This window comes from Callorhinus ursinus, unplaced genomic scaffold (assembly GCF_003265705.2).
Source record: "Callorhinus ursinus isolate GAN/ISIS: 27379988/994484 unplaced genomic scaffold, GSC_fseal_2.0 scaffold68, whole genome shotgun sequence".
Taxonomy (NCBI): domain Eukaryota; kingdom Metazoa; phylum Chordata; class Mammalia; order Carnivora; family Otariidae; genus Callorhinus; species Callorhinus ursinus.
The window spans coordinates 803,098-871,598 of record NW_027397130.1 but is presented as its reverse complement, the minus strand read 5'-3'; the positions used below and the strand labels follow the sequence as shown (position 1 = coordinate 871,598).

Genomic DNA, 68,501 nt, shown 5'->3' with positions numbered 1-68,501 from the left:
CTGAAGGGGCTCCCAACACCCAAATCTGGAGAATTAGCAACAAAATACATTACAGCAATGGATTATAACTGATGGAATAAAAATAAAATAAAAACATCTATACCAACATGAATAAATAACTAGAAAAATGGGGAGAAGGGAAGCTTTTTGGGGCACCCAGCTGGCTCAGTCAGCAGAGCGTGTAACTCTTGATCTCTGGGTGCTGAGTTCAAGCCCCATACTGGGTGTGGAGCCTACTTAAAAAAATTGGGGGGGGGCAGAAGGTTCTTACGGTAGAATTCCAACTAATATGTAGAAAGAATAAGGGAAATAGAAAAATCTTTATTTGGTAAATACAATCAATAATTGTTTCAGAAAACACTTGTGATAGAAAGTGCGGTTACACAGCTTCAAAGTATCTCCTCACAAGGTGTTCATTATTTACCAAAGGAAAAATGGTAACTATAACAGAGACATACGTAAACCACTTAACCAAGTGTCACCAGGCATGGGACAAATTGGCATCATGTACCTCCCGAGAAGAGCACCATTTCACTGTTGAGGTTTCCTTATAAAAAATGCGTAACTTGGAGGGGCGCCTGGCTGGCTCAGTCCAGGTAGGGGTTACACCCCCACACTGCGTGTAGAGATTATTTTAAAATAAAGTCTTTTTAAAAATGCATAACTTGAAATTAATCATGAGGAAACATCTGACAAACCCAAACTGAGGGGCATTCTACAAAACAGCTAATTCCTAAAAGTCCACGGAACACTGCGGAACCGGTCCAGAGGAAAGAAGGGTGGGCCCCACGCAGGTCCTACAGGGGACCTGCAGGGAACCGGGGCGCGGGCACGAACCCCGGTTCTGTCCTATAGCGCTCAATTCCTCAGTTCGCTAAATGGCCTGGGGTAGAACACGTTAACGCAATTCGGCAAAAGGAAGAGCAGAAATCTTTGTACTGCTTTTCCAACTTTTGTGCAAGTCTCAGATAACCGAAAAAAAAACCACGCGCCCGCACGCGCCCGCCCGCGCTTGAACCCGTTCTCACTGTCGGCGCGACGGGCCCCCGCGGGGCGGCCGGCACGAGGAGGGTGTGCGCGGGGTGCCCGCGGGGCGGGGGGGCACCCGCACGAGGAGGGGGGAGAGGGCGGGGCGGGGGCACCCGCACCGGGGGAGGCGCCCCCACCGGGAGGCCCGACCCATCCGGCCCCGGCCCCGGCCCGGAGCAGGGCGCCGCCAGTCCGCGGCTGCCCCGACCGCCAAGAGAAGAGGCGAACCCGTGGAAGGAGGCCCGGGAAGCGGCCCTGAGGGCACCCCCAGCTCCACGCGAGCCTCCCGCGCCGCCCCCCGGCGCCCCGCGCCCGCGGCTCACCGCGCACACGCCCGCCGGGAGCGGCCTCCGGTCCCGCCGCGTTGCCATGGTGACCCGAGCCGGGCAGCCGCGGTCCGGGCGCGCTCAGGGCCGCGCTCTCGTGCCACCGGCCGGAAACGCGAGCGCCGGCGCACGGTTCCGGTCTCCTCTCATCCGCCTCGCGCGCAGGCGCCAAGCGGCGGATGGAGGGTCCCCCGCGCCCACCCGACGCCGGGAGAGGGTCCGCGGAGTTCGGAGGGAGGGCGGCGATCCCGGCGGGCTGGAGCGGAGGCGGCCGAGGCTCCCCAGTTGGGCCGAGGGGCGCCAGGACGCCGGCCCCGAGCGCACCCAGCACGCAGCCGCGAAGCTGTTGGCTGCCCCGACGGGCCGGGGCTGCGGGCTGCGCAGGCGGGGGCCGGACTGTACTTAGCAGGGCGAAGGGCTCGGGGCTGCTCGAGGAGGGCGTGGGAAGGGGCCTGGGCATGCACGTGGGGCGGGTGGGGCTGCCGGGTCGGTGGGAGGGGGGCCCGGAGCTGCCCCGGGCGGGGGTCCTCGGGGGAACCGGGGCTGCGCGCGGACGGCTAGACCTCCACGCCCCCAGCATCACGCCTGGGCCGTGAAAGACGCAGCCTGGAGGAGGGCACGCGGGTCGGGGGGGAACCCCGCTCGAGCAGAGAAGGGGGCGTAGTCCGGCCGGGTGGGATGGTCTTCTGGACGCTGTTGCACGGTGTGTTTTGTGTGTGAGAATTCATCAGTTTGTGTGTACTCCTAACCTGTGCGCTTTTGTTTTTCTGTTCCACTGTTAAGTTCAAAACAAAACGAAATCACCTTTGTAGGCAGCCTGCCTCACTCACCGAGGCAACGGCAGACTTTTCTGCCAAGGCCCCTGCAGCTTGCTTTAGGGACAGCTTTCGCCAGCCTCTGAGGGTCCACAGGGCCTGAAGAGGACCCGATGGGCCCAGTAAGCCGAGGCAAAACGCATGCTCAGCGCACCTGGCCCGAGGCTGGGTGGGGCTCCAAGCCCAGGGGACACAGCCACCTGTCCGCACTCGGTCCCACCCCACCTGTCTGTCTGTGTTTTCTCCACCCGGATGGCTGGCTGGCTGGCTGCCCCAGGCCAATCCCCAAGCGGGTCCTGCCAGTGCTGGACAGACGTCCCAATCCAGCTAATGGTTAGAAAGACTCTGCTCCAGGAGGCAGCTCCTGGAGGGAGGTCCAGGAGTTACTAAATATCAAGCAGATCAATAATTCAAACCTCATGAAAAGTGGAAGATTTCACATCTTGCACAGAAACCAAGTGAAAACAGCTGTGTCTGGAGGCGCTGTAGGGGGTCCCCATAACCTTGAACCTGCATCCCGCAGGTCCTGGGCCCCCTTGCTGCCTCCAGACTGGGGTAACCTGCCGTCAGAGAGCCAGGGTTCAAATCCTGGTCCACTCCTGTCTTATATCTTTCCAGAACTCGGTTTGCTTCTCCACACGGTGGGAGAACATGCTCCCTTCCCTGTTGCTTGGAGGGTCAGAAACAACACTGAACCACTCAGGTCCTGGCTCAGCCCCCTGAAGGGGCCCCAGGTGTGTCGGGGTAAACAAAGGTGCCTATGGGACCTGCCTGTTTGAAGGAGAACAAATCCTAACAATGAGCTCCATTCCTCGCCATCCTAGGCCCCCAACCCTGACTCTACAGTAACCCCAACACTAAGCCCAACCCCACCCCTGAACCTATGATAACCCCAAGGCACAGCATGGCCTTACTTCTCGTGGGAAGGGCCAGCTCCTACCGCCCTTTGGGGGGACACGCACCTTCCCTGCCCCTTCAGGATCCCAACAACCCCAGAACTTCTAACCCTCTCACCAGAATCCCAGTAAGGCTTCGGGGGTACCAGACCCAGAGAGGCGCCGTACTCACCACCCCTTGCACGTCACACAGCCGACAAGATGGTAGAGGCCAGAGTGGGCCCTACCGGGAGCCTTCTCACACATGGCCAGCCCCCACGGCCCCTCCGAGGCCGGCCAGTCAGCTTCCCTGGGGCTCCTTATCCACACCCCATGCCCAGTAGCCAAGTACATGTCTGTGGGCAGGTGAAGGGACATCTGGCCACCAGAGTCAGGCCTGCAGAGCCCTTCCAAAGTCTCTGCCCCCATCTGGCCAGCGCCCCTCTCAGCAGTGCCCACACCCGCCTGAGGCCCCTCACTGCCTCTCATCCCTCACTTATCTAACCAGCATTTAGTGGCCACCTAGCCAGAGCCTGCCCTCCCCTGTCCTCCAGGGACTCCGGCCTCCTGGGCCCACCAAAGATAGCATTGACACACGGCAACCCCCGCTGGGGCCAGCATCCACACTCAGTGACCCGAGTGACCTGGCCCCCTCTACAGCCTCCCTGCCTGCACCTCTGATCACTGACTGCTCCACACCTCTCTCCCCGTGGTCTCCCCACCCATCAGGCCAGACCCCACATTCTCCCAGTCTGCCTGGGAGACCAGACTCACACCCTCCCCTCCCCGACTCAGAACGCCCTCCGCTCACCCTATGGTTGTAGGGCCTGTGAGCTTCGTCCAGCCTGCCACAACCCCTGTTGCTGACAGCTGACTGGGTGTCCTGGAGCTGTGGGGACAAATGACCACAAACTGGGGTGTGCTTAAGATAACAGTTTTGGAGGCCACAAGTCCAAACTCAAGGCGGCTGCAAGGCTTTGCTCCTGCTGAAGGCCCTGGCTAGAACCCTTCCTGCCTCTTCCAGCCTCTAGCGTGGACCCGCACTCCTCGGTGTCCCTCGGTCTGGGGCCACGTCACTCTCGTGTCTGCCTCCATCGGCACCTGGCCTTCTCCCTGTGTCTCCACGTGCTGCGCTTTTTATAAGGACGCCAGTCCTACTGGATCAGGACCCTGCTCCCGAGTGAGCTCATCTGAACTGGTTACACCCACAAAGACCCTATTTCCAAGTGAGGTCGCATCCCGAAGAGCTGGCGGTTAGGACCGGAACCTGTCTCTTCGGGGCCACCCGTCAGTCCGCTACAGACTGTTCCCCTGGGCTGCGCCGGCCAACAGCCCCCCAGGGCTAGCTCCCCCAGGCCACCCTGTGGTCACCTCGTCACAGAGTGGAAACAGTGAGGGACCCTGCCCAGCCCAATGGCAACTAGCACAGCCAGGACTGGACTGCGCTGCTCCCAGGGCACACAGCTGGAGCTCAGTAATTGTTCTAGGGTAGTAACAACACTGGAGGAGCCCTGGAGGGCCAGTGAGAGGGCCGTGCTTCCTGGTGCACCATAGAGGATGGCCACCCCTCGGGTGGTCCTGGATCTCTCCCCACTTTACAGATGACACTGAGGCCGGAGGGGCTGTGTCCTGCTTCTGTTGTGCTCCCAGCGCCAAAGCCCAGAGTGGATTTCAACACTGGGCGGCAGGCTGACTCTGCTGTCAGGTGGCATAAGCCAGGAAGGGCCGAGGCTCAGAGGGCTGGGTTTGGGCTGTGGCTCCAGGATCCTGTAATACAGCTTGACTTGGTGGCCAGAGTGGCCCCTGGGTGGGCAGCCTGGCCTGGACACTACGCTCCCTCCCAGGACAGTACCCGAGGGAGATGCAGGGAGCACCAGGGGGCTGCCCAAGGACGTCCCGTCCTGACAGCCCGGGACTCCAGCTCCTTCCTCCAGCGTTGGCCCCGGAGCTGACCTCGCTGTGGAATGCCCCTTGCAGGCCTCCATGGGGTGCCCCCAACACACAGCAACTGGGGGTGGGGCTGGTGTGGGCACAAACCTCAACATGGCGTTGAGCAAGCCACTTCCCTCTGGGATTGGGAAATGCCCTGCCCTGTACCCCTCACCAGTGTTGGGTCCACAGCAACTTCCCCATTTGTGTGTAGGCCCTGGGGGCCGGGAACGCTGGGCTGCCACCCACTGCAGGAGCCTCTTGGAAGGATGCCTCCAGAAGGGGTGGGCGACACCCTAGTGGGATCCTGGGGGAAAGGGTACCTAGACGGGGGGCTGGTGGGAGATGTCCTTCAATCCCCAGTGTGTGCCAGGCCCTGGACAGCCAGCCATGTGGTCCCTGCCCCCAAGAACCCGAACCGGGCAGCAGGCTGGGGCAGGGGAGGGGTCCTCACAGCCCCAAACCAGGAAGGGACTCTGGGGGGCAGGGCAGGGCTCCTGGAAGGCAAAGGGACCAGAGGGCCCAACATAGTTGTTTCCCAGAGATCAAAGCCCAGAGGCAGATACAGAGCTGTTGGATGTCCCCCCAGGGCTGGTGTGAAAGGGGCATGCTGCCCCACAGGTGGGCACCAAGAGGGGCGTGCCCCACCAGGCCAGTCCCCAGGGCTGTCTTGCCCAGGGGGTTGGTACCTTCCTTTGTAGCCTATGAGGTGGTGCCCAGAGGCTGGGGGACCCCGTGGGACTGGCAGGTTCACACTGTGGATCCTGGAGACTGTTTCACCTCTCTGGGCTTGGAGGTGAGGGAAGCCAAGGGGCTCTCGCGGCCCACACGCAGCTAGGACGGGACCCGGCCCCCGCACGCCCAGTGGAAACCCACCTGAGGGCCGGCGTCCCTGCGTGAGGCACAGGACAGGGCACCAGCTGTCAGAGTCCCCCGACCGCCTCCCACCCCCCCTCCCCAGCCCCCCAGGTGGTTCTGCCGAGCTCTCAGTGCTGAGTCACCAGGGAGGGGGGACTGCGGTCGGAGCAGGAAGGTGGGGCAAGGCCTTCCCCTCCCCGTGGGCTGGAGGAACACTCACGCTTGGCACGCAGCCCAGCCCCACTGGCTCAGCCCCCGGCCAAGGCCTGGCTGCCACCCTCCTGCCCGCCACTCTGGCCTGCAGAAGGCTGAGACGCCCATCTTTCACCTGGTACCACCCTTCACGGTATCTCCATGTGCCAGGCAGGGCCCAGGTCTCTACCTCTGTCCCCTGGGCCTGCAATGCCCTACACTGAGATTAGGGGGACTTGAGGGGGCTGTAATGGAGGCGCCAGCCCACGTAAGCCGAGCTTGATTCTCGGAGAGCAAACTCAAGGAACAAGGTGGGCCCGCACCTGTGCCACACCTCAGCAGGGGCGCAGAGCCCAGTTGAGTATAAGGTCGGGTACAGAGTGTGTGGGCGGAGCTCCATTAGCTGGGCCACCAGGCAGCCCACCTGAGCATATTGGACCTGATCAGTGGCCAAGGAAGAGAACAGAGGCCCAGCCAGGGCGCTGGACCACAGGGGTGGTTTGGGAGGTTCCCTCCGGCACTGCGTGGGCAGAGAGGAGACTAGACCAGGGAAGGACAGGGCTGGTGGCTCCCCTGGCGTGTGGGGGCTCCATCTCCCAAGCATCCCTCCCTCACCTACATTCACGGGGCACCTGCTCTGTTCCAGGCACCAGGGTAGGCAGAGGCTCTCCCAGCTTTGGGGGGCCATGGCCCCGGGCAACAGGAGCCCAGGATTTGCCTGGGCCTGGATGTTGGAGCAAAGGAGAGGAAACCGGAGGGTAGCGGTTGGATGTGCGGAAGGCTTCAGAGGGGTTGAGCAGGGTCACAGAGGGAGTTCCACTGGGGCCACGAGGTGTGGGGTCCTGGGGAGCCTGAGCTCCAGTGTGTCTCGGGGTCACCAGCACAAGGATGGTCTTGAGAGCCCTGAGAGTGGACAAGGCCACACCCCAGATGGCAGGGACAGAGGAGGAGAGGGGTCAGGAGGCCTGGGAGAGCCCTCGGAGCTGCAGGGGGAGAGCCAGGCAGAGGGACCCCTGCAGGCTGGGGCCGGAGAAGTGGCCACTGCATTTGGGGGTTAGGGCTGGGGGCCTGACAGGGGCAGCATGCATTTGCCAGGAGCCCCCTGGGCAAGGTACCCTAACAAAGTGAGGTTCTGTGCAGTGTCAGGCTCAGCCAACTTTCTGAGCTGTCTCTGGCCGGAGATGGGTGCCGTGCCCTACCTGAAGGGCAGGTACAGTTGTAGGCATGGGTGGCCACCCTCAGGCCACTGCCAGATGAGGTCCTGGAGCCCCCAGTTTCTGCTGGGACTCCCAGTCTCCCGGGCAGCTGAGGATGCGCAGGGCCAGGCCGGGCCACAGGAGGCGCCCCCCCGCCCCAGCCCTTCACGGGTGGTGTCTGAGTCCCACTGCTCCTTCGCAACAGCTCCATCAGCCAGGGCGGGGAGCAAACAGTGGCAGGCGAGGGAGAAGAGCACCGGTCACGCTCCACAGCCACTGCCTCTGAGCCTGGGGGACCGGGAGGAAGGGCAGGACCTCAGGCAGCAGAGGCATTGTCTACTGGTGCTGGGACCACGGAGACCCGGGGGACCAAGGCCGGTGGGACCTGGAGGGCCCAGGTCCAGGAGGACCCTGTGGGGAGGAGGGAGGCCAGAGGTTCCCACCGGCGGGAAGCAAGTAACAATCCCAACCCTAGTAACCCTAATTCATGCGCCTCCCAAACCTGCCTCAGCCCCACCCCCAGGGCCCCACAGCTCGGGAAGGACAGCGTAGCAGAGCCCCCGTGGTCACGCATGGGGTGGAGGACAGCAGTAGTGGCGCAAGGGGGAGAAGCATCCGAGGGGCAAGACCAGGGCCTGAGGGGCAGCAGCTGGGGGCAGGGAGAGCCCAGACTCTTGGGGCTGCTGCCTGTCCAGCCTCCGGGCCAAAAGGCTGAGCTGGTGGGGGGGCGGGACCTTTGTCGTCCAAGAGCAGTGGGCCCCCCACTTCCCAGACAGGAGACAGGTCCGGAGAGGTCTCAGGGTTGAATCCAGCCAGGCTCCACACGGCTTTGCCTTCTGCTGCTTCCTTGTCCCCAACTGGATCAGGTTCTCAGGCACATCTGCCCAGCTGTCCCACTGACCTTGGGTTGTGAATGTTCTGGCAGCAGTGCCAACCCCCACCCCAGACACCCCCGGACACCCCCAGCCACAGACACCTCCACCTACAGACACCCCCATCCATAGATACCCTCAATCCATAGACAGCCCCAGCTGCAGATGACCCCAACCCGCAGAGATTCCTACCCACAGACACCCCAACCCCTAGGCACCCCCACCCATAGACACCCCCAACCTTCCCCAGGTACCCCAACCCCCCAGACACCCCCAAACCCCAGGTACCTCCAATCTCCCTCCAGACACCCCCAACTCCCCAGAAACCCCCACCCTCCCCCAGATATACCTAGTCCAGATATCCTCAGCCCCACCCCCCAACAGACACCACCCAGCCACCATGCCCAACACCTGCCCTGGGTGGGGACTGCAGGTGAGTCATGCCAGGCTGGGCTGGGGTCTGGCCTCTGCAGCCTATTTCTGCCTCTGTTCACAGCTTAGGCCGGCCAAGCGGCTAATGTGTTTATTTTTCTGGGAGCCTGAACAGATCCCAGGTAAAGGCCCTGGGGAGAGGGAGGGGGTGGGAGGAAAGTGTTTAGAAACCCCTGGCCTAGGGGCGCCTGGGTGGCTCAGTCGCTTAAGCGTCTGCCTTCGGCTCAGGTCATGATCTCAGGGTCCTGGGATCGAGCCCTACATCGGGCTCCCTGCTCAGCGGAGAGCCTGCTTCTCCCTCTGCCTCTGTCTGCCGCTCTGCCTACTTGTGCTATCTCTGTTAAATAAATAAAAATCTTTTATAAAAAAAAAAAGGAAAAAGGAACCCCTGGCCTTGGGCCAGCTGCCCTGGCTGGGTGAGGGTCCTCTGCCCCCACTGGCCTCATCTGCAAAGGCGGCCTCTCCACCCTGGAGTGGGTGAAGGTGTGGCAGGGAGTGAGCACCAGCTCCCTAAGGAGGGCAGGGGCCGCGGTCTGGCCTTCTTCACCTGCCCTGGCCGGTCCTGGCCCTGGTCCAGTCCATCCGGTGGGTGGCATAGCCTGGAGTCCAGTGGTGGGGTCCCAAGACTCAAGAATGGGGGATTTGCATGGCTCCATCAGCAACCTGGCGCCCTAGGTCTGGCCCCAGGTAGGAGCAGGAAGCCTGTCCTCCACCCTCCTCCCCGTGGCCGCTGCCCTCAAAGTCTCTCCAGGTGTCCAGAGTCATTTATGGAGATAGAAGCAGAGCCTGGCAGAGCCTGGCACCTCTGTCTGGATGCACAGGGAAAATGGAGACGGGATGAGCCGCAGACGACGGGCTGAGGAGACAGCCCTCCTCCCAGCCCTCGTCTGAGTCCATCTCCAGACACAGTAGCTCTTGAGAAAGGCAAGAGTGTATCCCCCGGGGCGCAGATGGCTGGGCGGGGTGCTGGCGACAGCCCTGGAGGCCCCTCGGAGCACACTGCGGGGCCTGACAGGATCCGAAGCTGTGACTTGCAACCATTCAAGGAATTGGGAGTCTAGGAGACAGAGAGGAGGGGTGTGGCCGACCGTGGGGGAAGGCAGGGCCAGGGCCAGATCAGGTCATCAGGGAGTGCCCCTCACCCAGTACAGGGCCATCCTGTGAAGCCACCCCCTCGCCAGGAGGGCTACACCTCCCTAGGTCCTCCGCTCCCTTCCGTTCAGAAAAGGGCAGCCTGGGCTGTGTGGCTGGCCCAGGGCCACTGTCGGGGAATGGGCATCGGGGCTGGGTCTGGGGTGGGTGCCCTTGGCCTTCTCTGCCCCTCCTGGAAAATTGCAGCCACTCCTGCCTGCAATGCACAGGGCACCATTTGAGCGGAATGAAGGGTCTAGGGGGAACTCAGGGTAGGGGGCCTCAGCCCAAACCTGAAGGTGCCACGTGGGGCTGTGTGCAGAATGGAGCCTGGCCACCCGAGCCCCTCCCGTTGCTGGGCACCTCTGTTACGGGGCCGGCGGAGTCCTCAGCGGTGAGGCCAAGGGTTTCAGGTCTCAGAGGCTCCTGGCCCTCCCCTGCAGGGCTGGTCCAGATGAAGCCCTGGGGAGAGTCTTCCTCTGGTTGTCAGCCACTTGGCTTCCCACGAGGAACCATCTGCCCACACACCAGCAGTTATCACTCTGCCAGCCCCCATTCTGGTCTTCCACCCCACCCCCAGTCAAAGCCCCCTGCCCTAGAATGCTCTACTGGGGGCAGGGGAGGAGGCTGCAAAGCGGGTGTCGGACCAGCCTGCCCTCTGCCTCAGCTCTGGCTGGGCAAGCTGGCTGGCCCCAGGACACACACCCACAGAAGACCATGCCTGAGGGGCTCTGAGTCTGGGGGACTGTCCTCTCCCTCCTCAGGGGGCTCCTGTAGAACCAGGTGTCCCTGGCTGACCGCCCCCAGCTCTCCTAGCTGGACCTGCAAGGCCCCTTCCCTCCTAGGGCCACAAGGGCTGAGTCCCAGGCACTCCCTGGCAGGGGAGGAGGGTGCCCCACCCTCCAGAGGTTGGAAGTACCACCACAGGTGGGGGGATTCCTTTCTGCAGGTGCACCCTGCCCCAAGCACCATGAGGCCTCATCACTCCCTCCGAGGCCCTCCCACACTAGGGTACCCGCACCTCCAACCTGTGGGTTGAACATCGGCTGGTGTAGGCAAATGGGGGGTACCACCTGAGGCTGGGCTGGACTGTGAGACCCTGTGGGCATCCGCTCCCCCCCAAGTGCCCCTACAGATACCCAGGATCCAGGCCTTCATCCAGGAGCCCTAGGACTGACCCTGTGCCAGCTCTGGAGGCTTGGGCTCTGTTCACCTTTTTCTTATGGGGCGATTTCTTTAGCATTTTGGGGTGTGGGTGGTCAGGCCCCAAGCATTGGTAGGGGCAGACCCAGCCCAGCCTCTGAGTGCCAGGGCTCTTTTCACAGGGGACACGTTGGGTGTGGTCTCTCAGCATCCCAAAGAGAAAGCAGAAGGCCTTGGTGGACTTGGCATCTCAGGGGGGGCAGTCGGATGGTGGACTCAGCCAGGAGGCCAATACTGTCACTCTGCCCCCACTCCCCTTTACCTTGGAGGTGGTGATCCTCTACTGATGCTCTCTGCCCTCCAACCCCATGAACACAGAGTCGCCAATGTCTCAGCCTCCTGTAGTCCCAGGAGACTTGGAGTGTCATTTCAAAGTCGGCTGGGTGGAAAGTGTTTCTGTGGTCCCGGCTGGGTGGCTGCCACCAATGGCCACATTCCCTGGCACATCCTCAAACTTGAGCTAGCTCTTTCCATGACACACATGAGAAAATGGGGCTTGAAGCACCTTACTTGGGACCAGCTGGGATCCGCCTTCCCCCGTGGGCGAGCGTCGGCGGGTGTGGGTTTGGGGAGCGCCCCGGGACCGGTGTCCCACCCCACTGCGGCCGGGTTCTGGGCGCCTGAGGGGAGGGGCACCGCCTTTATCTGGCTTCGCAGGGCGCGGAGCCACATGGGGAAACGGAAGTTCAGAGACGTTGACTGCCTTGTCCACGATCCCTCCGGCTGCGCGGGGGGGGGGGGGGGGGGGGGCCCGGCCCACCCCCCAGCCTGGGAGGAAGCCGTGGCTTGGATGGGGCGGAGATTCCAGGGGGGCCTGGGGAGGGAGGCCTGAGCGCCCCAGAGCTGAGCGGGGAGGTGGGAGCCCCACAGGGTCGGGGGTGCAGCCGCGGGGCGGGGGCGAGACCTGGGGGCCGGCCCGGGCGCGCGGGGGGAGCGGGAGCGGCAGGGCGAGAAGGCGCACCTCCCTCCCCGGCCCGGGTCCGCGCGGTGGGGGTGGGGGTGGGGGTAGGGGTCCCTCCGCCCCGCGAGAGCTCGGGTGCCGTCGGGAGCTCCGGGTGCCCCTCCCGCGCGGCGTGGGGTCCGGGCGGGGCGCGCAGGGGCGGTGCCAGGCGGCGGTGACGCGCGGGGGACGTGCGGCGCGAGCGGCCGGAGCTCCGAGTCCCCCCGGCAGCCAGGCGGACAGAGGCGCGCGGCGGCCGAGCGGCGGCAGGTAGGCGCGGCGCGGATGCTCGGCTGGGCGGGCCCGGGACCCTCCGCCGAGCCCGCGCTCCCGCCCCCAGCCCCTTCCCCATCCCGGCCTCGGGCGCCCCACCTCCGCGGCGGCCACCACCGAGGGGTTCCGGGGAGCCAGCCGCGCCCCCGCCGCGCCCTCGGACCCGGCCCCCATGCGCCCCTGTGCCTTCAGGGGCTGGGCCCCGGCCAGGAGGCGGATGCGCGGGGCAGCCGAGCCGGGTAGCGGGTGTGAAGAGCTCTGTGCTCGGCGGCGGGCGGCATTTGGTGGGGCTGCTGCCTGGCCGGGCTCGTTCCTCCCGAGGGCGCGAGGTGCACGTGCGCGCCCGGCGTGGCGCTGGGCGGTGGTGGTGTCTTGGCCCGCGGGCCTCTGTCTCCCTCACCTCCTCCCGCTTCTCGCCGCGCCCAAACACTCGCCATCCCACACCCGCCCTCGGGCGACGGCTCCCAGCCCAGGCCCGGGGCAGAGAGGTAGGGGGCTCCCTCTGAATCAGGCTGGACGCCCTGGCTCGTCTCGACCCCTCCTCCCCCCGCCAGGCCCCTGGCCCATGGAAAACCAGGTGGGGCCTCAGTTTACTTACCTGGAAAGTGGGTTGACAACATAATTTCCTGGATGCTGGATGAGGCCAGTGGCAGGCAGGCTGTGAGTGGAAGGGAAGCAGTCAGGTCATGGCCACTGGGGGTGCCTGGGCATCTAGGTGAGGGATAAAGGGGTAGCCCAGAGGCCAGAGTGCTTTTCTATCCCAGAGGCACTGAGCTACATGTCCAGAAGTGCACACTGGGTGTGAGGGACAGAGTGTGCCATCACTCTGTGGGTGGGCAGTGTGATTGAGCAGTGGCTCCTCTGGTGGGAGGCTTGCCCCCAGAAGGGCTCTGAGGGCACAGGTGGCAGTGCTCAGGCAGGTGTGGAGCCTTCCTGCCCAGGGGCCTGTGGTGTGGGCTGAGCCTGGGCTGGGCAATGGGAGACCTGGTCCCAGGGCAGGCTCTGTAGTGACTTGGTGTGACCTTGGTCAGGGCCTGATACCCAGGAGACAACCTGGCTCTGCCAGACTCCAGCTAGAACCTCAGTGTGGAGGGGCAGCAACGGGTGTGGGGGGGTTCGTGCTCTCCAGGACAGTGGCCAGGGAGTGTATGTAAAGGGGGGGCCTGTGCTGTCCCCTGGGCCAGGCCCTACTTGCTCCAGGGTGGGTCCCGGCAGTGATCTTGCCCGCGTAAAGGAGAAGGGCCAGTGCCACTCCAAAGTTAGGAGTCCAGTAGGGTGACGACTGCCTCACAGAGCAACCAATCCATCGGGGAGGCACCTCCGGTGAGCCAGGGGTGGAGAGGCTTGGGACTCCTCACAGTGCTGCCGGGCAAGTACAGACCTTCCGGCCCCATCTGTGAAATGGGCGGTGCGGGGAAGCCTTCCTGCAAAGGGGCGTTCTCAGTCAACGTTCCCAGTCTGAGCTGCGCCCACATGGCCGGGCCCCTGCAGAGGGAAAATGAGGTCGGTCCCGCCCTGGGGGGCCGCGGGAGGGGCCACAGGATCTCCTTCGGCGGGCGCGGGCGTCCACTAGCGCCCAGGGCCGTTCCGGAGCTCCCTGACCCCAGCGGCCCGCGCGCCGGGCCTATACGGTAACAGACGGGGAGAGCGCCTACTCCAGGCAATACGGTGGCGGCTCCTCCCTTGGCGCGGTCACGTCGCCCACGTCCCTCGGCCAAGCCAAGCGCGCTGGGCCGGGGCGGGCGGAGCTTGCTCCCTTCCCGCGTCCCTCCCTGTCTCTACCGCCCCAGCCCCACCAGGCCCCCCGGGGTGGTGGCGGGAGGGGCCCTTACTGGCGAGCGGGCTTGCTGATGCAGAGGCCCCTCCGGGCCTTGGCCTTAGTCAAGGGGTGGGACAAGGTGGCCATGTAATGGGCAGGGTCCAGGGCTGGAGGGGGGCTGCCCGGGGCCTGCTCCAGCCTCTACTGCTCCCTGGCCCCTGTGGGCCTTCTAGAGGAGGGCGCCCTGACCGGCGAGCCTGCAGCCGCCCCCAGGGCCCGTGACCCCCTCCTTGTCACATGGGGCTTCCCCAGTGCAGCGTCCAGTCTGACACATGAAGCCAGCATTTTTGCTCCACTGGCCTCTGCAAGAAGATGTGAGCCCACCCGAGAGCCCTGAGGGCACCAGACATGCCCTGGGGGGCTTGGTGGTCAGTGGAAGTGGGGCAGAGGGCCCAGGCTGGGCTTGACAGGCCTGGATCACACCTGGGGCAGTGCCCAAGGCCCACCTCCTTCCAGCCCCAGCTCTGCACCCGGCGGGGGGCGGCATCTGGCGTCCTGCACAGGCCCTGGGAAGGGGACAATCCCGCTGACCAGTGGTGCCTTCTGAGCCCTGGGCAGGCAAAGACATCTGATAGGCTGTTACCTGTTTGCACAACAGGGGCAGTGGGGAAGGAAGGCAAGGGGGCCTGGGGGGCCCTCCCTCCCCCAGAAGGCGTGGCACTCCTATGTCCATCCACCACCCCCTTATGCTCCAGGGACCTCGGGTGCTATAGCCACAATGGGGCTGTTTCTTTGGTGCCCAGGCGTGTCTCCCAGGCCTTCTGGTGCAGGAAGCGTCCAGGAAGGAATGCAATTGCCCCTTCATGCCCCGCCCTCCTGGAGCTGGTCTCCAAGGACTGGAAGTCTGCTTAGATAACTGGCCAGTCTCCTCAGAAGGGGAACCTACAGAGCACCTGGGATAGGCCACAGGCTCTAGAGCCGGAGGTCACCACACTGAACCTAGGGGACATGGCCTGCCCTGGAGCCTGACAGGCCAGAGACCCAGGATCCAAGGTGGGTGCGAGGACCTCTGGCACAGAGGTCTCATGGGGAGCATGCCAGAGTGCACTAGGGACGGCAGTGGGTCTACAGTCTGGAGTGAAACCACACGAGGGGTTCTGGAAGTGGGTGAAGCCAAGAAGATGTGGGGCTGGCCACGGCCAGGGCTGTGAGGGGTCAGGTTGTTTGTGTGAGCTTTGCACTAGCCCTCCGGGTGGAGATGCCGTGGGTGGGGCGGGGCATTTCAACGCCCCGTTGAGTAGAGTAGGCAGAGAAAGGGGACACTGGGGAGGGGGTGATGCTGGAGGACAGGCCTGGCAGGAGGCCAGGCTGGCTCAGGGTCTGGGGTCTGGAGTGCTGACCCCAGCTGGGGTTCAGCCAGCCAGTGGACCGCTGAGGGAGAAGCTAGCAGGAGCCCTTGATTTGGGAGAGCATGAGGGCCCCTCCGATGTGTGGTCTGCTGCACGGGGCGTTCCCGGGGATCCCCGTGCACACGCCTCCTTGGGCCCACCTCTGCAGCTCCCAGCTGCCTGGGGCGGTGGGACCTTTTTGGGAAGTGGTGGGAGGGCAGCTGCTGGAGCCTCACCTGACGCTCAAGCGGGCACACACACCCCACCAGGGAGATCAGCTTTCTGAGGCCCCAAGGGCGGGTTATTTCTGGGCTGGGGACGTGGTTCTCATGCTTCCCCAGGAGGGTAATGTCATCGCAAGGCCAGCTGGCTGCTGCGTACCCACAGACGGGCTGCCACCACCTTCCCCTGCACTGCAGTGAGGGCCCCCCGAACCGCCCCTAGAGGGGCCACGCCTCCCATCTTGGCTCTAGAGGGCCGGTGGCAGGGCTGTCCTGAGAACATCCGCCAGTCTGGGCCTTTGCCAGCCTTCCTCCCCCAGGGCGACCTGGGCTGAGAAGGCCATTTTGCTCTTGGAAATCCCAGCCCCGTCTCTACCTCCCCCCCCCCCCCCCCCCCCATCTGCAAAGCCCTTCTGGGCAAAACGCTTTTGCTCCAAACCTGGAGGCCCCACCCATTCCCTGCCCTTGCTGAGAAACCTCCCTTTGAGGACGGGCTGGTGTGGGGAACCGGGAGGGTTTTAGCCTGGCTGGCACCCCAGGCTGGGGTTTAGCTGGGAGGAAAGTGTCTGAAGAACCCTCTGGGGCCTCTAGGGGTGGGTGGGCGCGACAGCCATGCTCCCCATGTGGGCCTCCGGTGGCTCACACAGGTCCTGGCCGCTAGGCTGTGGCACCTACTCCTCTACCCCCTCACCCTCCTGGGTGCTGGCTCGGGGGACGCCCTGGGTCCCACGGGTGGCCAGCATCTGTCTCCTGAAGCCCAGGGCAGCCTCTGGGTGGGGGGTCCAGCCCTGGTGAGCAGCAGATGAGCAGAGAGCGGGGCATCAGAGGCTGGGGGCTCCTGTTCCTCTGGTGAGCGCCGGCTGTGGCTGGTGCAGCCCAAGGATGTCTCAGAGGGGGCCCCGGGTTCTTCTGTGACCCTGGGGTTACAGAGCTGAGCTGCTGCTAATTTTTGGTTTCAGACACACTTCCCGCTTTGGCCTTTGCATGACCCACTTACTTTATTTTTAAAAAATCGATAAACGTCTGTAAACCCATAACCCATGACAAGCCAGAGTTGTGGGGACAACTAGCCCCTCAGGGCCCCCAAGGCCCCCACCCCTGTCCTCTGACCTGGGTCTGGGGTTTGTGCTTTCTGTCTTAAACAGTATCACTGCATCCTGACATATTCCTAAGATGTATTCGGGGGGTTTTTATTAAGTCTCCCTGCTGCTTGTACCTCAGGAACCTTTGAAGCTTGACGCTAACGAGGGTAGGGGATACCTCTGCTTGGTGTCCACACCCTGTGAGTTTTGGCTGTGGGATGGCGCTCGCCCCCGTGTTCCATCCCAGCCTCGGGCACATGGCTGCAGTCTGAGGCAGGGATCTGGAGGGCAAAACCCGGGGGTGAGGCCAGACTATCCAGGCAGAGTCCAGTCCTGGGTTCCAGGGATGCCTTAAATGCAAAAATGGGCCACCTGGGGGGGCTGTGGGCATGTCTGCAGGAGGACCAGAGGCTTCCTTGGTCTGGGTGCCCCCCGGGGGCTGCGCAGCCCTTGGCCTCAGTAACACCCTGCATCTTGCTCTCCGGTCCACGAGCCTTCTGGGCACTCGGGAGAGCCGGTGGGGAGGGGGGCCGTGCCAAAGGGCATGGGGTCTGGGAGCCCAGGGAGAGGAGAGCTTGTCTCTTGGGTTTCCCAGACGCGGTGCCCGTGGCTGTGAAGCCTGGCCCAGCCTGGGGTGGGAGCCGGGGCCGCGCTCTGCTCCAGTGGGCTGCGTCGGCCTGCAGCCAGCTGGCTCCTGGGGACCCGTCATCTAGCGGAGGTTCTCTTCGACAGCAGCCGCTGCTTGGAATCACCCAAACACCCCTAACACATGACACACCCCTGAATTGGAGTCCAGACCCCCCCCCCCCCCGCCCAGGCAACAGAGTCGGGTGCAGGGCACCTGTGGCTGTGATGCTGGGGGCAGGGTGGAGGCTGGGGGGGTTACTCTCCACATCCCTCCTCCCCCTCCGCTGACCCTGCACTCCCAGGGGCTGGGCACTGAGGCCCTTGTCCTCACTCCAAAGTCCTGCCCTAGGCTCGAGGCCTGGCACACAGAAAATGGGCCACCCAGGGGGCTTGGTAAGGTCAAGGATGATGTCGGGAAGGGGACGGGGGGTGGAGCCAGGTGGCTGGCACTGGGGCTGTGCAGTCTCCTGGTTGGGACGTTCCTGGACATCCGGGTAGGTGGAGCGTTTACACCACAGACCTGGCAAATGCTCCCCATCGGGGCTTATTTCCCCCAGAACTGGTCTTTCGCACACGCTGGTGGGGAGTGGCCAGGCTGCAGCAGGCAGCGGAGCGGGCTGGACCCAACAGGCCCAGGCCCCGGGGGCTGCCCTCCCTTCCCCACACCTGCACTGAGGAGGCACTCTTCTGGAAACAGCCTCTGTCTGGTGAGCTGGGGTGACGAGCCACCGGCCTCATCTCTGGGATTAGGGGATTTCCGGTGCTAGGATCAGGTGGAGGCGAGGGATGCAGAGGGCAGGCTGGGGTCTCCAGCTGGACGTCTGGTCCCAGCATTCCAAGTTACTGTGCCTCAACGGGGCTCAGCTGTGGCTTGGGCAGGGAGTGGGCCCGGGGCTGCTGGGGGGTTTCGGGCCAACAGTGGGCACAGGCAGCACCCTCCTCGCCTTAGCAGCCTGGCTTGCCCACCTGGGGTCTCCCCTTCCTTGATCTGCAGAGACCCCCTCCCCCCACCCGCCCAGCTCTCCTGGAAGACCTGCAGCCTGTGGATAACTAGGAGGGAGGAGTCCCTCCTTCGCCAGAGGGCACAGGGGGCGTCCTCTGCAGTAATGACTGTCCGCCCCCCCCACTCCGGCCTGCCCGCCCCGCTTCCTCAGGCTCTCACTCAGGGGGCAGCACGACAGAGAACAGAATCGGGAGCCCCGCTCCCCTGGGGGTGGGAAAGCACCGCCTGCCACAGCTAGATTAGGCCCCCAGGGACACCACCCCAGGTGGGGCCCCAGGCCCCCTCTCACAGGACCTGCCCACAGTGGACGGGAAGTGCAGCCTGTTCCCCCACACGGGGTCAGGCGGGAGGACCAGCTGGGCTGGGCTGATGGCCCTGCTGGGGTCTGTCCTCCTCAGGAGGTAACCTGAGACTGTGCTGAGCCCAAAAAAGCCACTGCCCTTTAGAGCCAGCTGGGTGGGAGCAGGCCAGGCCTGAGTGGGGGTGGGAGGAAGGGCTGCAGCTGCTGGTCAGCCCAGACCCTCCTGCCCTGCGCCCAAGGCAGGTGGGGGCCAGAGGTGGGGCTGTCAGGTAGCTCGGGCAGCAGGGCCCTGCTGTGGCCGAGGCCGGACAACTGAGTCAGCTTGACTTCCTTCCTCAGGGACGCACAACCCGCTCTCCTGGCCATGGGTGGTGCCGTGGTTGACGAGGGCCCCACAGGCATCAAGGCCCCTGATGGGGGCTGGGGCTGGGCCGTTCTCTTTGGCTGCTTCGTCATCACGGGCTTCTCCTACGCCTTCCCCAAGGCGGTCAGCGTCTTCTTCAAGGAGCTCATGCGTGAGTTTGGAATCGGTTACAGCGACACAGCCTGGATTTCCTCCATCCTGCTGGCCATGTTGTATGGGACAGGTACGGGGCTGTCACACCCAGTGGTCACCTCTGGAGTTCATCAAGGGCAGCTCTGGTTAAGAGCTTCACACACCAGCAAAAAGGCCTGGGGGGCACTGGCAGGAGTATCTGGTGTCTGCGGCCCGGGTTCCAGGGTGCCTACAGGGGAGCTCTGGAGGGCTCCTGCCCAAAAGCCATGGCTCCCCACAGGGCCAACCTGGGCACAGGCCGAGTCTGTGCAGGACATTTCACTGTGAACCGTGCTTTGCTCAGGAAGGCGTTTGAGTGTGACTCTCACCCCCTGGGCTCCTGGTGTATCTGCTGAGCGGGGCGGGGGGCGTCAGGGGAGGGTCTCCGTGGGCGTGGAGAGACTGGGCCCAACCCTGTGCCCCCGCCCCCCACAGGCCCACTCTGCAGCGTGTGCGTGAACCGCTTTGGCTGCCGGCCCGTCATGCTCACGGGTGGCCTCCTGGCGTCCCTGGGCATGGTGGCTGCGTCCTTCTGCAGAAGCATCATCCAGCTCTACCTCACCACTGGGGTCATTACCGGTGAGTGGGGCCCGGCCGGGGGCAGGGCAGGCCGTGGCACGCTGGCCCCTCCGTGGCCGGGTGCAATGGCTCAGGTGGCTGGATCCTGGGGGCACTGTACCCAGAGCAGGGCCTCTCAGGAGCGGGCAGCTGTGCATTGCCTCCAGCCCTGGCATCAGTCTGTCCCCCATTCCCCACTGGTCTCTCCTCGCACGTCAGCTGGTGACAGGGGCTTCGGACACACACTGGGTCCCCTCACATGGACACCTGCAGACCCTCACCTAGAACTTTAGGGTGGAAAACGGGGACAAGGGGCCGGGTGGGCTGGCAGGATGCCTCACCGCCTGCCCCTCCCGCAGGCTTGGGTTTGGCGCTCAACTTCCAGCCGTCACTCATCATGCTCAACCGCTACTTTAACAAGAGGCGCCCCATGGCCAACGGGCTGGCAGCCGCGGGCAGCCCTGTCTTCCTGTGCGCCCTGTCCCCACTGGGGCAGGTGCTGCAGGACCACTACGGCTGGCGGGGCGGCTTCCTCATCCTGGGGGGCCTCCTGCTCAACTGCTGCGTGTGCGCCGCGCTCATGAGGCCCCTGGAGGCGCCCAGGCCGGGTTCGGGGCCTGCGCCCCAGCGGCCATCCCGGCGGCTGCTGGACCTGAGTGTCTTCAGGGACCGTGGCTTTGTCATCTACGCCATGGCCGCCTCCATCATGGTGCTGGGGCTCTTTGTGCCCCCCGTGTTTGTGGTGAGCTACGCCAAGGACCTGGGTGTGCCCGACACCCAGGCTGCCTTCCTGCTCACTGTGCTGGGCTTCGTCGACATCTTTGCGCGGCCCACCGCCGGCTTCATCACAGGCCTTAAGAAGGTGCGGCCCTACTCCGTCTACCTCTTCAGCTTCTCCATGTTCTTCAATGGCTTCACTGACCTCACGGGGTCCACAGCCAGCGACTACGGAGGCCTGGTGGTCTTCTGCATCTTCTTCGGCATCTCTTACGGCATGGTGGGGGCCTTGCAGTTCGAGGTGCTCATGGCTATCGTGGGCACCCAGAAGTTCTCCAGTGCCATTGGCCTTGTGCTACTGCTGGAGGCCATCGCTGTGCTCATTGGGCCCCCATCAGGAGGTGAGTGGTGGGACGCAGCCGGGAGAAAGCCTTCCTGGGGGAGGGGACCCACCGCAGGAGGGCTCTTAGCCGCAGGGACCCCTGCCCAGGTGGCCAGCAAGGTGTCAGGAGTGAGCACCGGCCACACCCACTCCCTGGGTCAACGGCTGGCATGTGCGAGAATCCTGAGGGCGCTACCATCCCCGCACACGGGCCAGCTCACCGCCGCGGTGGGGGTCAGCTTCCGTTATGCTGGGCTTTTGCTCTTCTCTGCGAAGGCTGAGAAAATCCTGGGGCGTGGGCTAGGTGGGCAGCCCAGCCTGGGTCTCTCCAGCTGTCTCTGTAGGCCCCCCCCATGGGACCCGGTGAGCGCCCGGGGTTTGCCTCATGGTCCTGGGGCCCTTCTGGGGCCTAAGCGTTCCTGTGAGGGCCATGGGTGAAGAGGCCTCCAGTGACGGTGTGGTCAGGTTACCTCCGGGCGCCTCAGATGAGGCGCTCACCCTCAGACTGCTTCCTGCACCTGCTCGGCTCCAAAGCCGCCTCCAAGCCTCCCGGTCTGTGCTGCCTGGGGGCACGGGGGAGGCTGGGACAGGGTGCCCCCAGGCTGTCCCCAACAGCACAGTGGCGCACAAGTAGCTGGTGACCGTGCGGGTGACCTTCAGCCCGGGCTGACGCTGTCACCCCTTTGCAGGCAAGCTCCTGGATGCGACGCACGTCTACCAGTACGTGTTTGTCCTGGCAGGGGCCGAGGTGCTGGCCTCCTCCCTCGTGCTGGTGCTGGGCAACTTCTGCATTAGGAGGAGGCCCGAGGCGGCCGTGGAGGAAGAGGAGCGCCACAAGCCCCCCGCAGACGTGAGGGTGGACTCTCGGGAGGTGGAGCACTTCCTGAAAGCAGAGCCCGAGAAAAACGGGGAGGTCGTTCACACCCCAGAAACAAGCGTCTGAGCCCAGGAGGCCAGTGGGGGTGACGGAACCGGACAGAGACTTCAACGCTCATGTTTATTTCACAAACAGGACTAGCTTGGCCGTCCGTGTTTCTCCAGGGAGGTGGTGGGCTGGGAACCGTGTCATTCCAAACTGTGGTGAAGCCGAGCCGCGAGGTTATGAGCCGTCTGCACCAGGGAACCAGCCTGCTGACCCTGGAGCAGCCTGGTGCCCACCGCTGAGCTCAGGGACCTAGAAACCCATGCTTCAGAGACAACACAGTGGGCATCAGAGGGCAAGGCTGGGGAGAGCCGGCCGAGCGGCACCGTCTCGGGAGGGGGCCTCCCCAAGCGGCTGGCTGCGCCCCATCCTGCCGTCTCCACCACGGCACCCCAGCCCGCCCCTTGCAGGGTGCCTGGGGAACCAAACTCCCTCCCTTTGCCTCTGAAGGTCTGAAATAAACCTGCGTGTGGGAGGAGCCATCTTGGAAGGAATGTCTTCAAGGAGCTGGGGTGTTTTTCTACGTGGGGTAGGGGTCTGTTCACTCCAAATTCCTTTTCTCAACAATCTGGTGGTTTTTACAGAGTGGCTCTGGCCCTTGTCAGCCGGGTCAGCTTTCTAAGCTGCTGGTTCTGAACCCTGCCCTGCTGGAGCCCAGACGGCTGTGTCCACACAGGGCCCCGGTGGCTGGCAGGGAAGGGGGCCGTGCTGCAGGGGTGTGGCCATGCTCGGGAGCCCCCTACAAGGCATGTGCACTTAAGCTGAGACATACGTGTGATTCTAGTTCACTGTGTGTGTGTTTAAAGAAAATGATCTTCCTGTCTTCCATTTATTCACCCCTCAGTTGGCGGATCGTGGCCCTACGCGGTCAGTGCCCAGGGTGGGCATCTGCTCCCGTCCTTGTCCAGCCCTGCTCGGCCTCGCCCCGGGTACCTCACACCCACCTGCCCTCGTGGCCAGTGGTGGCCTGTGTGGCTGGGAGCCTGGTCAGAGGCCGCTGGGGCCGCCTCAGTAGGTGGTGCGTCGCGGGCGCTGGGGACGGCAGCGGGCACCCTGGCGGGCCGTGTGCAGCCGGAGAGATGCCACGTCCCTGCTCCTCTGCAATGAAAAGCAAGTGAAAGCTCACATCTTGTCCCTCCCAGAGATGTCACCCCCGAGGGGGCTCTCCCGCCTCCACCTGCCCCTCAAGCCGTGCAGACGAACCAGGCACCCTCCTGCAGTGCTGGCCCCTAGCCCCGGGGCCCTGGGCACCCCCGACACCCTTCCTGGTCTGGCTGAACCCTCTGCTGCAGGCCTGGGCTGTGGTGGTGCTAGCAGCTGCAGGGGTCGAGGCATAGCCCTTGCAGGGTCCTTCTCTGCTGTATAAGCTTCACCTGGCTTCTGGCCCTCACACTGCACTGTCCCCGACCCTCGCCCCCCTAGCTTCCCTGCTGCCGGCCAGGAGCAACAGAAGTGTGCGTCCTCGCCGGTCTCCAAGCCTGTGCCCAAAGGTCTGGCCCCAGCATGAGGGCCAGTCCTGCTCTGGGGACACTTAGTATCAAGCCATTCTGAGATGGTCAGCATGTCAGAGTTGCTCCAACTACCAACTGAGGCAGGATGTGCAGCTGGCCCGGGGGCTGGGGTCCAAGTATGCACACCCGCACGTGCTCCAGGTTGAGCAAGAGTTCTGCCACCCTCTCTTGGCCTTAGGAACACAGGTCCGTCTGTCCCTTAGCTGGCACCTCGGTGGACATGCTAGGTAGACCCAGGGACCCTGCCCACCACGTTATCAACAACACCTCCGCCCCAGACTGGAGGCTGGGGTTCGAGGCCCAAGGGTGAGCAGGCAGGTCTTATCTGCCTAGGTTTTGGTTCCAGATGTTTCCGGCTGGGCCTAACAGAGGAGAAATGAAACTTGCTGTCCTCAGGAAGCTGTGGCTACTAAGGGCTGAGGCCTCCTCCCTCACAGGAGTCCAGGAGAGCAGTCAGTGCTCGGGGGGCCATGGATGGGGCAGTTCCTCACCCTCCAGACGTCCGTGCCAAAGGAGGCTCACGGCCTGCACCTTTGAAGCCCACCCTCCCGCCGAGTGATGCGGATGCCTGTACCGAGCCCCCTCTGGCGGGCATGCACACATCACCCCAAACCACCCCGGGCTGTTGGCCCTAGCCCGGTCAGACCTGGGGGCACCTGCTACACACATGTGGGCCCCAAATTGGGGGTGCCCGGGGGATCTGCCAGTGATGCTTCGGAAGGCCGCTGCCCAGGATCTGCAGCGGCCCACTAGTGGGGGTCGTGAAGGACTGTCCAGCCCTTCCCAGCATCCAAGTCATGACCTTGAGGACACAGACCCTGGCGGACACTCTCCTGGGACCTTGAACACACCTGTACTGGTGCAGCAGCACGGAGGGCACTGCTTCCAGAGGGCCTGCCAGACGGAGCTAGGAGCAGGACAAAAAGCAGGGTGTAGGGGCTTCCAGAAGGGGATCCAAACAGCCCTCTGGGTGGGGGCGAGGCCTTGGAGGGAGTGGGAGCTGGAGGCGGACTGGAAGGCACATACTCCTGAACGCGGAGCCCACCATCCGGCCCCGGGGCTGGACCCTGCGTCAGGAAGATGGGGGCAGCCAGTGCGTGTCTCCTAGCACCGAGGGACCAAGAGCGGGACAGGTGGGCTCTGGGCAGAAGGCAGTGTGGTGGTCCCCGTCCTGCCTGCAGCCCCCTCCCGGCAGAACAGGGGAGGGCAGCGTGGGGCTCGTGTCACTGGCACTCTGGCTGGGTGCAAGGGTTGGCAGCTGGGGTGAGCAGCAAGGAGACTGAATGCTGCCTTCCCAATGTGGGCAGCGAAGTGAGAAGGGCTGAAGGCCAAGGAAGAGCCCAGCCCTGTTCCAGAGCCTCAGAGCCCACTGGGCTCAGCCAGTGGCAGGAAGGGGAGGGCCTGAGCCCAAGGGCAGGGACTCGGGGCCCACACCCTCCAGGACACCCCCAGGCACCAAGGGCCAGCCCCACGCAGTCTTGTTCAGGGGGGTCTGAGGCTCCTGGGGGCTTCCACAGCTCAAGTAGGAGGGGGAAGCCAAGGCCACAAGTACAACAAAGGGACGGGCCCACCTGGGAGCCACAGAGCTAGGGTGGGGCTGAGGGCGGGCAGGCGACAACGGCGCCCCAGGCTCAGGGCACGTCTGCTGGCCCCTCACGGGGCCTGGGGCTGACAGCCGCCTCACAGGAACCACGCACGCCCCTCCGTGGCAGCCGGAGCGCTGCTCACTCCCCAGAATACTTAAGGCAGGTGTAGTACTTCCTTCCGGGCTGCGCCGAGGCCCACAGAGCTCAGGTGCCTGCCCCGCGAAGGTGCTTAAGCCAGAGGAGAAGGGACTGGCGCTTGTGGATGGCCTACACGGGCGTCAGCTCTGGGACCCCGGGAAGGGGCAGCCTGTCCCTGTGGCCTGCTGCCGACCAGCTTGTACACAGAGCACCGCTGGGCCACGGGGGGACACGAACACCCCTTCTCAGATCAGTTTCCACCTGGCTAACCTACACGCACTGACACCTCTCTGACTACGAAATAAAGAGCAGCGGAGGGCAGGCAGGGAGGAAAGGTAAAAGTCATCACGGGTTTATTATTTACACGGTGGTTAAGCACATAAATGCAGTGATCACACAAACGTGCCGAGTCAGAGACTGGCCACCAATACACAGGTTGATACAGACGTGGCAACTACATTTCCTGCAGTGGGAGGGCAGCAAGTGTGCACGCACGGACGGACACACGGGCGGCCGCACAGCTGAGGGCCCAGGGTCTGGGCCCACCTCTCAAACAAGCATCCAGCAATTGCAGGTCGAAGCCCAGATGCGGAGCGAGGGAAGGCTGCCCCAGCGGTCTCTGGCACTCCGTCGGTGGCTGCGGCTGCTAACACCCCGCCGGCAGGGGCGGGCCCACTTCAGAGGGTCCTGGGTCACAACAAAGCCCCCAACTTGCCCTGACCCGCCCAGGCTTGCACTGTGCTCCCAGAAACACAGCCCCACTTGGCCAAGTCCCTGCACCCCAAAACACAGAGTAGCCCGCTCAGGACTCCCAAAGCAGCCAACAGCCACGCTCTGTGCCGTCAGCACACACCAGTCAGGGTGTCCTGGGACCGGCGCTCCCGTGCTAGGGGCCCAAGGAGGCAGGAAGGGGAGAAACACTGACATGGACGCCTCTAGGCCCCTCACTTGCTGCGAGCGCCCCGGTCTCCAAACAGAGCACTCTGCAGCAGGGTGACAGGAAGAGAGGTGGACGTACCCACGGATACCAATTATTGCACCTTGTTTCCCACAACAGGGGGGCCGGGGGGGGGGGCACTCCCAGCTGCTGGTTGCCACCACCGCCTGGTGCCGCTGCCTGCTACAAAACGAGGGAGCATCCTGGAAAACCACCCGTGGCCCAGTGGCCCCGAGGGTCTTTCTTACAAGACTCAGCCCCGACCCACTTCTTGACCCCTGTGGGGTTCGCTACGTCCCAATGAAGGTCGTGGAAGGAAGCGTGTGACGCCGTACCCTCCTGGACGACCAGTTGAGTCACCAGCTTCTTGGCACTTCAGGGTGGATCCCCTTGGGCCCGAGGCCACTGTGGTTAAGCCTGGCACAGCGCAGACGGCCGCGTCCTCGGTTCTGAGCACACAGACTCACACACACAGCGAGGGGCAATCTACACTGTTCACGTTTACAGTCGGTTTAGAAAATTTCCCAAATCCAAAGACACTGAGGCAACACCACCACCAAAATAACCACATGTGACCCCAAGGAGGGGCCTGATGTCTCTTGGTTCAAAATCCTCTCCAGAGGGACCAGCAACGCCCATGCAAAAAGCCTTGGCTTCTGAGGTCTTCCGTGCTCGGCTTCCTTCTCGCCGTTCCAGGAGACTCTGGTGCGCGGCGCCCGCTAACTGCTCTGAGGACCGCGCTGCGCAGGCAATCTGGCGTAGGTGGGAAGGGACAGTGACAGCCAAAACCAGCGTAATGAGGCCACAGGACACACGGCACACACACATCACTTACATACACATCTACACGGGACAGCACTTCCGGTGAGAAAACCCCTCTCCACAGCGGACCACACAACAAAGGGACCACAAAGCAGAGGACGGGCGCCCGTGCGCGCTGCTCCCCGACTCGCTCTGCCCTACACAGAAACTCCACACCAGCCTTTGTTCCAGGGCTCGTTAAAGTCAACATCGGTTTTAAGACCGCAAAAACAGACAAGAAAGAAACAATAAAAAGACAGATTTCTTTACACAGATTTAAGCCAGTAATTTTTAGCAAAATGATACAAAACTGTCTTAACCAAGTAGAAGATCGGTGGTTACAGTAGGCTTGTCAGGGAGCAGGGCGCACCGCCACTGGAGGGGAACCGAAAGGCTCTGGAGCGGGAGTTTGGTTCTCTCTGCAACTGTCTCTCACACTCTGCTTTTCTTCCCAGCCCGCGACAACCGAGTCCACGTGGGGGGCCCGCGGTGCAGCCCCTGTGACGGCAGCGCTTTGGAGTCTGTCTGGTTTAGTTTTTGTTTCCCCCACTGGCGTCGCTGGGTGGGCGGCCTGGAGAGCTCCCGGTGTTAACATTTCGGTTCTAGACCGGGGGGCGCGTCACTAGTAAAGCCATTGTAACAGAGTAGATCAGCCATGCATTGTCTGCCCTTCACAGCAAAAAGGAGAGTTCTCATCGGTGCACCACAGACTGAAGACCACTGGAAGCCACCCGACTGGGAATCTGTCGGAGCCAAAGCACAGGAGAAGGTCAGCATGAGGCCAGAGGCATGGGGCCGGTCGGTCAGGCTCGGGCACAGAACACCAGTGACGGCGAGGGGACATAGATGCTGCCCAGCCCTACTCTGGACGCCCGCACCCCGGCCACTCTGGACAGCCCCTCAGCGGCCAGGCCACGTGCTCAGCAGAACAAGTGACAGAAAGAGGGGGAAGGAGGAAGAGGCATGCAAGCAAGGAGGCCGGGTGGCCACGGAGCTAGAAGCCCAAGAATGATCGGACCAGACAGAGTCCAAGCTGGAAGAAGTACTCGCTCCCAGCACTCCTTCCTGGAAAGTAACCTGGGGTTTTGAGAGCCAGGACCGGGCGCTGTGTGGGCCCCGGGGCTCCCTGTGGGGGGAGGCGTGGAAAGCAGCTCCCGTCAAGGTGCCCCTGAGAACGCAGTCACGCTGGGCCTGCGGCCGTCTCCCAGCGGTGTGGAGCCCAGCAGCGGCAAGCCCTGAGCGGGAGGGGCCACAGCGTCCCCGACGAGAGGGGACCCGGCTCGGACGCCCAGCCATGCGCCAACGGCAGGGGAGCGGGCGCTCTGGCTGACGGGTTAATACAGACGGCAGCACGGATGGGACGCTGAGCAGAGACCGAGCTCAAAAAGAAAAACAAACGAGGACAGAAATAAATGCGAAAGAAGAGAATGACGAAGCCAGGGCGGCAGAGACCACCAGGAGGCTCCCGCAGCAAGAGTGTGCAAGAGCCCCCAGCAAGCACGGCCCGCTCAGCTGAGCGCCATGCGACACACGCCCCGCAGCAGAGCCCGGGCCAGGCGGCTCGAGTCTCCCGGGACCACTGGAGCCGAGCGCAAGTGCAGAGCCCTGGGCTTCTGCTCCCACCATGGGCCCCGGACCCTCAAGAGTGCCCCGGGGCCAACGGCCAGCCAACAGCGGGCAGGGTCCTGGGGCCGCCCCGTCTGTAGACTCTCTGGTCCGCTCGCCCCCGACTGGGTGACCGAGCAGGGCTGCTCTGGAATCCACGCGAGGAGAAGCACTGGGCGGAGGGGCCACACTCTCCCGGCAGCACCTGGCATGCAAGCCCGGTCCCACCTGCGCAGCCCGGTGGTGGACTCGGGGGTGGTCAGCGCCCGCCCCGCCCGGCGCCTGCTGTCTGACAAGACCCGACATGAGCACACTCACCGGTGCTGCCTTCCAACGGGGAGACGTGCAGCTACTTGCCGTGGTGTTCGAAAGGAATGCTATTCTGAGGTGGGGGAAAAGAGAGCTGTTGGTAAGGGCTCTGCTGGCAACCACCACTGAGGCCTTCCTCATCTCGCTTCAGCCAGGTCCGGCACTGGCCATGCTGCCTCACAGGGGACCCCGGGAACCTAGCGAGTGGCCCCCAAACGAGAGCAGCTGCTGCTCCTCCTCTAGGCTGACAAGGGGCCAGGCAGTGAGCGAACCTGACATCCAGATGGCAGCCCTCCACCGGCCCCTCCCCGAGGCCCTGCTCGCTGCCCAGTGCGGCCTGCGCTCGGGCCAGGGGAGGACAGACCACAAGAAGACCAAGGGGCTGCAGGCCTTGTTTTGGGAGCATGAACGCAAACCAACCAACCAACCAACCAACAGGAGTGACTGGCTCAGAGACTGAGTCACATTCTACTAGGAGCGCTGGACCCAGGAGGCCTTTTCTTCTCAAAGAGAAAAACCCACAGTAGGTTCACTGACCAGATGCTTTTTGGGCTCCGTGCTGCTCTGGCTGAGAAGCCAGACTCACACTCTGGGTCGGTAGTGTGGGGACTGTGGTCTAGCATAAAGCTGCCCTTGAGAAGGAAGTCAGGGCGAGGAGCAGACACCCTCCTGAGAAGTCCGAGTGCACCATGGCCGAGGGGTCAGGACCAAGGGCACAGGTGTCCACGGCCCTCCCCCACACCCAGCTGGAGAGGGTCGTCAGCAGGGCCCTCCCACAGGCTGGCCGGTGGCCGGAGCACCTTCTTGCTGAAGATGAGTGACTTCCTTGGACTTGATACCTCTGCACAAGACACAACATCTCCTCCTCAAAGTGCACAGAGAACTGAGAGAGAAAGGGTATCGACAGAGAAAGCTGGCAGAATGTGGCCACAGCCCCAGCAGGGCGGGGCCAGCCTCGCTTAACAGAGGCCTCACTGGCTCTACCTTCACCCCACTTTCTTTGGGAGAAAGTCCCAACGGAAGCTATAGAATAGCAGAAGCTGGAGCAACTCCCCTCTTTCTGGAACGTCCAAACTACCGGGGCAGAGCCCCTTGCTGAGAGTCTTGGAGAGAGTCTCTTGCTGCCCTGCAGTCTCTTAAGAAAGAGCACTGCTGGGTGGCCAGGAAAACCCAAAGGAGGAAGTCATCTCTGGGACGGGAGTGCACTGGGGACACACCCCCAGGGGCTGTGTCCTCAACGTAAAGGTCCTAGGGAACCCCCTAGAGTGACCGGTGCTTCTTTCAGAGGGGAAACACCCCCAAATTAAATCTCTGGAGGCTCCTCCCTCCTGTCTAGTCCCACACTGCTTCTTCACATGGAAAGCAAAAAGAAGAACAAAGACACAAGACTCTCAGTTGCAAGCTCGCCTCAGCTAAGGAAGAGTTCACAGGAAGGCTCCTGAGGCGTGTAGGCTGAGGCTGGCCGCGCCATGGAGGAGAAGCTGGGCTCAGACCCAGCGCTCCGTCGCAGGCTCTCTGACCCTTTCATTTCCCTCAGTGGTCCCAAACGCTCCAGATCCTTTCTTTTCCCTCAAAGAGAATTAAGTTTGCCCCTTCCCTTCACCTCTGCTGGTGGAGGCCCAACATTTGGATCCTGAGTCCAGACAGAGCCTGTGACATCCACAGACCCCAGCTGTCCTTGACTGAGGTGTTCAGGGCCCCAGAGCAGGCTGTATGCCTGGGTTCTCAGTCAAGCGTGGGCAGACACTGCCCAGGACCTGTTCCCAGCGGCTGATTCATGGATTCCAGAGCCTGTGGGAAGAAGCCCGTAGCCCTTTCTGTGTCCTGCGGGGTAGGAGAAGGGGTGTGGGGCTGGGAGCCATAAGGGGCCCAATCTCATGACCCTGGCCAGACTCCTTGAGCCCCACAATTCAAACTACCTGCACCCTTAGTCTCTTTGGGAGAAAGTTATCATACAAAACCAAGCCATTTCTGGCAGAACTAGCAGTAAACCAGAAATGTTTATATTTATAGCGAAACGAAACCATTCATTCACTTGATTAAAATAAAAAGTCAGGAGCACCCTCTCTGTCTGGGCACACTTTCTCCTCTGCTGGAAGACCAAGCTGATGCCACAGAATTGAGGTTCTGGGTGGTTCACATAGACCCTGTGCTTTCCTAACCAACATGCTCGACCCACCAATCACCAACAAGCTACGCCCAGCACCAAGCACGTGTCAACAGCAGGGCCCAGCGCTAACTCATCCACGAGAGGTGCCACAGTGAGCCAGAGCGGTGCTGCCTGAGTGCACAGCCCAGGACGCAGGCTTCCAGTGCGCTCCTAAAACCAGTGCCTGCCCACCCAACAGATACTGTGGGGCACAGACACCCCAGAGGACCCTTGCGGAAGCAGGAGAAATGCCCTCTGACCCACCGCCATTTGAAGAGGGGTCTGAAAGCTACACGAGGAAGAAAGTCCATGGTGTAAAGAGCTCATCTGTGAAGAACACATGAGCGAATGCAGAACCATGGCACCAAAGCCAGAGAGGGAAGAGAAGGGATTGAGTGGAGGAGACCCGCACGACCCAGCCATTTCCCTGAGGACAGCTGCCTCGTCCGAAAGAAGAGAAGTGGGCAGGGACTGCAGAAGACGGGAACCCTCACTCGCAGTGCGTCGTGGGGCGCCAGGCTCCAACGGGCTTGTCCACGCCACCTTACGGGGCCTCCAGCCACCGCCCCACAGGCTGTGGGCCCACGACAAACACGGTGTGAGCAGCGTGGTATTTCCAGTCTGCACAGGAAGACGGAGGAAGACGGCCCAGCCTCCAGGGCTGGCTCGGAGAGGATGCCGGGGCCGCGAGGACGGCAGCAGAAGAGAAAAAGCCCTGTCACCTGCACCAGTGCGGCTGGGGAGCCAAGCCCTTTGTCCGCACAGCCCGCCTCAGGCTCCCAACCAAGGGGCTGAATGTCCCTCTCCAGTTAAAACTCAGAAATGGGGGAGAAAGAAAGGAGGGAAGGAAGGAAGCCCTTCATCACCCAAACCCCACTCTGCTTGGCGCCCTACGAGCAGCCCGAACATGGAGGGGCCCGCGGCCTGCAGTGGCCGGACCTCGGCGAGCCCAGAGCGCGTACCCGCGCAGTGCACGCACCTGTGAGGTGGACATGCGGGAGGTGTCTTGCCGGCCTGTGAGATCGGAGGACGAGATGTTGACAGGGGCGCCGCGGTGCAGCCGCATACTCACTTTCCGCTCTCTTTCCACACCGGACACGGGCCGAGGAGAGGTGTTAGCTGGAGGGGGAGACAGGGGTGACGGTGAGGGCTCGGGACAGACCCCGCACCCAGCGTGAGGGGGCCTCTCCTCAGCTGTCTTGGCACCCAGTACCAGAGGAGCGGGTGCCGCTACACACCATCAGATTTCCAGGGCAGCAACAGGCGGCTGACCCCCGGCTGGCTCGCACCCTGATTTCGAGGTCAGCAGTGGTGGGCAGGGCCCACGGAGCACACAGGAACGCCAGTGTGCTAGCTCCAGGCGGACTTTCCCAGGAGCGAAGCACCAGGAATCCAGCAGGAGGGCAGCCCGAGGCCCCCGTGCTTACGATGCCGCTCGTGGAGGGATGGAAGGGTGGGTACTGAGAGGCTCCTAGGGAGCAATCCGTGTCACGAGAAAAAAGAACAACAGAGAAAGAGAAACAGATGTCCCCTGCCCAGCCAATCCTCAGAAACTAGAGTTTACTAGGACCGGAAGCACACAGCCTCTCCCACGAGGCATGCCCGCCTGAAGCCCGCGTGGGGCCCTGCAGCTCCAACAGCCAGAGCAGCCAACACACAAACCAGAAACCCGCAGTGCCTGCTGGGGAGACGTGGTGCTAGCCCACTCACCAGTGTGTGAGGTAGGGGTGAGGGGGGTGGGAGGAGCCACTTCCTGGGTGCCCCGCAGGCGGCCAGAGGCCGTGGAGGGGAGGCCACGGGCGGCTGGGTTTCGGGAGTGCCTCAGCCGCTCCTCTCGGTCCCGGCGCTCCCGCTCAGAGTCATCAGCGGCCCGGCTGGCTCCCTACAAAGGAAACAGGGTAAGACCAGACTGAATGGGGTTTGGTGGAAAACAACCCAAGGGCCCCGGCCGTCCCCTGCTGCCAGAGAAGCCATCCAAGCAATGTAGCAGGCTGGGAGGTGGCATCTCTCCCTCTAGGACAGCAGCCTGCCCCGTGACCCTTGTGAGTGAGTGGACAAGATCTTCCCAACACTCCTGAACCTCAAATACTGATGGCAACTGGGTGGCCTCTTCCCCGAGCATCCACACAGAAATAGGAAATCATATGAGATCAGGTTAGCGGCAGGCCCAAGGTGTTAGCATCCGGGGGATCCGAGAGGCACACAGAAGCGGTGTCATCTGGTCAGCGGGGGGCCCAACCAGAGCCCAGACAGCCTAGGCGGATATTGGGCCAGGGCCCACGTGACAAGAACGCAGACAGCCAGGTCTGCCGTGGAAGGTCCCACGTGGTGGACACCAAAGCTAGTTCTACTTTGAGCAAATGACGACCCAGACGAGTGGGGGCACGATACCCACCATGTCCTAACAAACAGTGCTGTAACGCAACAGTCGGCAAACTGTAGCCCACAACCCAAATCCAGCCACCATCAGTTTCTGCAAATGAAGGGTGACTGCTGCAGCCGCACCCACTTGCACCCCACTCCGCCCGTGGCGGCTTCCCAGCAGCAGCGCAGAGCCGAGTGCTGGTCCCACCACATGCATGCTGCAAAGCTGAGAGGATTCACTGTCCCGCCCTGCCCAGAGAAGGGGGGCCAGCCCCGCTGCGGGGGCAACGACGCCAGAAGGTTGCCCAGACTCTGGGCGATCAGTGGTTGCACGTCCTGAGCCAGCCCACTGTGGGGCACCTGGCTCTCCCCGGCAGGGCACAGACCTGCACAGACACCCCGGCAAGGCCACAGGACAAGCCTTTCTGTCTTACGCCCTCTGAAGAGGAGGTCCTGCTCCTCCGTCAGATCTTGTCACCCTGGAAAGGTTCCAATTTGTTTTAAGCTAACTGAATAGAACAAATATATAATGAAAAACAAAGTAGAAGTTCCAAAAAACCCTGAAAGTCTCTGGCAATAGTGTCTGAAAATTAATTAATTAGACTCCTATAAGAGACTCAGGGATGGGCGGCCAGATTTAGAGAAGAAAACATCAAAGCTCAAGTTCTGCACATACCCATGCGCCCATTTAATAAGCCTGGCACCAAAGTCAACCACAGCCTAGCACCTCTCCAGGTACCCACCTTGCTTGCTCACCCGCATGGCTGGGTCAGAGGGAGGAGGGGCAGGAGGTTACCCCACGTGGCCAGAGCCCTTGGCCTTGGCCATACCCTCCTGCGTAACACACACTCTGGAGCCACACCTCAACACCACGGGCAGTCAAAACCACGGCGCTCCTAGCCATGTCGACAGCAATCATAGAAGTACCTTCCAATTCAAGACTTATCACTCAAGTAAGAGCCCTGGTTCCAGGCAGACCTGCATTTGGGAGACCCACTCCGCTGGCTCCAGGAGACCCAGCACTGACATGGTGCCGCCTCTGCTCTCCCTTGATAGGGATCTTGCTTCTCAGAAATCTCCCGCCCTGGGGTGGACCCCACCTAGGCCACAGCCCTCGCAGGTACACGTGGCTCCCCCAAAGCGGTGAGTATGCCTTCTAAAACCTGCACTTCGTCTGGCAGAGGCCTTTGGCTGACTTCTATGCTGAGAAGTAAACATGCTGGCGGCACACTTACGAATTTGAGCATGTTCCAGTCGAACACGTAGTCATAGGAGAAGCCCTGGCGGTGGAAGAGATTCCTGAAGAGCTGCCTCAGGTAGGAGTAGTCAGGCTTGTCGTCAAAACGCAAGGAGCGGCAGAAATTCAGGTACGTGGCAAACTCAGCTGTAAGACAAGAGACTCAGCGCTAACTGGCAATACCTGACCGGGTATCCGTCGACATGATTGCCACCATCCGCTGCCACACACTTAGGACGTGAGACATGGCGTCTGAAACACTGGTCACATTGGGAGGAACCAACGTTTTAGAAAAGCCGGCGCCACACAGCACAGCTTGGTTTCACCTGTGGCACTTATCCACAGGAACAAGGACAACTCCCTGGGTCATGGTCCCTGGAAGGTAAAGGAGCAGCAGGGACAGAAGGCTGCCACCAGCTCAAGGACACTCTTCATCATCTGGGAGCCAGTCTCCCAGTGCCCCCCCCACCGCCGCCCTGAGACCGCGGGCCGGCCAACACCTGCCCTCGAGGACACGCACAGGGGTAGCTTTTACACAGCACTTCGATGGGGGTGGACATCTTCTTCTCGCTAATCCGCTCATACTTCTGCCTCTTGGTGGCTGCCTTCAGCCCCTGCCAGGGCAGAGAGCCCAGATTGAAGTACATGAGCACATAGCCCAGTGACTCCAGGTCATCTCTTCGAGATTGTTCTGGAAAAGACGGGAAATGGGTCAAGGACAGCACGTGTGCACCTGCTGCCACAAAGCCAAGACCCTAGGCGCACTCTGACTGTGGAAACGAACTTTTAAAACCACAGAAAAAATATTCTTGGATTCTTTGTTTCACCAGAAGTTGCCCCTGATGTGTCCTTAGGAAACTGTGACACCCCTGGATGAGTGACACCAATGATACAGGGACTGTCAGAAAGCCCAACTGTTTACCTGCCCCCACCACACCTCACAAAGGATTTTCCAGAATCTGGACAGCCAGCCTCCATGCCAAACATGCTGACCGCTCCCAGGGTCCCCCAAGAGGCTGGCCATAGATGGCATAGATGGCTATGCCCAAGGCAGTCTAGTGACCGGAGGCACAGGAGACCCCACCACCCATGGGCTCACCGATTCCAAGATGCGTGTTGATGGAGGCGTACCGCGCCGTCCCGGTGAGGTTCTTGTTCTCACGGTAGGGGATGTGCTGGTGGGTCCTGGCATCCCGGTACTTCTTGGCCAGCCCAAAGTCGATGATGTAGACCAGGTTGCCCTTCTTCCCCAGCCCCATGAGAAAGTTATCTGGCTTCACATCTCGGTGGATGAAGTTCTTTGAATGAATGTATTCGATGCGACTAATCTGTAGGTAGGAAGTAATGACCAGAGATTAAAATCCCAGCAGCAGCCTTGGGAAAGGCACCTGCCTGGCAGAGTGAGGGCTGTGCCCTCACCTGCATGTCCTGCGGCCCTTGGCCAGAGCAGAGTAACTCCACAACCAGGGAAGGATGCTGAACGAACCATGTTTCACACCCCCAGCCGGCCAGGGCAGTTCTCCTTGTTGGCTCTCGGGGGTGGGGAGGAGAGGTCGGCTGACAGCAGCCTGGGAGGACCTGCCCTCCCTGATGAGAGTCTGCACCAGCAGTCCTTCCTGCAGGGGCCCACCAGGAAAAACACATGTCTCCAAACCCAGCCCACGGTCATGCTCCTGCCGCAGAGGTGAATGCACTCCCACTCTCTCCCTGGGCACTAACAGGCACAGAAGGAGAACAGCACCTGAATGTCCCGTCAGACTGCTGACTCAACCAAGCACGTGCCAAGGGCCCAGGCTTCCCTGTCACCTCAGAAACATGATTCTTACCATCTGGTCAGCAAGCAGCAGGACAGTTTTGAGGCTGAATTTCCTTGAGCAGAAGTTGAACAGGTCCTCCAGGCTAGGCCCCAACAGCTCCATCACCATGACGTTGTAGTCCCCCTCCGCCCCGCACCACCGGATGGTGGGGATGCCCACTGCCAAGAGAAACCCGACACACCTGTGCTCGCACGCGGGGACACACCACACAAGACACACACTGCGTGACAAGGACCAGGCAAGAAGTGCTGGAAGTGACACCGGGAGAGAATGGGAGGCCAGTGTCCTGGGCAGGGGAGTGAGCAGATGCAAGAAAGATTCCTGTTGACATGCTGTGCGCATCACAAATCAGGAACCAGTCTGGCTCGCTGTTGTTAACCAAAGTCCACACACTGTTCAGGTTTCCTTGGTTTTCCTGTCACACCCTCTCTCTGCCCTGGTCGTCATGTCTCCCCAAGGCGCCTGCCTCTGGGCTGAGCCACCTCTCACATCCCTGGTTCGGGGGGCTCAGCAGTTCTGGGGGGAGGTTCTGGGGCAGTCCCTCCATCGGGATGTGTGTGATGTTGGGTGATGGGTTTGGGGAGGAAGACCACAGAGCTGAAGGGCCTTCTCATCACGTCATGTCAGGGGTCCCTGCTCTCAATGTGACTCGTCACTGAGGACGGGACCTTGACCCCTGTATGGGGTGTGTTCATTCTCCCCAGTGTGTGTACTGTTCTCTTTGGGAGGATGTCACTATGTGGAGCCCACACTCCGGGGGTCGGGGAGGGGGGGTCATGCTGTCATGCTCTACTTCTTGAGGGCAGAGCATCCACACACAGTACTCAGATTGGTCTCTTCCCATTTATTTTTTTTTAAAGATTTTATTTATTTGTCAGAAAAAGAAAGTGTGTGCACACAAGCAGGGGGAGCGGGAGAGGGAGAAGCAGGCTCCCTGTTGAGGAGGGAGCCCTATGCGGGGCTCAGTCCCAGGACCCTGGGATCATGACCTGAGCCAAAGGCAGATGCTTAACCGACTGAGCCAGCCAGGTGTCCCCCCATTTACTCATTTAATCACTGTTTTGCAGCACTGTGGGCACCTTTTTTTTTTTTTTTTGAAGATTTATCTGTGAGAGAAAGAGCAAGCATGAGCAGGGGGGAGAAGCAGACTCCCCGCTGAGCATGGAGCCCGTTGTGGGGCTCAAGCCCAGGACCCTGAGATCATGACCTGAGCCAAAGGCAGATGCTTCACCGACTGAGCCACCCAGACACCTGAATTTTATTATACTTGTATTAAATAGTTTTTTTAAGAAGTATGCATGCTGTATAGTATTCCCTTTGGAGAACAGATCACAATTCATCTAGTCTTTCATTTGGAATGTCTGGGTTTGCTTCTATTACAAACGGTGCTAAGTATACCCTTATTGGGGGCGCCTGGGTGGCTCAGTCATTAAGCGTCTGCCTTCGGCTCAGGTCATGATCCCAGCGTCCTGGGATCGAGCCCCCGCATCGGGCTCCCCGCTCTGCGGGAAGCCTGCTTCTCCCTCTCCCGCTCACCCTGCTTGTGTTCCCTCTCTCGTTATGTCTCTCTGTGTCAAATAAATAAAATCTTAAAAAAAAAATAAATAAGTATACCCTTATTTATGTCCACAGATGAAAATTCTTATCCACAAAATTCTTGTTCACATCTAGTTTCCCCAGGCACATGCCTACAAACACAGAGCACAAGTTATCTGACTCTATGAGACAATGTCGCCTTGTTTCCCGAGACGGACAGCCCACTCCACACGCCCAGCAGCAACGAGCTGGTTACCACCAGATTGCTGACTTTTCATCAACCGAGTGGGTGTGAAAGAGCGTCCCACTGAACTCTCAATTTGGATCTTTCGTCCATATATTTATTGGCCACATGCTGTTCCTCTTTGAAATGTCTACCCTTGTCTTGTGCCAATTTTTCTATCAGGAAGTCTTTTGCCTATTTATAGCTATTCTTTAAAAATCCTGGGTACTAAACCATTGTTGATTGTATGTGAGGTATATTTTTTTTTTCTGGAGCCTTTTGATGAGAAATTTTAACAAAGACGAACATCTCAATCTTTTCCACTATGAGTAATGTTTTTGGTATAGAAACCCTGAGTCAGAAACAGATACTATTATTATCTTTCAAGAGTTTAGAAGTTACTCTTTATCAACCAAGATGGAGTAATGGGAGCCCAATTTACCCTCACATCTGCAAAAACCAGAAGACTTAACAAAACACAGAACACGTGGAAAATGGTTTCTAAGACACTGAACAGGAGGCAATGAAAAACACTCAGACCTGAAAGACAGGACACAGCTATGTGTGCCTCAGGCTGTCCCCTTCCTCGACTTGTCAGCAAACATGCAAAAACTAAACAGATAAAAGTAACGTTACTTCATCCTAAGTGGAGGAAGAACCTGAGCAACAGAGTAAAACACCAAGCATGCAAACAAGTAAAATTCATAATGTCCAGCATTCAAAGATTACCAGGTATGCAAAGCAGCAGAAAACATCCATATTGAGAACGGTCAATCAACTGAAACTGGTTCAGATGTTAGAATGAGCAGAGAAGGGTAATAAGAGTTATTACAGGGGTGAGTGGGTAGCTCAGCTGGTTAAGTGTCTGACTCTTGATTTTGGATCAGGTCATGATCTCAGGGTCATGGGATTGAGCCCTGTGTCTGGCTCTGTGCTCAGTAGGAAGCGTGCCTGAGATTCTCTCCCTCTCCCTCTGCTCCTCTCCCCTCCATGTGTGCTCTCTCTCTAAAAATAAACATGGGACGCCTGGGTGGCTCAGTTGGTTAAGCATCTGCCTTTGGCTTGGGTCATGATCCCGGGGTCCTGGGATCAAGTCCCACGTCAGGGAGCCTGCTTCTCCCTCTGCCATTCCCCCTGCTTGTGTGCTAAAGTATTAAAAATAAATATAAACAAACAAACAAACGGGTGCTTGGGTGGCTCAGTTGGTTAAGCATCTGCCTTCGACTCAGGTCATGATCCTGCCCAGCAGGAGGCCTGCTTCTCCTCCCTCTGCCTGCCCCTCTGCCTACTTGTGCTCTCTGTCCAATAAATAAAATCCTAAAAAAATGAAATAAAAATAAATAAATCTAAATAAAAGTTATTATAAATTCTAATTATCTTCCGTCTCAAAAAAGCTACATAAGGGCACACCATGGGAAATTTATAAAAGACTCAAACCCAACTTCTAGGGAACTACAGTGCCTGAGATTAGATGGTGCAGAAGAAAAAACGTGTGACTTGAAGGCACAGCGACAGAAACTGCTGGAAAAGCAAGAGCCAGCTTCAAGTCGTCCGAAACCTATTTCACCGAAGCCCCCAGGAGAGACGGAGGAAGGGGACAGAGATGCTGCTGGAAGCAGATGACAACAAGCCCACAGATGGAAGCTCAGCGGCCCACACGCAGGAGCCTTAAAGAACATCACATAGATGTCCACACCTGCTGATCAAATCACTCACGGTGCGTGATAAAGACAGCATCTTGAAGCAGCCAGGGGGAAAGTCCACATTACATAAAGAGCACAAAGGCCGGGATCACCGCAGCCTTGTCAGAAACGGGCACGTAAGAGCACAGTGGGGCAGCACCTTCCAAGTCCCAAGAACGTCAACCTCCGAACACCAAGACAAACGAGGGATTTCCAGATACAAAAAAGCTGGAAGAATCCATCAGCAGCAGATCTGCACTGCTACGTATGGGAAAGGCCACCCTTCGGGCAAAAGGCCACGTGATGGGACATGGGCCCACACAAAGGGATAGAAAACACTAGAAATAACAACCTAAGTTTACACATAAGATTTTTAAAAATTACTTCAATCCCCTTAAGAGACAGGACTGTTTAAGCAAAATAAGAATGCAACGTGGGTTTGTAATATGCAAATGTCCGTGCTGCAGGGAGGTATCCCAACGGCAGGCAGCGGGCAAATCAAGTGCCCTGTCACGGGTCCGTCTGCTCTACACCAAGTGCAGAGTGTGGCAAGGATACTTGTGTTCCCTCTCTCGCTGTGTCTCTGTCGAGTTAAAAAAAAAAAAAAAAAAAAAAAACCAGCAGCAAGATGGGCAACCAAAACCTGGCCTGTCAGGAAACACATCAAGTGTAAATCCTCTCAACACCCCAAATAAGGCACACTTTCTCAGACTAGATAGAAACAAGTGCCCTTTACACACAAACAGCTTGTCAGAAGGATGGCACAGGACACCAACTTTAGACAGAAGGGTGCACAAGAGCTGGGTCCGCGTGGGACACAGTAGGCTGTGGAGAGCGTTTCCAGGGATGTACCTGTTTTTTCATAAGGATAAAGGCACCAACTCGTCAGGAGAATGTAACAACTCCACACGTTCATGCAGCTAACAGTACAGCTTCCGAAATACATGAAGCAAAACCGCAAAGAGATCGACAAACACAATTTGACAGCATCCTCAACACCCCCCTCAGGCAGCGGAGCATACTCTCAAGCACACATGGCCAGTTAGCAAGACAGACCCAACAATGGACATAAAACAGGCCTAGAGGTAAAATGATTCAAGTTGTACAAAGTATGCTTTCAGACGACAATGGAATTTAGTCAGAAATAACAGAGTGCTCTCTGGAAAACCCCCAAATATTTGAAAGCTACATAATACACTTCAAAATAACCCACAGATCAGGGAGAAATCAGAAGGGGAATTAGAAAGCTTTTTGAACTAAATGAAAATGAAAACACAACACATCAGGGTTTATGAGACGTGCTCTAGGAGCACCTGGGGGAAATTTATAGCAATGAAATGCTTGTATTAGAAAAGACAGATCAATGATCTCACAAAATAGGAAATTAAACCCGAACAGATGAAATAAAAATGATCACAGCAGTAATCAGTGAAATGGGACACAAAGAAACAAAGAGAGAAATTAGTGAAACCAAAACATGTTAAGAAGACTTCTGATAAAACTCTAATGAGACTGATTAGGAAAAAATAGAGAAGGCACAAATTAGCAACATCAACATTGAGCAGATTCTACATCTATTAAAAGGCTAATGGAGAAATATTATAAATAGCTTTATGCCAGTAAATTCAATCATTCAGATGACACGGATAAACCGTTTGAAAGACACCAATCATCAAAGTAGTTAACTGCTGGCGGGATGTAACGGGACAGCCACCTGGAAAGCAGTTGGCCATTTACTACAAAGGAAAAGCATTCACCTACTTCTGACTCAGCCGTTCCACTCACTCCTAGACACTCACCCACGAGGAAAGGAAATAAATGTCCATACCTACACAAACATTTACAGCATCTTTGTTTGTTAACACCCGTGAACAGGTGGAGGGATGGAAAACTGTTGCATCCACCCAGGGGACACCGCGCAGTGCATCGTGAGGAGGACTCTCTCAGGGGCCAGGCAGGTGTCCTTGCGCTGGGCGGAGGTGAGGGGTAGAAGGGTGGCTGCGGCCACAGTGGGACACCTGCTGCTGTAAGCTCACAGCTATCACTCCAGGACGCACGTGTCACTTCTCACTGTCCCAAAGAACTGCGCCCTGGGCCCCACGTTCTCATGACTCCAACTGCCCTGGCCGTGTACAAATGATAGATCTTGTGCATTCTAACTTCGCTCTTGACGTAAGCATTCTGGGTTTTATGTCCCCGTGTATTTCTGGGTGATGCCCTCTTTGTGCACTGGGCTCTCGGGGCAAGGAGATGTTGTGGGGAGGGCTCGGCAGCAGCCACAGGATGGTGCAGCAGGCACACGCTCTGCGGTCTCCCCTGCGTGCAGAACAACTATTTAGAGTGCACAGGAACCACCTCACTTTTACCCGGGCTGTGCTGTGACTTGATCTCTCCCTCCTAGAAGACTCGGAATTCGTCTACACAGGGGTCAGGAAAAGGTGCTGAGTGGAAGCCACGGCTGGGGGAGGCTGGTCTAGACCAGTGGACCTCCAGTCTCAGGACATGGGCTCCCTGCACCTACCAGATCCTTCACTGGCTCAGGCCAGTACTACCAGTACCACAGGGTTCATGCATGTGTCTGAAAAAATTCTAGTTGGTCATGACAAGTTCTAAGAGAGCCTAAGCTGCCCTGGGGTGCCATATGAAGCAAAGCCCCAAATCCTTAACCTTGAACAATGCTGGGTTTTCTTGCCTTGGCTTCCAGAGACCATGGTGTCCAGGGCCAGCACCCTGCCCTGCCACAGCAGTGGTTAGCGCCACGGTGGTGAGTGTGATGGAGTGCACTGGACCAGCCGTGCCTCATCCTGGTTTCTAGCTGCCCCCTTGGATCGCTGTGTCTGCTGGACTTATAGGACTCACAAGCTGCCGGCTGGGTGATCGACAGGCAGCCTGGCTTGTATAAATATGAGCTGGTCTTTCTCCATGTTCTTCTGGGGTTTTATTGTTTACCTTTTTTTTTCCTACTGAGAGAAAAACAGCCAGAGGATCCAACAAAAGGCTCTGCACCAGGAAGAGGATCTGAAACACAGGCTGAAAGGACCCCTTCTTGAAGTATGTTTACATGTTGGGAGGGGGGGTATCTTAAGCCATCCTTTCTTGGTGCCTGCCCTCTTCCCCTATTTCCTATTTTGGGCCAGATCTTCTGTCCTAAAAACTTGACTCCTATACTTCCTTTATCCCCACAAAAGCTCACACACCCTTGTATTTAATTTCTGGGGTGTCTCCTTAATTCTTAAATGATTTGTGCAAAATTCTGAAGAAGCCAGAAACACTCCATCCCTTGTTCCCAACCTCCCGAGTCAAGACTGTTCTTTGGCACGATCCTGGCCACACTGCTGTATTTAGATGGATCAAACCCGCTTCAGTCTCTAATCCTAGGGAAGATGTGCAAGCAGGTGAGGGGCAGGGGGCAGGGCTGGGAGACCAAGAAGAGAAGATGACTGGACCTTCAACCACTCAGGAGCATCCCTGGAGGTATGCACATGCACATCAAAGAGGCCACAAGACTGTTTAGTAGGATGTGGGTGAATGTGGGGCACCTGGGTAGCTCAGTCGTTAGGTGTCTGCCTTCGGCTCAGGTCATGATCCCAGGGCCCTGGGATCGAGCCCCATATCGGGCTCCCTGCTCAGCAGGAAGCCTGCTTCTCCCTCTCCCACTCCCACTCCCCCTGCTTGTGTTCCTGCTCTCGCTCTCTGTCAAATAAATACATAAAAAATCTTACAAAAAAAAAAAAGGATGTGGTGAATGTAACTCCATGCTTAATGCAGGAAACTAAAGCTTTCTGTGGAATCCTGAATTTCTGGGGAAGGAGGGAGAGGAGGGAAGCATGTGCTTGTCTGCCCTCTCCCAAGCTCCCTCCCCCTGCTCCTGAATTGCAGGAGACTGCGCCCCGGGGTTCAGTGACCCTGTCCCTGGAAAATACGGATGTGATGGTTGGATCTGTTACCACTGTGTAATACACACACTGACCCTTTCCCTTCCCCTCAGAAAATACAGTGAAGAAAGAGACGCCCTTATTTTTTAACGCTCCCCCTTGTCTTCTGTGCTAGCGAAGACACCCCATGCCACACTACAGAGGAATGGTGATGACGAGACCAAAGAGGATGTGGCTCCAACAGAAGCCCAGATGCCACGCAGGTGGGATGGACATGGCCCTGCAGGCACGTGCGGCACCCGATGTCATCCTGCGGGCCAAGTGCTTGCCTGCTCCATAAAACCCAATTCCACTCTCAGTCTGCATGTCAGAAAATCTGTCTGTGTGCCATCGAGGCACCGTCCCCAAGAGCAAGAAGTCAGAAGCAGGGGAGAAGTACTGCTTACAGAGATCAGCCATGTCAGCACAGGGGCCCTCGGGGCCCCACGTAAAGCCGTATGGTACACAAAGACCGTACTGCATAGATTCAAATGTAGCGTATATCAGGCAGAGGTGCATCAAGGACTCACAGTGTCCGTTTACACTGATGGGGGATTCCAATGGCGGCATATTTTTCTCTAGTGGTCGATACCAGCATGTCTTGTCACCCGAGCATCAGAGAGCAGATAACACGTGGTAAAGGCAGAGCGCCCTTGCTCTCCAAGTTCTCTGGCCAGAAGATGCTCAGCTTTCTGTATAGCCTGCTTTGTCCTGAGCAGACTGTCTGGAAAATCAAGTGGTGAGGCCCCAGGAAGCAATGAGCTATAAAGCTATTCACAAGCATGTTCCTGCCACTGTCCAGACTGATCCTCTGGTGACAGCAAGATCAGAAATCTGAAAATGCATGCCCCTGCTGGGCCCGTGCAGGAGCAAGCAAGGCCTGTGGGGCAAGAGCAGTGGGGCAGCCAGCACGCTGCCCCCACACATGTGCCATTCGGATGGGAAATGGGTCCCCGGCTTCACCATGTGTAGTTCTTTAACACCTGATGGAGTCCAAAGATACCAAAATCTATGCTTGGGGGTGAAATACTAGGGGACAGGCACAGGCAAAGTCTTTTCATTTTTACTTATGAGAAGTTCCAATATCCAACATTAATGCAAATAGAAATTTTCACAGTTTTTGACAATTCAAACCTAAAATAATTATAAGTAAACTGCCAAACGTTTCTAGACAAGGTCACTGGATTTTTTAAAAACAAATCTCTTACAGGGTGACAGAGAAACAAAAACTTAGAAATAAACTAGGCAGAGATGTCGGGGGCCAACTCTGGACTGTGGCTTCTCCCCCAGAGCACACTGGGACTGGCACGTGGGCACCGAGGGGGGAGTCCTGCCGCCTCTCAAGCAGGTGGGAGCAACAGGTGTTCAATTCAGTATTGATCCCCGTATATTAAAACGTTCTTGGCTACTGTGAAACATTTCTTAACAAAAAGATAGTGACTGTCCAAAATAAAGCATAGGAACTGACCAGGACTTAGGACGAGAGACGTGAACTTGGGGAACGCCACCTGCCCCTACTGCACTGGCGAGTGCCAGCCCAGATTTTATACGAACAGCCCACTCGCCCCTCCCACATGCCACCCCCACCCGGGGCCTTGACCTGAAGCAGCTGTGGACTAAACACTTGTTCTCTACTGAGGGACCACCAAAAAAGGGTTGGTCCAAAGCCACTCTGAGGACATCAGGATGGGAAAGAGCAGTTAACATCTAGGTAGGGCCTGGCAGTCCACTGCATTTTGAGAAGAACCTGCTGTCTACCCAGGTCACTGACCCACGAAACTAAGCAAGATCTATTTCTGCTATTCCGAGTGTTCCATCACTGCCAGCAGATCTGCGGCAGGTGGAAGCATCTGGGGCACGTTTCCCTAGGAGCAGAGCTGCTGCGCAGCAGTGGCCTGGGCACAATGACGCTCAGGTTCAAATCTCTGTCCTGGAAAGCTCTGCATCGGTCTGCGAGGCTGCACCCACTGCACAGGACTGTAGTGGCAGCAGACGTACCAGTGTCCGTAAGTGAGGCTGACTCCTCCCTCAGTCACAGCAAGCTTGAGGGTGCACGGCCGCCTCTCAGCTTCTAGCTTCCTCCTAGGGTGCCGTCAGTCTCAACCACTTGCAAGTAAGGCCAGAACGCAGGATTAAAAGCATCGAAGAGCCACAATCAGAAGTACTTGCTGTCCCTTCACCAAGACCAAGTGGTCTGTGTGTATTGGCACGAGATGTGACTCAGAAGGCTGACCAACAGCACGTGGACCCCTGCACCCTGTCTGCTTCGTGGTGGTGAGGAATTCACACAACACTACCAGAATCATGGACTCTGTGTTTCTGGACACCATCTGTTTTCAAAAATTGCGATCTTTACTTTTTCTTTAAAGCACCTTGATAATATCCACCAAGCACACATTTGAAACAGAAGTAAAACTCAATCTACATGTGGAGGATGGCCAGACAGGAGAAAATCCTAGGTTTCTAGGACCCTAGACAAGGGGCACAAATCTTAAAGCAAGGATTCAAAGTGAGATGCAATGCTGCAGCCTGGGCCTTCAGCCCCACAGCAGACAGTTGTGGTCCAGGGATGGAGAAGCCCCATCCCGAAGGGAATAAACTCTTCTTTGTTCAGTTTCAGCCACTTATCCAATTCCTATGTGGGGTGTCAGCTGACCGTTTCCTTTCCTTCTGCCCTCTGGCCCGCCAGCTTACGACTTCTCACAGAGATGCTGCTTGTTAACACTGAACAAGGCTTTTAAGCTGGAAGCTTTCTTCAACCCCCAGCCATCAGGCCCTGCCCAACCATGAAGGCCACACCCGAGTCACCTCCTTCTCATCACCACCTGACCAGCTGGGTAGTAGACTGTCCCTGATGCCTGAGAAGCCTGCCCTCCGCTGACCACTCCCTGGGGCCCACAGGCGTTTCTGCGGCTGGGTGCCGGGTCCCGAGAAAGCTGGGACAGGAAGCTCTGGACGCCCTCTGTGATGGGTCCTGCAGGACTGTCGGTGTTGCTCTGATATGTATCTGTTGCTAAAGAAGACACCTGTTGCTGTGTAAAGCAAGAAATGTTGGTTGCTAGTAGCAGCACAGATTAAACCATTTTTGTGGAGGAAAGATGCGAGAGTGAAATCACCAATCCTCCCTTCTCACCTGAAAATAGCGAATTCAGACTCTGAAGACAAGTTTTCATTTGGCAAAGTGCAGAGAGCACCCCAAACTATGAAAGTACCACAGAGGCTTCTGCCATGAAGGGTCTCCAAACAGGATGCAGTGTAGCCATTCTTCAGACACAAAGCCTTGATCCCGAGGGGAGCTCCTTGGGGTGAAGCACGGACATGTCCTTCCTAATGCTGCAGTGTCTTCGGGACTCTGAGACCGCCAACAAAATCCCCACCTGCTCCATTAGCCAAACTTTTGAAGTCCAGAGAATTCTAAAAGTTAGACTTTGAGATCAGGATGGGTGCTCTCAAACATCAGACACCCTTAGGTCTGAGAGGTTTCGCAGAATTGGGACAGTAATTGAGTTGGGAGGGGCCAGAGAGGTCACTGAATTTAAACTCTATTTCACTCAGGAGCCTTTGAGGGGGATCCCTCAAAGCTGTGAGCAAAGCATGTGACTGAGGTGGCATACCCAACAATCAGGAGCATGCCTGAAAAATCAAAATTCACACGAACCCTGAGTTCAAAGACACTACTACCTAACATGAGGCTAAGGAAAAGCAGAAAATCATGTTTTATGTTGAATGAGGCCCTCGGTAGGCCTCTCGGTATCTGAAGGAAGCCACGTGACTGAGTCAAGCGTACGGACATTTTCCTCCCTTTCCCAAATAAACCAGAGGCTCTGATTCACGACACATTCTCCCTCATCAAATACAACCCTGGTTTTCTTTTGAACAGGTAAAGGGCATACCTCCTCCCTGCATCATTTTGTAGATTTTGCTCTCAATGTGGAGCTGAGGGTGTTTGGTTTTGACACATTCAAGCTTGATGGCAACTTCTTCTCCTGCAGCAATGTCCGTACCTTGGCAAAGAAAGAAAATCACAAACATTAATAACCTGGTGTCTACCACCTAACGCAATGCTACCACACACTACAGACCCTCTGCTCTGTTTTCCACCATGAAATGGAGTCGGTGGTTGACAAACCCCTGTGGAAAATCATCATTACTTTCACTTTTTAAGCAGGAAGTCTTTGATATGTATAGAAAAATCTTATTTAGTATTCCCTCACCCACTTCCATATGTCCCCACTCTGATCACGTCAATAGGGGATCCAGAGACAGGGCGGCGTGCTTCTCTCAGCAAGGACTCCCTTCTTTTCTGCCCTGAACCTTCCTGTCCACCTGCTGGTCAGCCCCTGCGTTCACCCATCCAAGGCCAAGCAGTAGGGGAGTTCTAGGGTGACTGTATGCTCCCCGTTTCTCCATGCTGCCTGGACAGGCCTGTGTGGGTGGGTTTGGGCCTTTCTTTTTACCAAACACCCACACGGCTTCAGTCCACCCACCCCCGGTGTTGAGCCGCACGCATCCTGGAACAGTCAGGGCACTTCTCAAGTGGAACTGGTTCCCATAAGGAGACTCCTGCAAACCTCTCCCCTTCCTGAGGAACAGGACATCGCTGTGCATTTCTTACTGACGTTGGACCAGAAGAACAGACCCCTTTTCAGAGCCCAGAGGAGACCCATCAACACGCACCTGTCACATACCTTTTGTCAGTTTTATGCTAAAACTGGCAAAACATCTGTTAATAGCTCCCGATAACCAGCCCATGAGTTTGAAGGCAAAATCAGTTTTTATCTAAAAATGTTCTATCTCTGCTTTACTCCAATTAAGGAAACGCCAATGTGACAACACCCACCCTGCCCCAGGCTTCACACACAAATGCTCCTGAACTCTCATCTGCCCCAAAGCTGTGCCTGTGAACCCTTCTTCAAGAAGCTTTAGCTGGAGGGGCACTTGGGTGGCTCAGTCGTTAAGCATCTGCCTTCGGCTCAGGTCATGATCCCACGGTCCTGGGATCGAGCCTGCATCGCGCTCCCTGCTCAGCGGGAAGCCTGCTTCTCCGTCTCCCACTCCCGCGGGAAGCCCGCTTCTCCGTCTCCCACTCCCCCTGCTTGTGTTCCCTCTCTCCTGCCTCTCTCTCTAATAAATAAAATAAAATCTTTAAAAAAAAGCTTTAGCTGGACAGAACAGGGAAGTCTTAAATAGCACATACCTAGTCCTCCCATAGGTGCCTTCTGAGTACAGGTGTCCCCCCTTATCTGCGGACGACCACAGTCTGCGAACAGATGATCCTGCACCTGCCCCACAGTCAGGTCAGCAGTAGCCTCACCCGATGCCGCAGGCCCACAACACTCCCCTCCCTCCTCCCGTCACGTAGGCACTTCATCTCACAGCGTTGCAACAAAGGGGAGTGCGGCTCAATGCGATGATTTTGAGAGACCCCAGTCACAGAACTTTATTTACAATATATTGCTATAATTGTTCTATTTCATTATTAGCTATTATTGTGAACCTCTTACTGCACTTAATTTATAAACGTTATCATGGGTAAGTACGTCTAGGAAAAAACAAGGTATACATAGGGTCTGGTACTGTCCATGGTTTTAGGCACCCCCTGGGGATCACGGAATGTTCCCCTGTAGATAAGGGGGTCCGATATATAAACCACTTTAATCCTTCCCAGCAGTATGTTTATCTGTACTGGTTCCAGCAGCTCAAGAGACCCCGACATTTCCTTCCCCAGGAGATTGTAGTGTTGGACAAAGCAACCTCAACTGACTGGTTTCTCTCTCCACAGGTTTAGTGGGGAGAAGTGCCATCTGCTTCACAAGAGACTTGCACAGAGGAGTGGGTTCACAGTTACAAAGCACTTTGAGATTCCCAGGTAAAGGCAGAATAAGATCAGCAAGCACTAAAACCATGATCAGCCTGCAGGAACGCTGCCTGCTGTGGTTCGTGTGTCCACTAAACGCCCAAGAACCCCCAAAGTCTCCTCCAGACTGCTCAGAGGGCTGCAAGAAGTGCAGTGCTTCTGGTGGGCCTGAACCCAAAACCATGGGGATAACCACCATCTGATCACTGCAAGTGACTATTCCAGATTTAAGAACTTCATTTACCACTCCACAGAGACTCTCTTAGGCACTCAGAAAGAAGACAGGTAATACATTTTGTTCTTCGTACCCGCATTTGCAATGATCTATCCAATCACAAGAGAAATGACTTCATCGTAAATGTACTGTGCAAATAAGAAATGCACTGGGAGTTCCTGTGAGGACCTGGACTCCGAGCTGAACCCGCCAGCCCAGGAGACACAGAGAAACGGATGACTCAGCTTACTGGTTACATCAGCAACTCTGTCCCCCAAAGCATGAGCAGGGGGGCCTTTAGCAAGAGCACTCGTGCTCCACCAACTACGTCAGCAGTGTCACCCTTGCCACGAAGGCGGTTTTCAATGACAAGACAGCCTGGACCCACACAGACTACCTACCAGACCAGCTCCTTCAAGAAGGCAGAGAACATTCTAGCTCCACTCTATTGTGGCTGATAGTGCAAACATCAATCAACCCAGCAATACTGACCTGACAGTCTTGGAGCCAATGACCATAGGCAACTCTGGAACACAATCTGAATTCCATTCTCCTATCATGGTGCCAGGCTTCCTGCAGGACTACACTGGTAATATAGCCAGTCTCCCTAAGGATCACACCTGAAGACAGAGCCAGCCTCCCCCCAGGATCACACCTGAGGATAGGGCCAGCCTCCCCTAGGATCGCACTTGAAAACAGGGCCAGCCTCCCCCTAGATCACACCTGAAGACAGAGACAGCCTTCCCCCAGGATCACACCTGAAGACAGGGCCAGCCTTCCCCTAGATCACACCTGAGAACAGAGATGGCCTTCCCCAGGATCACACCTGAGAAGAGATAGCCTCCCCCAGGATCACACCTGAAGACAGGGCCAGCCTCCCCACAGATCACACCTGAAAACAGAGATAGCCTCCCCCTAGGACCACACCAGCAAGCAGCGCCAGCTTCCCCCAAGAATTATACCAGCAAATAGGGCCAGTCTCCCCCAGGATCACCCCGGCATCAGAGCCAGCCTTCCCCTAGGATCACAACTGTGAAAGTTGCCCAGAGTCACATGACCCAAAGAGAGGCTGGGCTTGGGCTCTGCAAATAAATGTGAGAACAGCATACACTCTGGGCTGCTTCCTTGCAAGGTCTTTGCCCACTGGGTAGATGTACCAAGCAGCCCAGCTTCAATTCCTGTGCATTCTGAGAAGCAAACATCACAGGCAAAACCAAGGTCCACCAGTGTGCAGTCCTGCAGCCCTGCCCCATCTCCTATGGCTGGCATCACACCTCATGCTTCACTGGTAGGGCTGCTGCAAGTCTAGTGCTCAAAACACCACCAGCCCCGGGGGCACCAATACAGGGCCGTGAGAGAGCCCTGAGGAGCTCTGACAGCAAAGTGATGCTGCTCCAACATTTTAATCTTACTTTACAAAAGTAATGGTCTGTGAAGCACTGGAAATTACGAAGCCCAGTCCTTCAGCACAACTAACTTCTACAAGTACTTCTAGACAGGGAACAAGAATTTAAAAGACCCCACTGAGCACTGGGTTTTAGATTTACAAGTCAATCCACAGTGTCTTTTTACACTAAGCAGTTTCATCTCCCCAACAACCTCAACTCCTCCTGTAGCTAAGCAACCCCACCCGGTCGGATAAGAGTTCCTCTCTCTAGGCAAAGGTGTTACTCTCTGCTTAGACACAGGTTAGTGGTGGTCCTAGGAAAACAAAACTATGTCTCTCAAGTTGAGCAAAGTCAGATGATGAATTAAGTGAACCTAACCCCACGCTTGACTCTGTCCTGGGACAGCTGTCCTTACGCCCAACTCCCACTGACGACTGTCTTATCAAAGAAACAGGGAGAGGCCTCTGGGTAGCCAGGCAAAGGTCACTCTCACAGGGCAACTATAGACAAGGCAACTAACTGATGCAGGATCACAACCTCTCATTAGACACACTCAGAGCTTAAGCCACCACCCTAAAGAACAGAGGCAGGTGACTAGGAAAGCTTCAGCCAGTGCCGGCAACTGGTCTTCTCTCCCGGCTGGCCAGCCAGCCACCACTCTGGAACCCCTACTTCGTGTCAGACATCCTTGCACAGCACTCCTGAAGAGAAAGTCAGTGAGAGGGAAGACATGAAAATCAAGTATGAAGAGGTTACTAAGCTTCAGCTCTCTAAAGGTATTTATGAACGTTATGATGTCAGACTGCACAGTCCACCCAGGTAACACATGGGCAGAGGAGGCCATCCTCTGATAAACAGATGGAGTGACAGGGTCGGATACAAAGGCCAACGGGCAGGAAGAAAACCTCCATTCCACCAATCATGAATGGCAGGGGCAGGGGATGGGAGGGGCCCGAGGACCCTTCTGCCAGCCTCTAGAAGATAGACATGGACAAGAACAGAGAGAACCGGCGATTCACAGACACTGTGGAACACTGGCTGAACAGAACAGCGACTGTTGCCGACTACTGAACCGCCACTCCACACACTCCCGTCTTCCCTCAGCTCTACTGCTCACACTGAGAACACGTGGTCCACATTCCGAACATGGCCCTCACCGTTTTTCAAATGTTAGCAGGTGTACAAGAGGTATACTGCCCACAAGTGAAAGGGCTTCTGGTGTCCAGTGCCTCACAAAACATCACCTCTAGCAGCAAAGGGCCAAAGCTGAGAGAGGCACAGGGCTGGGAGGGCTCTGCATTACGCCCACTGCCAATACTAGGTACAGGCAACATTTTGCCTAAGCGTGTACTATACAGGATACATGAGCTCTTGAGGCTTTCTCAGCCTGCCCTTCCCAAGAGCCTTTGGGATCTGGCAAGCTTGGAGGCAGACGGAGGATCGGCACTGTACACTTTGGGGTCCATGGTGGCCCAAATCCAGTGCATAAACTTTCTGAAGTCCAGGCACTGGAGAAATAGCCCCAACGTACTGCCCCTCTTTAAAGGGGCAACTGTGGGAAGGACTGGAATAACTGGCAGAGCACAGTGCTCCCTGACCATGTCAGTGCAGCAGGCCGCTAGGAAGGCAAGCCAACACTGGGCCCTCTTGGTCCACAAGGCACTCAGCAAGCTGAAAGACGGCCTCCTCTTCGCACAGTTTCAAACCTCTGAAAGCACAGAAAGTCCCAGGCGGAAATCCAAGACCCCAAATGCCAGGATCACAACATGGTGAACCTATGTAGAGGAATCAAGAGTGTTCTGATCAATAGCAAAATGACAGCAGTAGAAATGATTTCAATTGTAATCACACGAGAATATGTGGGACATAACAATTTTCAAGACATGAGGACCCAATTCCTTAACAAACGCCTTTACCTACACAGGAAAAACGATGGTAAGGATGACTCACTCCATTCCATGGTCTTTGGAGCAGCCATCTTTGACCCTCCACCATAGTAGCTGGTGGGCTTCCTCAAACCCAGTTTTCCAGGCACATCTTGAAGTAACAAGATCACCTCTCCTCAGTGGCGCAGCACTCAAGCCTGAATGGACCACTGTGTGGGCCAAGAGCCGACGGTGACGGAAAAGATCAGTTGTGGCTTTTTTTTTTTTTTTTTTTGGTAAAGATTTTATTTATTTATTTATTTGACAGAGAGAGACACAGCGAGAGAGGGAACACAAGCAGGGGGAGAGAGAGAGGGAGAAGCAGGCTTCCCGATGCGGGGCTCGATCCCAGGACCCTGGGATCAGGACCCGAGCCGAAGGCAGACGCTTAACGCCTGAGCCACCCAGGCGCCCCAAGATCAGTTGTGTCTTAAGTGCACCTCAAAGGATGGGTGGGCCGTGTGGGTGCTGGGAGCGATGGCGCGAGAGGCACAGCTCATCCGTCTTAGAACACACATGCTGGGGACGGAGGACAGACCCCTCTGGGATGGGTCAGCCTGATCTGTGTAACAAGTGCTACTGGTGTGCCCACCACAAGGTGAGGCCCAGAGGACACAGCGGTGAATAAGCAGACAGGGCTCCCTGCACCAGCTTCAGAAAACACAGAGCTGGCTAACACCAGAGGACAGAAGGTTTCAGAGTATTTTTTTGATGTCTGTGTAAGGGCGGCTAATGGATGGACTTTTTCAGTACAGCTCCTAGATTCTAGGTTAAAACTTCAGCCAAAATGTACTGTTCTATAAATAATGTCAACAGTTTATGTTCACCCGGCAATTCTCCCTACACGAGCACAGCCGGGGACGCAGGAAGCTGACTACCGGATGGACACATCCCTAAAGCGTGTTGTCCTCAACAGGACCGTGAGGCCGGGGGCAAGCAGGTTCAGAGGCGTCTGTAAGGCCCGGGAGGCACCCAAGCAGTCACGAAGCACACAAACACTGTCAACCCAGGGGCTGCACCGGCTCCGGGGCCAAGAGGGCAGGAGGCGGGCGCGGCGGAGGCCATCTGAGGCTCTTGCCGAGCCTCTCTGACAGGTACACAGCCCAAGAGAAACGGCGAGGCAGGCGCTCTGCGCAACAGCACAGCGTGTTTACCCCCAACTTGCGCAACAGTGCTCTGCACACACAGGACCGCCAGGCTGCACGTTCTCAGGTCCAGGGCCTATGGAGTAACTTACACACAGCGCCTCTGAGCGAGGCAGGGAAGTTATTTTTAAATCCCCAACTTTAAGACGCAAGCCACCGTTTAGGTTACACGCGTCCGCGCGCCTTCTTCCACTGCAAACCTGAAACAATCCAGAACTTTCCAACCCCACTCTTTTCAAATCCACCTTGAGAATTTTAGGAGCCGGGCGACACCCTCGTGAGGACAGAGAGCTCTGCTACCTTACTCGCGTCTCCCCGCGCCAGCACGGCAACACCGACCCCGCCCGGGGCCCCGCTCGACCAGGCGACCCCCGGGCAGCCCGCGCTCGGGCCCGCGCTCCGGACCCAGGGCCGCTGGCGAGCCCGGGCGGCACGGCCGGTGAGGCCCCGACCCGGCGCCCCGGACGGTCCCCGTGCCCACCCCCACGTGCCCGGGGCGCGGGGGGCCGCGCACCCGCCCCGCGGCCTTTGTCTGCCTGCGGGGCCGCCGGGCGGGCCGCGGCTCAGGGCCAGTCCCCGGCGGCCGCGGGCGCACGCCCCCCGGGGGCACGGGCCGCACCGCACGGAGGGGCCGAGGGGTTCCCGGCGCCCCACACCCGCCCGGGGGGCTGCGGGGGTCCGCGCGGGGCGCGGGGGCGCGGTCCCGGTCCCAGCCGCAGGCCGGAGAGGGGGCTCCCCGGGGCGGCTCTGCCCCTGGGTCCCCGGAGCGGGGTCCGGAGGTGTCCGGGACCCGGGACCCCGACGCGGGGGCCGGGGGGGGGGGCGGGCGGGCGGACGGACGCCGGGCGGGGGGCGGCCCGGGCTCGGGGGGGGGGGGGCCCCTCACCGAGATAGATGTCTCCGAAGGAGCCGCTGCCGATCTTCCGGCCCAGCCGGTACCTGTTCCCGACTCTGAGCTCCATGGCGGCGGCGGCGGCGGGTCCGGCTCGCTCCTGCCCTCCCGGCCGCTTCCTGGCTCTGGGCTCGGGGAGGCGGTGCCGCTGCTGCCGCTACGGCGGGTCGGGCTACCGGCTCCGCCCCCCTCACGGCCCCGCTTTCACCATCGCTTTCCGGCCGCCCCGCTGCTCCCAGCGCCTCAATACGGGGCGGATGGGACAGTCCGAGCGCCGCCGCCCCTGCTCCGGCCCCCGCCAACCCCGCTCGCCCTCTCCCCGTCGCGGATGGACTCGGATCTTCCGGGCCTAAATCCCCCTTCAGCGGCCTGAAGGAGCCGCCGCCATCGCGCTGTGACGTCACTTCCCCTAGCAACCCGGCGGGGCGGGGCCGCGCTGCCCGAGGGGCGGGGCCGCGGCTTCGGGCGGCGGGGCGGGGGGCGGGGCCGGCGCCGGGGCGGGGCGGGGCCGGCGCGCACCCGCGTCCTCCCGACCCGGGGACTCCCGGGCCATCTCCCCTCCTCTCTTTGCCTCGCCACCGCAGCCCCGGGCCTGGAAACCACCCCCGCCCTACCCATTCCCACGTGCAGGCTCCACGTGCTGGCGCAGGGGCTTCGTTTGTCCTGGCAGGTGTCTGGGAAGCCGGCGGCTCCCCGCGACAGGCCTGGGACAGGCCCCCAAGCAGTGATTTTTGCAAGAGGGAAAGAGGGGGGCCGAGCCTGTCTGTCCCTGCAGGTCCTGGAACCCGCAGGACACAGGCTGGGACACAGGTGTGCTGGGCCTCTTGGGCTGCCCGTGCTCCACCGAGCAGGTTCCCTCCAGTCCCGCGCCACCTCCCTTGCAGCACGGCCTGCTGCTGCCCGCCCACGTCCCTCGTCTGGTCGTCCGCACTCAAACCTAGAGCCGGCTGTCAGACCCGAAAGGAGAAGGGGAAGCTACCAGGGCTTCAAAGCGTGAGGCCCGCCGGCCTCAGTCCCATCTTCCTGGAAACCGAATCAACCTTTTCATCTCATTTGTATTGGTTCTGAATGTTCTTCCTTGCAAAAGAAAAGAAGAATGTTAAAGTTCAGAATGATGGCCAGCTTCAAAGATCTGGAGTCCTGATTCTGATCACTGGGAAGGGAGCCCTCCAGAGAGGCATCCAAACCAAGAAGGAATGACTTTCATGCCATTGCTTCTTGAGGCCTACGCCCACCCCATGTAAAAAGGGAGAACCAGAATATGTACTGTTAATACATACTTTTGAACATCTAGCAAATATCTGCTGCTCTTGCACAGGGTTGCGGGAGGTGTGGGCAGGAGAGCAGCACCGCCTCTGGGGGTGGCCGAGGAAGAGAGCAGTGGGGAGTGAGTGCACAAAGTGGGCAGGGCTCTCCACTGGCAGGTCTCCCCTTTCCAGCACTCAGTCTCAGGAGTACAGCCCCTGCTCCCAAATGGCTGGGGGTCGTGTGGTTGGGGAGGCCAGCATCAATCCCTGAGCATTGTGTAGCGGTGCCTGGAGACAGGGGAGGCTGGGAATGCCCCATGGCCATGTGTCAGCCTGGTTTCTCAGTATTACGGGGTGGGGGGGGGTCTGTCAAACTAGTAAAAATAGCCTGTTGGCAGAATTCCCTGATGAAAGGGCCCTGTTCCCCCTCCTAGAAAGCCATGAATACAAACTGGAAACAGAAAGTGACCAGGAAGTACAGTCCACCGGCCACTCCCTTAGCTGCCCTGGGCTGATCACTGGCCAGCAGTCCATCCTGGGGATTAAGGGTCCTCTCTCAAAAAGAAGCTGCAGGGGCGCCTGGGTGGCTCAGTCGTTAGGCGTCTGCCTTCGGCTCGGGTCATGATCCCAGGGTCCTGGGATCGAGCCCCGCATCGGGCTCCCTGCTCGGCGGGAAGCCTGCTTCTCCCTCTCCCACTCCCCCTGCTTGTGTTCCCTCTCTCGCTGTGTCTCCCTCTGTCAGATAAATAAAATCTTTGGAAAAAAAAAAAAAAAGAAGCTGCAACCGTTTGGGCCTCCCCCAGGCCCCAGGGTTCTGCCCACGTCGCCCATTTATGCCTGGAATTTGTCAGGATAATCAGCCAACAGCAGGACCAAAGTCCTTGCTTGTGTTTTACTCCCCGTGATGGGGGAGTACCCGGAAGAGGCCCGCACAGGAGCAGAAGCACCTTCTTCCAGGAGCCATTTACCAGGGCCTGTGTCAGGGTCGGAGGCCCGTTACCCCAGCACCATGCTACAGTTGGCCTGCCCCAGAGACTACAGCTGTCCCCCGTGTATTCCTTAGAGCCCCATTTGTGAAGCACCTCGCAGGGTGGGGGCTTGCCGAGGGATGCTATGACAGCGGCTTCCCCGCTTGCAGCCTCCAGAGGCCAGGATGACGTGCAGTGGGGCTGACCTGGCTGGTGTACTCTCCAGAATCCTCTCTGTCCTCACGTGCTCTGCCATTCACTTGTGCAGCCTTGAGAAGGGCCAAGGTCAATGCCCCCAGACCCTCCCTTGGAGCATCGGTGAGAGGACCAGGGATAATACAGAGAGTAAGAAGGCTGGTACAGGTGCACGCGTGTTCTCGCTGTTGGGGACAGCCTGACCCGTCTCCCAGCTCACACCGAATGCCCAACTCCCAGGCCAGGCCTCTGCAGCTGGGGTGGCCTCCCTGGGGCTCCCCCCAGCTGAGTTTCACTGCCCCCTTCTGGCAAGGGCGCTGGCCTGTGCTATCTGCTCCCTCAGAAACTCGCTCGTGCCCAGGTCTCCCCAGGTGTGTTCCCAACGGGGCTGGGGGCTCCTCCACCCCTGTCTGGGGTCTTTTTTATTTTAATCCAAAACTGCAGTAGAAGGCAAGTCTCACGCAAAAGGCTGAGGTTGGGGGCCTTTCCGGCCAGACACCGCCCCGCAGTCCGGCCCTTACGGCTCGCCCCCCACCCCCGACACGCTCCGCCCCTTTCTCTCCCGGGCGCAGCGCTTGGCTGTCAGGGTCGCGCGAGTCTGCAGACCATTTCCGCTCCACCCCGCCCTGTGGTTTCAATGCACTGCCAAATCCACTGTCCCCTTCGCTTTCACCCAAACTCCCTCTGACCTCTCAGGCAGGCCGGGAGGCTTCGGCGGACAGCGGGTCCCGCCTGTCCCCGGTCCTCCCGCCAAAGCAGAGCGCGAGAGCAGCAAACTGAGAGCGCGCGCGTGCGGGTCCGCGGGGGACTCCCCGGGCTTGCGGGTCTGTGTGCGCGTGACAGCAGCCTGATTGACGCTGACTCCACATGCTGTTCAATTCACTCACTTGCAAGGTACGGTTCAGGGGTTTCCAGTACATTCATGGAGGTACGCAACCGTCACACAATCCATTTTACCTTTTCATCACCCCGAAAAGAAGCTTGTACCCCGCAGCTCGGCCCTGCACCCATGAACGATCCGAGCTCACTGGTGTGTACCCCACGGCCGGCCCTGCACCCCATGAACGAACCGAGCTCGCTGGTGTGTACCCTGCAGCCGCCCCGCACCCCATGAACGATCTGAGCTCACTGCTGTGTACCCCGCAGCCGGCCCCGCACCCCATGAACGATCTGACCTCACTGGTGTGTTCCTGCAGCCCGGCCCTGCACCCCATGAACTATCCGAGCTCCCTGGTGTGTAACCGCAGCCTGGCCCGGCACCCCATGAACCATCCAAGCTCTCTGCTCTTGCTCACTGGTGTGGCCAGGTTAGCTAGCATCAGGCTACCAAGGTTTGTGAGTTCTTGTCCTCTGTGAGTGCACGGCTCCCTTCTCCCATCCTGCCTCACACTGTGGACTCTTGTCAGACTCTGGGGAAGATGGGCACGCTCCAGTCTGTGAAGTAGGAGGGTGTGTGTGCATGTGTTCTTGGAAGGGTACCGGACCTGGGACTGGGCTCCCTGCAGTGCTGTGTCTCTTGGCAGCCCTGCACCTCCTGTCATGGGCTCAGTGCCCCCTCCTCCTCTGGCTTCCAGGAGTGTCCCCCCCCCCCCGCCCCCAGCTCCTCTGACCTCTCCACTGCACCTCTTCAGCTTCCTGAAAGACAGTATGAGCTGGTCCTGATTGGCCAGTTCTTTTCTGCCCCAGGTCACAGGTCACTGGGCAGGCCCAAGGACAATACCCTGGAGCTGATAAATGGGGACTGAGTCATTTGCACGGATCCTGAGGACCTGTGGCTCCCCTTGGCCAGAGCTTGGGGCAGCTCAGAGTCACTGAGGAGAGGTTTCGTGGCCCAGGATCACACCTGGAGAGGTCACCCCAGCCGCCACATCTTCGTCTGGCTCCTACGTGAGCACCCAGAGGTGAACAGTCTTCTTGTTGCTGCTCCTACATGCACGTCGACAAACCATAGCAATGTCAAGCGGCGTTATTTCCTTAGAGTCTTCTTTGCTCGAAGCAGAAACTGAGGCCCAGAGACTGTCCAGCTACAATTTCTAGGTTTTCCAGGGCGGCTCCAAGTTAAAATATCCTGTATGATTTTTTTTTTTTTTAAGATTTTATCCATTCTTTTGACAGGGACAGAGACAGAGAGAGCACAAGCATGGAGAGCGGCAGAAGCAGAGGGAGAAGCAGACTCCCTGCTGAGTGGGGAGCCATCCCAGGACCTTGGGATCATGACCAGAGCTGAAGGCAGACGCTCAACTGAGTGAGCCACCCAGGCGCCCCATAAAATATTCTGTATGATTTTGACAAAAACTAACAAAAAGAGAGGTTCGCGAGAAAATGGGATAACCAGAAGATGGAAGCAGCCCGTGTCTAAGGGTGGATGAACAGATAAACAAAAGGTAGCTTATCCACACAGCAGAATATTACGAAGCCTTGACAGGGGAATAAAGCCCTGACACCTGCTACAACATGGGCAAACCTGGAGGACAGTGTGCTCAGTGAAATAAGCAGACACAAAGAGGGAAATGCTGTGTGATTCCTAGAGCAGGCAGGGACAGAAAGCTGAGTAGAAGGTATGGGGCTGGGGGAGGGGAGCTAGCATTAATGGGGACAGAGTTTCAGTTCGGGGTGGTGGGAAGAGTCTGGAGGTGGACGGTGGTGAGGGCTGCACATTTAATGGTAGAAATGGTAAATTGTATGTTAGGCATACTTTACCACAACTTTAAAAAAAAAAAATCCATGGACCAAAAGAGAGGGGGAGGGGGAGAGGAAAAGGGGAGAGGGGAGGAGAGGGCGCTTTTCTCACCCCGGAGGGCAATAACTTCCCAGGGATGCGGCAGCGCTCGGCTGTCTGCCTGGGTCTTGTTTGTTTGCGTTTGACTCTGCAACCCAGACGGGTGGTTGGAGCCACGGGTGGGCGCTGTGGACGTGGAAAGGTGCTGAGTCCAGCACAGCCACTGGCTCCAGGGCAGGATGATCCCTTTGTCATCACCCCCGGCGGGGGCGGGGGGCACCGTTGCCGAGGCTCCTCCACCACCAGACCCTGCCCCTCCGAGAGGAAGAGCTGCGGGAGGCGGCGGTGGGGGCACCACCTGCCGGCGGGGTAGGGAGGCCCGTGTGGGACACAAGGGCCATACAGAACCCAATCTCGGGACAGGGAGGCAAAGGGATGAGGAGTCCTCCGCCGGCCCCCTCTGCATCTGTGCGCGTGCGTGTGTGCGCGCCGGCGCGCACAGGTGCGTGTCTGGGTGCAGAGCGTACTGGGAGTGCGCGTGTCCGTGCGCCAGCAGAGAAGCAGGCACCGCACATGGACGTGGGCGCGCACGCGTGCACCAGTGAGTCCGCACGGTGCCCAGGTACGCACACATGTGCCCGTATACCCATGCGCACATACTTGCATGCTGGTGTGTAGTGGGAAGTACGAATGACCATCTCTCTGGAACTGGGGAAAGGAAGTGCTAAATAAAGACTCTCCGTATGGAAAGGACCACTGTGAGGGCTTCTAAAAAACTGGAAGTTGGGGGCAGGGACTGAGGGGAGTGGAATCTTTCCAGAGGTCTCATTATAGGTGGAGAGGAGGGGAGAAAAGGGGAATAAATGTCTTCTAGAGGGCGCCTGGGTGGCTCAGATGGTGAAGCGTCTGCCTTCGGCTCCGGTAGTGATCCCAGGGTCCTCGGATCGCGTCCCGCGTCGGGCTCCCTGCTCCTTGGGAGCCTGCTTCTCCCTCTGCCTCTCTCTCTCTCTCTCTCTCTCTCATGAATAAATAAATAAAAGCTTTAAAAAATGTTTTAAAAAAATGTCTTCTAGAGACTTCATCTTGTTGGGGGTGGGGCGTGAGGAGTAGAGCTTCTTAGAAGCTCCCTGCTGCCAGATCAGATGTACCATTTGGCACTGTGCCGGTGACATGTGAGGTCTCCCCACTGAAACTCCCTCCTCTGACCAGAGCCCGGCCCACCCCTTCCAGCCCCGTGTCTCCAGCATCGGCCCAGACCCTGTTCAGAAGGTCAAGTCCCATGCAGGCACTGCCCTGCTCAAAACCAGTGTACTCAGGGGTGCGTGGGTGGCCCAGTCGTTAGGCGTCTGCCTTCGGCTCTGGTCATGATCCCGGGGTCCTGGAATCGAGCCCCGCATCGGGCTCCCTGCTCCGCAGGAAGCCTGCTTCTCCCTCTCCCCCTGCCCCTGCTCCTGTTCCCTCTTTCGCTGTGTCTCTCTCTGTCAAATAAATAAATAAAATCGTCAAAAAAAAAAAAAAAAAAAAAAGCCCAGTGTACTCCTGGCCAGGGTGGTGTCAAGTGATGCAGCCGCTTTGGAAAACTGGAGAACAGTTTGGCAGTCCCTCAAGAAGGTGAGGGTAGAGTTACCGGGTTACCCAGCAGTTCCCTAGAGCTGAGAACATCCATCCACGTGGAAACATGCACGCACACGTCCATAGCAATGTTCTTTTATGCGTAATTGTAGTCTTATAGCCCAAAGTAGAAACAACCCAAATGTCCATACCAGATGAATGCATAAACAAAATATGGCCTGTCTGTATGATGAAATATTTACTGTTCAGCCGTGAAAAGGAATGAAGCACATATACCTGTCACGGGGCAGGTGAACCTTGAAAACACTGCACTGGGTGAAAGCAGCCCAGACTCAAGGGGCCCCACACGGTGGGGTTCCGTTTATGTGAAATGTCCAGAACAGAGACAACAGAAAGTGGACTGGGGGCCACGGAGGGAGCTGGGAATGGGGCTGGGGGCAGACTGCTGATGGGCGAGGGGTCTACTCCTTCTTTGGGATGACAAAAACATTTCAGAACTGGGTAGAGGTTATGATTGTACAACATCATGAATGTATAAAGAGCCACTTAACTGTATACTTTAAAATGGCTAAAATGGTGAATTTTATGTTAAGTGAATTTTACCTTAAAATAACACAAATTAGCCCTGGGGACTGAACTCAGATTCCTTGCTGGGGTTTAGAGGGTACTCACCGCGTCCCCATTCATGTCCCCAAGGAATGACTTGCAGTTCCTCAAGAGCATCAGTGTCTCCTGCCCCAGGGCCTTGGCATGCACTGCCCCTTCCGCCTGTAATGTTTTTGTCTCTGACCTTTGCTCAAGTTAGTTCCCTCTGTTTCCCCTTTCCTCAGTGAATGATAATGATCTGTGCCCTTGGGGTGCACAAGTGGTAGGTGACCGAACAGGGGTGGAGGGGCCACCACCCTGAAGGCAGTGGCTAGGAGGCCGAGCTTGGAGGTCAGGCGCCCAAGCTGCAATTCTTGGTCTGCCACCAGCTGTGCAACCTTGGGCAGGGGACACCCCCCCCACCATGCCTCTCCTTTCTCAGCTGTGAAGTGGACATAATCCTAGCGCCAAGCCCAGAGGTAGTGGAGACGGTTGATATGGTTTAGAGGAGGGCCTGGAGCCAAGTAATGGCCGTGCGAATACTCGCTGTTCACATAATTACTGTTTATTTGGGAAATGAGTTGTCATGCGGGTAGCAGTGCTGGTGGGCGCCAGCAGGGCAGTGGATGGGACCTGGGCCCGACAGTGGCCTCCTGCTCAGATCCCCATGGTGAGTCAGGACCCACGTCCACCCTCGCTGTTGGACCCGTGCCCATGCACTGAGGATGCTGGGTCCAGCACTAATGATGAGCCCCACTTAATTAACAAAATTCGCCAACTGGTTCCCTGTCTGAGGGCGTGAGGAGGGATGAGCCAACTGTTGTAAAGTGAACAGCAATTACCAACCGGACCAGGAGCACCAGGCAGGCGCACGCTGCGGTTTATAGCTTCCAGCAACTTCTACGACCTTCCCCGGAGGTCTGAAGGAGTGACCTCAGCCGGCGGGGGCGGGGGGGGGGAGGCAGCAGGAAGGGTCGGTGGTGGGGCCCAAGCAGTCTCCTAGGTGAAAGGCCGCTTGTGGCGTGCGTGTCCCACAGCGCTAGTGTCCAGCCGCTGGCTGAGGAAAACTCCGGGAAATGCTGGGCTCACCTGGGCCCCACCACTGGCAAGCAGGGGCATGCAGCCTGGACCTACCAGCAGGGAAAAGGAAGTCAGGTCATGACCCCAACCAGCCTCCAAGGATCAGCCCAGGCGCAGGCGAGACTGGGACAGAGCCCAGGGGAAGGCTGGGATTCTAGCCCTGGTAGGCATCTGCTCTAAGAGCAACCACCAATCTCGCGTGGCTGTCTAAATTAATTAAAACGAAACAAAAGTACGGATCCACTTCTTCAGCTTCACCAGCCACGTTCCAAGTGCTCAGTGATGCCTGGATTGGATAGCACAGAACAGAGCATTTCTATCATTCTGGAAAGCTCTCTTGGGCGGTCCTACAGGAGACCAGCGGGGCCCAACTGGGTGGGAGGTGAGGGGGGCATTTAGCAATGTCTTGTTGTCACGGTTTGGGGCTTACTGGTACCTTGTGGGTGGAGGCCAGGGATGCTTCTCAGCATCCTACAGTGTACAGGGTGGCCTCCCACAGAGAATGATCCAGCACCAAGTGTCAGTGGGACTGAGAGGTAGACCCCTGCCCTAGACCAAGCCACCACCTGATTAGCTTCCTTGCCCACTTGACGGGGGCCTCGGTGAGCCTGGCTCCTAAACCTAGATCAGGGGAGGCTGTGAGCCCAGAGGAGCCCAGGCAGGGCTCCACTGCGCCCATCCATGGGTGTGTCCCCTGTCCCTCTGCAGGGCAGGGACCAGACTTCCTGAATGAAGCTGGTTCAGATCTGACATCTGGAGTCCTGAGCCTCAGAGCTGCAGGGGTGAGGGACACCCATCTCACATAACTGAACACTTGCACCTTCCCCCACCTGCTGGGAGCCACGAGGCAACTAGCCATGGGAGCTGGGCATGGCATGAGTCTTTGGTCTCTGGTAGCGTCACCGGGTCATTCAGCTCAGGAGCACCCTCACTCCCACGCCCAGACTCCCAGGAGGGCAGAGGCCTTGCTCCCACAGCACATAGTAGGACCTCAGCATTTACAGAGTGGACGGCAGAGGGACCAGCGGGGGCTCAAGGCAGCCTGCTGAATCCTCGCCTCTCTTTGGCAGAGCAGGCAGGGGCAGGGCCCAACCCTGACCTTTGGCCCCAAGCTCCCACCCCTTTTCTGGGTCGCTGTTTACTTCCCAGCTTCAGGGAGGTGGTTTGCCGCTGGCTCAGGTGGGCCCAGAAACAGGAGGTATTTTTGGAACTTGCCCTGCTGTCACCTACTGCCCGTGGACTCAGGAGGCACCAAAGTGGCCACAAACCTTGTTCCTGGGAAGCAGGCCCCCACAGCTCTTCTGGAACCCAAGGTTGGAGCCCCTTGGCCTTCTAACCCTGCTTGACGGGCTGGCAGTGACCCCGCCGAACCCCTCCTGCAGCTTCTCCTGGCCACATCACCTCTCCCTTCTGTCCTCTGGGATAAAGGCCCCTGGCCTAACCCCCAAGCCCTGCCATCCTCTGTCCATCATCATCTCCTGCCAGGTGGGGTGGAGACTGTCCTCTGGTCGGGGTCTAGACCTGCTCCTGCCCCTTCCCATCCAGCCACTTCCCAGAGAGCCCCTTCTTGGGGTGCTGAAAACGGCAGGGCTCTAGATGCCATTTCAGGTGCCAGGGGCGGTGGTCTGCAGGCGGGAGGTGAGGCCCGTGCGACTGGAGCATCTGTGGTTCTGGCCTGAAGGAAGGGAGGCTGATCCCTGAGTTTCCCTGCTAGATGAAGCAGGCTGCTAGCCTGCCAGGGCAAGGCCGGGGGTGGGGGGGGGGTGGCTCGTGCCGTGCCTGTTCCTAGCCTCAGGATGGATGGTCTCCCCTCTCTCATGGCCCACAGTGTGCCCGGCAGCTAGGCCAGCCGGGACAGTTCAGGTCTGGCGCCTGGGATTCCTGCTCACACCTCGATCACCTGCACATTTCTGCAACTCCAACTGTGCTACGTGGCTGGGCAGTGAGTCACTGGGCTGGGTTCTCCAGGCTCCAATGCCTGCTGGGGTGCCCCACCTGCCCCAGGGGAGCAGGGCCTCTGCAGGTACCCCCCCCACCCCACGAGCTGAGAACTTCCCCAGAGGCCCCCCAGGTCTGCCCACCCCAGGCAGGGTTGGGGCTCCTGCCACGCACCCGGAAGGCCCTGTGGGGCAGTCCCTGCAGGGGTGGGGGCTGGGGCCTCTGAAGAAAGAGGGACCCTACCCCCAGCAGCCCCCTCTAGTCAGCATGCCCCCAACTCAGCTGGCAGAGGGGCCAGCTGTAAGCAGGCCTCTTCGGGAGGCCTCTGGGAGGGGCCCTGGGTGCTAGGGCAGGAGCAGAGGGTACTGGGGTCTGGTCATGGCAAGACTTGGAGCACAAAACCTGACTGGGAGTACAGGATGTGGGTCGAGGGGGCAGCCGTGCGGGGTCTGGCACCATGCGGGATGCTTGAGCACCGGCAAAGGGCAGCCATGTGATCGTCGTGATCGTTAGAAAGGACTGCAGTGACTTCGAGAAAGGGGTGAGCTGGTGAAGGCAGCTGGCTCTAGACCAGCTCTGCTGCAACCAGAACTGGATTCCAGAAACACAGCTTAATTCAGAGCAGCCCCCCCACCCCCGCAAGGATAAGAGGAGAAAAGTACAAGCAGCAATCGGTGGAGGATGGTGGACGGAGGGTGAACACAACCTGAAGCTGCCTCACCCATCAGGGTGACAATCATGTGAATTCACTCTGGCAAGAAAGAAGGGAAAAGGCGGGACAACGCAGACAAAATACACGAGAGCGGAAATAACGACAGACCCAACATAGACCTAAAAAATAAAAGTTAGGAACACCTAAAAATTAATAAAACGGAAGACCTGGATGAAGTAGACAAATTCCTGGAAAGATATAAAATGACCAAAAGAAGGGCAAACAGAAGAACAGGAATAGAGCAAAACGTGGTTGTGGGAGCCCTTCCCTCCCCAGCCTGGGCTGTAGGTTGCTCTGGGAGGGGGTCCCACCCTGAGCCCAGGGACCAGTAACTCCTGTCCTGGACAGAATGTTCTGGAAAGTGGAAAAGAGGCAAGGCGGATTGTGGTTCCTAACCAGACAAGGACAAACAAAAAGAAAACACAGAAGGTCTGTTTTACTCAGGAACTTTGGTGCAAAAAATCTGAAATAAAATATTAGATAACTGACAATCACAAGTGAGAAATCAACCGCATGGTCTGGGCGTCTCTAGTCTCATGTCAAACAGTATCAGTGCCATTTGTCCCATAATAGACTAAAGAAGAAAGATCCTATGATTAACTCCATAGGTACAGAAAAGCCTTTGACACTTGTATTGAATACAGTATTTTGTCACTGATTAAAAAGCTCTCAGCGCCATAGAAATAGAAGAGCATTTCCTTCCCAGGGTGGAGGTTAGACACCCAAACCTACAGCACCATGTATGCAGTGGAGAAACTGGTGGCCAAGATCATGACCAGGACAAGCTGCCTCATGACACTGATGTTCCCATGGTCCCAGATGCTACGTGACCCAGCAATCCTGCTCTGCCGCGGACTGAATGTCAGTGCCCGCCCCACCCCCCACCCCACCCCCGCCCCCACGCCTATGCTGATAGTGAGGAGTTGAGGCCTTTGGGAGCTGACGAGGTCACGAGAGCGGAGCCCGTGATGGGATTTGTGCCCTCTTATGAAGGTGCCTGTTAGCTTGCTCGCCCTCTCCGCCGTCTGCCAGGCCACTGGAGGACCCGGCAAGAAGACAGGAGTCTGTGAGTCAGGCAGCGGGCTGTCATCAGACACGGGCCCTGCCAGCACCTCGATCTTGGACTTCCAGCCTCCACAACCATAAGAAAGAAATATTTGTTGAACTAAGATGTGCTCCTAGGTATTTACCCAAAGGAGTTAAAAATTTACATCCACAGAAAAACCTTCATGTGAATGTTTCCAGCAGGTTTGTTCACAATTGCCCCAAATTAAAAGAAACTAAGATGTTCTTCAGGAGGGGAGTGGGTAAAGAAGCTGGAAGCAGTGGAATGTTGTTCGGCAGTAAGAAGGAATGAGCTGTCAAGACACAGGAAGGCGTGGATGAACTGTAAATGCCTGTTGCTGGTTGAAAGAGGCCAGTTTGCAGTGGCCGCAGGCTCTGTGCATCCCTTTATTCAACATTCTGGAAAAAGCAAACTATGGAGACAGTAAAAAGATCAGTGGTTGCCAGGGTGGGAGGGAGGAGGGATTTTTAGGGCAGTGGAACTATTCTGTGTGATACTGGAACGCCAGACATGTGAAACCACACATTTGTTAAAACCCATACACTGTCCAGCAGAAGGAGCAGGCCTTAACGTATGCACACTTGAGAATCGTACAGGAGTGGAGGATGTAAGGGTGGAATGACAGGGGAATCTGGCTGTGTCACAAGCGCATGAAGCTACCGCACAGAGGGAGCAGGGACACGGTGCTGAGCCAGGTCCCTTTGGAAATGAGTGGGGTCTTACTGTAAGGAACTGTAAGGGGTTCCCTGTAGGGAACATCACAGGACCTGCACTGCAGTTGGTAAAGTCGTTTCCCACGGGGTACCCATCAGCAATTCTGAAACCATGGCCTGCACGCTGGGATTGAGTGATTGAGTAGGTGGGTGCTGGGTGCTGGGTGCTGGGTGCTGGGAGTCAGGTGGGAGTTGACAGAGAAGCAAGGGGCAGAGTAGATCGATCCGTGCGGTGCGGGTTAGAGGTGGGACTCATGCTTAATATAGATACTTATGGGGAAATGTGGAAATATTTAGAGACGCGTGTGCAGACGTGGGTTAGCGCACACACATGCGTATCTCCTTGCTCTGTCAGCGGAGACGCAGTGACACCAAGAAGCACACCCAGCACCTGGATCTTGGTTTCTCACACCTTCCTCCAGGGAAAGGAGCCAGGGCCCCTTGAGGAAATGGCTGATGTGAGGACTGGGACGTTGCACGTGCAAGAGGATCGTGAGGCAGCTTAGCGCTAGTGTCACGGACTGAATCGTGTCCCCTCCCCCCAAACGTCATAGGTGAAACCCGAACCCGCAACGAGACTACATTTGGTGACAGGGCTTTTCGGGAGATAACTGGGGTTAGATGAGGCCATGCGGGTGCGCCGTGATTCAACAGAGTGGCGTCCTCCCAAGAGGAGGACGGCACAGCAGGGGTGCGCGCACACAGGACGGCTGTGTGAGACGTGGGGGAGAGGGTGCCGCCCGCCAGCCACGGAGAGAGGCCTCAGGAGAACCTAGCCCTGTCGGCATCTTGACCCTGGACTGTGAGGAATCAATGCCTGTTGTTTAAGCCCCCAGGCTGCGGTGCCTTGTCGCGGTAGCCCTAGTGAATGCCGCTTGAAAGTACAGAAGCGCTCAGAAACAAGACAGAA

At 58.3% G+C, this 68,501-nt stretch overlaps 2 protein-coding genes and 1 long non-coding RNA gene across 11 annotated transcripts; 1 reads left to right on the top strand and 2 right to left on the bottom strand.

Moving 5' to 3' along the window:
• Positions 1-8,581: 8,581 nt before the first annotated feature.
• On the bottom strand, positions 8,582-11,590 carry LOC141371306 (uncharacterized). The gene is made up of 2 exons (XR_012376154.1): positions 9,072-11,590; positions 8,582-8,861 (listed from the first exon to the last, which is right to left on the bottom strand). It is a non-coding gene; the product is annotated as an uncharacterized lncRNA (long non-coding RNA).
• Positions 11,591-11,915: 325 nt separating this feature from the next.
• SLC16A3 (solute carrier family 16 member 3) lies at positions 11,916-22,060 on the top strand. Of its 6 annotated transcripts, XM_025859719.2 has the most exons (7): positions 11,916-12,068; positions 14,634-14,883; positions 17,706-17,855; positions 18,792-19,039; positions 19,423-19,566; positions 19,905-20,663; positions 21,334-22,060. In XM_025859719.2, exons 4-7 carry the CDS (start codon positions 18,817-18,819, stop codon positions 21,585-21,587), a joined length of 1,380 nt encoding a protein of 459 aa, XP_025715504.1. In that variant the 5' UTR covers positions 11,916-12,068; positions 14,634-14,883; positions 17,706-17,855; positions 18,792-18,816; the 3' UTR covers positions 21,588-22,060. The 6 variants fall into 6 exon arrangements, with proteins under 6 accessions (XP_025715504.1, XP_025715505.1, XP_025715501.1 ...); XM_025859720.2 differs by lacking the exon at positions 14,634-14,883; XM_025859718.2 differs by lacking the exon at positions 11,916-12,068 and having other exon boundaries at positions 13,199-14,883.
• A 462-nt stretch (positions 22,061-22,522) lies between these two features.
• On the bottom strand, positions 22,523-55,185 carry CSNK1D (casein kinase 1 delta). 4 transcript variants are annotated; one of them, XM_025859723.2, is made up of 10 exons: positions 54,791-55,183; positions 47,269-47,379; positions 36,030-36,178; positions 35,303-35,531; positions 34,724-34,894; positions 34,202-34,350; positions 32,313-32,484; positions 31,582-31,721; positions 28,463-28,526; positions 25,132-27,282 (listed from the first exon to the last, which is right to left on the bottom strand). In XM_025859723.2, exons 1-9 carry the CDS (start codon positions 54,864-54,866, stop codon positions 28,494-28,496), a joined length of 1,230 nt encoding a protein of 409 aa, XP_025715508.1. In that variant the 5' UTR covers positions 54,867-55,183; the 3' UTR covers positions 25,132-27,282; positions 28,463-28,493. The 4 variants fall into 4 exon arrangements, with proteins under 4 accessions (XP_073742053.1, XP_073742052.1, XP_025715508.1 ...); XM_073885951.1 differs by lacking the exons at positions 25,132-27,282; positions 28,463-28,526 and adding an exon at positions 22,525-22,664 and having other exon boundaries at positions 54,791-55,185; XM_025859722.2 differs by lacking the exon at positions 28,463-28,526 and having other exon boundaries at positions 54,791-55,184.
• Positions 55,186-68,501: the final 13,316 nt, after the last annotated feature.

Bases quoted from the DNA above. Each gene is read 5' to 3' on its own strand.
- CSNK1D (XM_073885951.1), bottom strand. From the start codon at position 54,866: ATGGAGCTCAGAGTCGGGAACAGGTACCGGCTGGGCCGGAAGATCGGC. The intron at 47,380-54,790 runs GTGAGGGGCCCC...TTCTTTGCCAAG, and splicing joins CTTCGGAGACATCTATCTCG to GTACGGACATTGCTGCAGGA. The intron at 22,665-31,581 runs GTGCGTGCACTG...TTTTCATTGCAG, and splicing joins CCCGCATGTCCACCTCACAG to AGGAGCAGGGACGTGGCATC.
- SLC16A3 (XM_025859720.2), top strand. From the start codon at position 18,817: ATGGGTGGTGCCGTGGTTGACGAGGGCCCCACAGGCATCAAGGCCCCT. The intron at 19,040-19,422 runs GTACGGGGCTGT...CGCCCCCCACAG, and splicing joins GGCCATGTTGTATGGGACAG to GCCCACTCTGCAGCGTGTGC. The intron at 19,567-19,904 runs GTGAGTGGGGCC...CCCCTCCCGCAG, and splicing joins CACCACTGGGGTCATTACCG to GCTTGGGTTTGGCGCTCAAC.